At 39.1% G+C, this 72,089-nt stretch overlaps 1 long non-coding RNA gene across 1 annotated transcript; it reads left to right on the plus strand.

Moving 5' to 3' along the window:
- Positions 1-11,427: 11,427 nt before the first annotated feature.
- Positions 11,428-21,669, plus strand: LOC129785101 (uncharacterized). Its single transcript, XR_008748631.1, has 3 exons — positions 11,428-11,446; positions 12,962-14,530; positions 21,543-21,669. It is a non-coding gene; the product is annotated as an uncharacterized LOC129785101 (long non-coding RNA).
- Positions 21,670-72,089: the final 50,420 nt, after the last annotated feature.

The raw sequence follows: 72,089 nt of genomic DNA on the forward strand, positions 1-72,089 counted from the left end.
TAGTGTTGCTCCTTGTCCTCTTTGCATTTCTACCTGCCTTCTCCTTAGTTTTTTCAGGGCATAAACATGTTAGGTATCACAAGAGTAAAACCTCAGTAAATTCTGTCTAATCAGTCAGAGTATGAAGGACATGAAAAAGGGATGTTTTCAGTGAGGTTTTTGAGGAAAAGGAAGCAGAGATTTACTTTGTTAACAAGTGTAGATAGGAAATACATGAATTTCTGGTTTATGTCCTTTTTCCATGGTGACTGGAAATTAGCAAAAAACAACTCAGATCCCTCTTGTCCATAAAACGCTGCTAGCAACAGCGGTATAGCTGTATCTGATGTCAGGCTTATGAAATTTGACACAAATTAGAACTGCAAAAGGTAGACAGAAATATGGGAGCTGGTGGTCGAGAGTTATTTTACTGCCTTATGATAAACCCTTGCTGCATTCAAACATAATTTTGAAACAACTAAGAATTTGGACTCGAATACCTAGTAAAAACAAGATTGCTGTTTTTAATCTTTATTTAATAAGAAAAGGTAGAGAATAAGGAAGATTTGGGGCTTCAATTCTTGATGCTTGGCTCTGGTCCAGAAAGCAAAATATAATTTATTTCGGGATGATCAAGCAGAAGTTCTTGGCAGTCTTGGGTAGTAATGGGAAGGGATTTTATCTGGCAGTTAAAATTACTCTGAACTACAGTTAGACTTCCTCTAGTGTTGCCTAATGAAACTTTCACAAGCCTTGTACGGTGATGTCCACGCATGGTCTCACGCTGTGTGGAGGGATCCACCATGGGATTCACAGGTGAGGAGCCCATGTTACAGGTCATAAAGCATTACCAAGTGTACAGAATTGAAAATGAGCAGGAAATATTATGTGTTAACAAACTGCATGACCTATTTTTACAGCAATCGGAACAGTTGTCAAAAGACTAAGTAGCTGGTTTTCGGAAATGGCTGAAAAACTTAATAAAGCCGAGTGGTTCATCAGCCTGGCTGAGGCAGCTAATGTTGCGGATGCATTATAGAGCTGAAGTTGATCCAAATGAGGCCCTTGGCATGTGCAACTAACGGGGGGAAGAAGTAAGTGGCACTTCCAAGTTTAAGAACTTGAAGTTCTTATGATATTGTATATATTTCATCTGCCTGCTACTAATTTTAGGAATTGTTTAGAATTTTGTTCATTGCCAGTTAAATTAATTAACTAATGAACTCAGCAGTGAATCTACATTGGGCTATATAGTTTTAAATCACTATTATTTTAGAATAGCTGATCTAGTGGATATTTAGATAATGCCTTTGAAGAGCAAGAAGAAAATGGGGAAAAAAAATCGTTATTTTTATTTAGCTTTCAGTCATTTGTATGAGAAAAGAGCTTGAAATCTCCATTCAGATCAAGTATATCAGGTATTACCATGCAGTAGAACGAAGCCTTTTCCTGAGATCCAAGGAGGTAATCTTAGTGAGTTACAGAAGATCACAGCGGGGCCAGTGCAAGACACAGGACCAACCTTGGATTCAGTCAGGGTTACTATAATCAGAGTTTCTCAAGTTGGAAACCAATATGTGGTGTGCTGGGACTGTGCCATTAGAAACTGAATGCACAAATAGCCTTTGCTGAAGTACAGGATACTTTTCTGCAACCATCTGAACAAAATTAGGAAGATTTAATTTTGTTTATGCAGTTTAATCTCCCTCTTTCCCACTTCCCCCTGCGCTGAAGCACAACCGCACCAGGTGTTACACCAAAAATACATCTGTTGAAGTCAATGGCAAAAATTAATGTGAACTAATGTGAGAAAACATAAGCAGACTCCTACAAGCAAACTTACTTGTGTTTGTGGTAAGATTCAGGCAAAGTTTTGCAGTTTCCAGTGTATACTCCACCACCTTTCCAGTGCCATGGTAGGCTTGAAATGACCAGGAGAAAAGGGTTCATTCCCCAGTCTACTTGAATGGGTTCCAGCTTGTGGTATAACCTCTACTATATTTGTGTTACTCTGTACTCAGCCTCTTGACAATACACAGTCAAGAAGTTGGGCTTTTTCTGCTCAAAAAGATACGTCATTCTGATAGGGAGGTGTTTCTGGTGTGAGAAAAGTCAAGGACGAAAGGAAACTCCATTGTGCTTGTGGGTTTTCCATAAGTGCTGCTAATCCAAGGCAGTTTGGTCATCATCAAAATCTTGTTTTTCTTCTAAAGGAAAGTTGCTATAAACTGTTTTGACTCTGTCTTCTAGTATCTAGAGGTTTAGACTGGCTATTAGGAAAAATTTCTTCACCAAAAGGGTGGTCAAGCATTGGAACAGGCTGCCCAGGGAAGTGGCTGAGTCACTATCCCTGGAGGTATTTAGAAGATGTGTAGATGTGGCACTTAGGGACGTGGCTTAGTGGTGGACTTGGCAGTGCTGGGTTAACGGTTGGACTTGATGATCTTAAGGGTCTTTTCCAACCTGAACAATTCAATGATTCTGTGATTCTATCTACATGTGGTTAGAGATAGCTGAAAAACATGTCAAAGTTGTTTCTGTTTTGCAGAGTTCAAACTGACCAATTTTGATTTTTACATTTTTTTAGACAGCAACAAACCAGATTCTCTTGGAAAAGGGAAATGTTGGCAAAAGAAGGTATTCTGTTTCAAAGAAAGTTTGTTATTGCTTTAACTTGATCCTAATTGTCAGTGAAGGAAAACACTGCTTAAAATAATGCTTCAATAATCGCCCTTATTTTTTTCTTTTTTTGGGCTTTGTTCTTCCTTAAATCAGAACCCATTATTCATTTGAAATGTATGAATAGTTTTTGTGAAATGTTAGAGTTAAGCGTTAGGTTATCCTGAGAGCATGATGTCACTGTCATAGATGTAGGGTTCTGTGGAGAATAATGTTTAACCATGTCCTATACAGCGCTCTGCCAAATAGTCCTCAAGACCTCCTTCTTCCTCATCGTTTAGCAATCACTAGTGAGTGTTTATGAACTAATTCAAAATTTACCATTTCCTATTAAAAATGTGGTTTCCTTCCTTATAGTGAATTATGCAAATAAGACCGTTATTCCTTCCCAGGGAGAAAACAAAACAGAAAAATAATGAAACAGATTGAAGAACTTTCTTCTCACAATGTGCATGTGATTGCCAGAGTCAGAAATATAATTGACAGAACAATTATACTTTCATTTCCTTGAACCATTCTTCCATGCCATTTCAAATCTAGCTTTGGCAGGTCAAAGAAAATAACTGTATGAGCCTATGCACTGCAGTCAAGGGGGGCTCTTTTCCACTGCATTTGACAATGATGTGAATGAGAGCTTTGACTCCCTGTTGGCTTACGGTGGTGAGCCACTTATTTTCAGGCAGTCTCCTGTCAACGAAATATCTTTAAAAAACCCAACCCTACAAATAGCATATAATAATGTTTATGTAAGAGGGCTTGCTTCTTCCAGCAGCTAATCATGTGTCAAACATGAGAAATTTTTTTAAGCAATGCCTAAATAATAAATGAATCTTTTTAAGCTTAAAGCTAGGTTATTTTTATTCATTTTAAGTCAATTTCTACTGCTACAAAATGCCTACTTTGTATTGACAGCTGTGAAATAACCAAATGTGAGGTTTGAATCTTGCAAGCTTGTTTTACATAAATTTTCATATGCCCACATGTGCTGACTGAAGGTAGTGGGTCACACACAGATAAATGAATCTAGGTCAGGCTATTAAATTACTGAAATCCAAATTCCACCCTCCACTAGAGCTGAACATGTCTCAAACATTTGAAGGATATAAAATCCAATCAGTACAGGCGAGTGGCGCTACATATTCCCATCTACAACAGAAACTGTGGAGTTCTTCCCTCTTTGGGAATTCTCCTTTCTCCCATAGGGACAGTCACTCTGCAGCCTTTCTCTCCAGGCACAGCAGACCAGTGTTAGTACAGGTAACTTCTAAGCAAGGCAACGGGCTTTTTGCAAAATGTACTGAGATGTGCTGGTACCATTATAAGAAAAATACAGACCTACACTATGCTGAAATGACTTGGAGACACACAAGCAGCTTTCTCTTATCATAACTTGAATGACTTCAGCAGTGTTACAATTACAACAAAAAGATATCGGCATGCAGTAAATGTTTCTATTTAGACTGAACCAAACCCTGCTGATCTATACACAGCATCAGTGAAATGCAGATGTTTGTTTTTCTCATCAAAAATGTTTGTCTTCTAAGTTCAGAAATAAAATTCACTTTCTTTCCTTTTTTTGTCCTTCATGACAGATGATACTTAAGGAAAATATATAATTATTTGATGTAATGAAGCAGCAACTACAAATGACCTTTTTACTCTCTCATTTGCTTGCTTGTTATCTTTACATATGTGATTTTGGTATAACTTTAAAACTGTTTTCTGGATTTACTTAAAATATAAATATCTATGCATATTTATGTTGTAGTTATACTTTCATTTGAAGAGTAATACTGTATTGTATTTTTCCTCACTAAAATTGTCTAAATAATGAGGCCAAGTACTGTAGTCATATCCTGAAGCCACGAAAGTTTTAGTGGTGATTAACCAATCGTAGGCAAAGACAGATCCAAAATACATTCCTGTTATTTATGTCCTACATAAAATATTTGATGTGCTTCACTAACATTTGTGGTGCTTCTTGTCCCTTAGGTGCTTATGCCTGTTTATAGCAGATCCCAAGTTTTGAAGGTACATTCTTCAAATTCCCATGTATTGCCACAAATCACTTGCCATATGGGGTTTCCTCTGTACAGAGAAAGACATGCAGTGGTGGAATAAATAATTTACATTCAGCCAGTAGAAAGTGTCTTAAAACGTGCATTATTTGCATTGTCGGAGGAAGGAACGTCCAAGCTGGCAATAAGCGAACACACTAACAGGCTCAATTGTCCTTCTGTGGCTGTGTCCTCCTTGAGCATTGCCCTGAGGCACCTAACCCCTTTCGTCCTTCTTACCTAGGCAAGCTCTAGCACTTCCGAAATTCAGGACAGTGAAACTGTTAGACACCTCAGGTAAGATTCCTGCCAAGGGGTCCAGAATTTGAGGCCAATGCTCTCCTCTTTCCCAGCCCCCTTCATCGGAGACAAGCGTGCCCACGGTGGGAACACAGATGTCTCCCAGGCAGCTGCTGGCTAAGCTAATGTGTCTGTTTGGTTGTCTGAAGCATTTTTTGGAGCCCGATTGCTGCTTTTCTTCAGCTCAGAGAAGAAGCAGTGTGAAGGAAGGCATTTTGCGTATACCTAAGTCTCTAAAAAGTCAGCAGAACTTTAAATAGTGCCCATTATGAAGCGTGTGGTTTCTAAATAGAGATTTATATATTATACATTAATTGGGGACCTCTGGTATCAAAAGGCCGGCTAGCTTTCTGTAGAGTGTATTTTGAGTCTCAGTGTGCCTGCTGGATACTGCATTCCCCAGAGTCTTTTGTAAGAACAGCAGGAGAATTTTATTATGAAAGTGAGAACTAGGTGGCTCATTACCTTTGGAGTGCATCATTCCCCATAGGATCATCTAATTGTTTGCTGAATGATTCCAGTAGTCTTGCTCCAACAGCCTTGCCTGGGAAGAGGTGCTCTCTCTAGATTTATGATTAATTGCATGAATAGGTTGACTTTTTCCTTTGTATTTTCATCCTTGTTGAAATTTTTTTTAGAAGTACATTACTACAGGCTACACTCAAGTAAGTGATACGTTGTGAATCTAACTCCTATTATGTTTATCCATTTTTATGCCTCTTAGGCTTTCTGTAACTGCTTCCACTTGGAGGCCGATTCTTTTTTAAAATCAGTGTAATTCCATTGACCTTAGTGCTCTCACGCCAGACAGTGAGAAGAAACTTTTCTGGAGTCTGTGCAAGTATGCTGACATGGCATCTGACCAGGTTTATTTGGTAACAGCTCATGAGCACAGCATTAATTGGAAGAGCATGTCAAAGACTTGAGAACAGAAAGAAAAGCAGAAATATTTGCTCCTTTCCAGACGTGCTGAGGAGGTGTCTGTGACTACGTGGCAAGATGATGGCTGGGCAGCAGTGGCACGGTTTCCAGAACAGTACTTATATACAACTTCAAAAGCATGGAAACAACAAAAGTGGAGCTGAGCAGAGATTCTTGCCCTGTTAATTCCGCTGTTAGAGCAACTTAAATGCTGCTCTAGATGGCATAATATCCATGTCAGGGATCCTACAGGGTTGTGAGGACAAAGCCTGGTTACCAGGCTTTCACAGAAATCCCAGGGACATCCCTGTTGTCTCAGCCACGTCCTTATGTCAGCTGTAGAGGTGATGGCTATGGCAAAGGTTAGTGCACTGATTGTGTGCACTGATGATCTTCCCATGCTCGTTCCTTCTATAGGTGGATCTGTCTCTTAGGGTTGTTCTTCTAAGCCTAAGCAATCCCAGTTCAGGGAGAACTTGTGCCAGTATCTCTACATCTAAAACCTTAGACTATAACGTTTTGAAAACAAAGGATTCCGAGATGACATCATGCTGGCAAAATAAGTCTTTTTAATTGAAAGCTTTTCTAGCTGGAATCTTTTCAGATGAGGAATGTAATTTATATTTATACCCTGTCCATGTAAGATTGAATAGGATAGCAGTGGTACAAGGTTATCTCTAGGAGCAGTCCAAGGACTAAGCTGTGCAAAATTACCTGCAATCAGATAGTTTCTGTCAGTGGGTATCCAGAGTAACTCACGGGTTGCCTAGCTCACAGAAACTCGTACAAAAATGCCTGTAGCCCAGCCTAATACAAGCAGGATCTTATATATTAACAGTGTATGTGTGGTGAGAGAGAAAAAGATTGCACAAATAGTATCTATAAAAAAGATTCATTTTATAGATAGTAATCTTACATGGACAGGGTATATATGTTGCACCCTGCTCTGGCTAGATGAACTTGCAATAATGGTAACTTTGCCTCTAAACCGCCATGCCCTTGCAGAATGAAATGTCTGGAGCTGTTTTGAATGCCCCCCTGACTGGAGATCCTCTGTGGGCAGGTGAGATGGCAGAGAGCAGTAAGGTTGGCAGGTTGAAGGGCATGGCCACCCGGTCCTTAAGACACTGAATGTGGTGAGAAAAGCTCGCAGCTCTTGGTTAATTGTGTAGGAGTGGTTTTGAGCTTACTCCTCCCAGTCTTTCAAACAAGCCTGCCTTAAGAAGGATAGCTGGGAAAAGCTGGATCCTCTGCTCCCATTAATATCCCTCTACCCTGTATTGCTTGCAGGGGAAGAATTTTGGCCATGAGCCTGCAAAGCTAGTTGTCCAAATCCAAGAAATCTCTAGCGGCAAACTAAGAAAACGGTAGGAGATATGAGTTTTGGACAGATAGCTCTCTCCTGTCCTTGTCAAATATTTTTAAGGTCAGTTTGATGTACGGCTTATGAGCAATGACTAGGAACAGGCAAGTGTAACTCCCATTATAGGAGTATGTTCTACTATTTCTATGACTGACTGGATATATTTCAGATGGTTTTAATCCACTTTAAAATAACATTGCTGAGTTGTTCCATCCTTTACCTGTCAAGTCATAGATTTCTTTCTTGTTTGGTCTGTAGGTTGTAGAGGCAGAGTCGGAGAAAAGGCCCTAGAAGCCTACCTCTGCGTGCCTGTTACCTGCAAAGAGAAAATCAGCTCCAACCTTGGAAACACTGACGTATTCACGTAATTCCATGCATTTGTTGTTCCACTGACTTCACTGAAAACACTCATGTATTTTAAGTTGAGCACGTGTTAAATTACCTTACCCAATCAGTGTCTATATGCATAAGTATATGTGTAATTGCCTGTGTATTCAGGGCCCTAATGGAAACCATAGCAAAATACACAGTTGCATTTTGCATTCATTAACTGAGCAAAAGTCTCATTGAAGTCGGCAGTCATTTTGCTGAGTAAGGCCAAGAGGCATCTGGCCCATACAGCTCATCCCCATCTGTGACTCTTCATGTACAGGAATTAAAATACAGCACTCATGCACCAGGCTGCAAGTGAGGAAAGAGAGGTCTCATAGGGCTGCCACAAAAATCACACAGCAATTTGCCTGTCTGTAAGAAAAGTTGGGGTACTCCTCCAGGTGAGCAACAGGATCTGAATACTTCAGGTTGTTAAGGGAGGGTGGTGTCTTACAGCTTTCCTTATGATTTCCTGGTATTTAATTTGAAGGAGTTATTACTCAGTTTCTATTCAGTTTACTGATTTTTGAGAACTGATCCTTAGGTTTCAGTTTCTCTCAAAGTTTTATAAAGTGATCCTATGTACCGAACTCAGGAGTAGTTTACATCAGATGGTAGGAAGCCAAGGGAGTTGGATATTGCAGTGCCCAAGCTAAGTTCCCCTTCTGGAGTTTGCTCTGCTTCACAAAGACACATAGATAGATTTTCCTTAAGAAAAGGAGTGTGTGTTTGTGTCTCAGGGTGGGAGGACTCTGGGGTGTCATACAGAGAGGCACCAGGCATCGAGTACAGCCCTATTCTTCCAGACAGAGTTCAGTGGGCTACGGGAACATCTACTATGGCATGGTCCTGGCTGAGCAACTGCCAATCCAGGAAAAAGTATCCTTAATCTAAGGTCTTTATTTTATTGTCTAATTCTTGAGAGTTTTTTTCCTAAATTGTCACATTGTGTATAAAGTTACCTTGTAACCACTAAGCATACCCTGTTCAGAGCAGGGTGACAGCTCCACCTATTCAGGATAAACATGCAAACTCTGAATTCGGGACAGGTTTACCTAAGGATGCTATATGTGACAGTAGCAGCTTGGGACTGTCTCCTTGCTAGAAATGGGGTGTGAAGAAACAGCCTGCCTGCAGTGTTAGATGTGACTGAGCAAAAATCCCTGTTGCCAGTTCACAAGATTTTTCTGGTAAAATAGAAATTAGACTTTTGTAACAGATCAAAACCCAGAAGAACACACTTTTTTTGGTTACAATTCCACCATATCATAGGGCCACAAAAGACCAGTGAGACTATTAAAAGTGTGTTCAGTTGGAAAGAGATAATAGAAAAGGATGGAATAATGCTGCTTGGATCTTTGTTATATTGTGGTACTACCCCATAACTATGCAACGTTGTAAAAGAGAGAAACGAATGTGATGGTTACCTAGTATGTGGAATTAACATAGCAAAATTGTTTGTGATTTAAAGTAAAAGAATGATACTGTGTGAGTCACAGCAAAAAGAACAACTATAGGAGACTGGGGAGACAGATGAGTCAGAGCAACCATTTGTATCAGGAGTCTGAAGAAACTTAGTTAAATGCTGAAAATAAAGTCTCAAATGTTAGCTTAAATCACACAGTAATAGTTTACATAATGTTATAGCGCTCGTAAGGGGTTTTTTATATTACTTATGGTCCTAATAATCATACAAGTATAAAGTTTTTTTAAAAATGCTATTTTCAACAGCACAAAACAAACTGTTGGAGCATCAGCTGTAAGAGGACTAAAAGAAAAAGCTTATTAAATTCAAAGTAGGCTCTCGTAGTTCAAGGACATCAGTTATCTTGTTTATATTTTGTAATTAACTTAGTAAAAGTTAGTAAGTCCCACTTTTTTGAACCAAAGAAGTTTCCATAAATTGTGGGACAGACTGTTTTTTAAAAAAGATGTGAACTTTTTGTAATTCTTGTAGTTTTCTAATCCCAATATTGAAGTCATAGTCTCGTTAAGGTGGAACAGAGCAATGACTAAAGGGCAAATGAATGATTTTCCCTCCTCTGTTGTCTGTCAGAGGTCTAACATGGACCACTGTCATAGTTAACTTCCAACCTTAAAAAAAAAGGTTGCAGTTGGGCATAGAAAAAGTCTAGCAGTTGTGACGCTCAACTAAATTATTTTATGTCCTCTGTCTAAAAAATAGATTTCTCAGTTTGAGTTGAGGTTGAAGCTCATTGTATTTTCTGGGAGTGGAAGCTTTACAGTCTCTCGTGCTTCCTCTCCCGCAGCTCGCAGGAGCGAGAGGCTGTGTTTCAGGCAGGAACGGCTTTGGATGTTTCAGAGGGGACAGGAGCAGCTCCCGGTGCCCACCTTTAGCTCAGACACCAGAAGGGAGAGGTGCAGATCCGCTGGCCGAGGTGAAGCGGATCGGCAGCAGAAGTACTGTCTGCAGTAGCAGGCTTAGGAACGGTCTGGGCACTAGGAAAAGGGAGGGTAGGAGTTATCAGTCAGGTAGCTCTTTGTGATGGGTTTGGCTGAGGCAGAGTTAACTTTCTTCACAGTAGCTGGTATGGGGCTGTGCTCTGGGTTTGTGCTGGGAACGGTGCTGACAATTCAGGGGTGTTTTCGTTACCCCTGAGCAGCGCTCACACAGAGCCCCGGCCTTTTCTGCCCCTGCCCCAGCCCACCGGCGAGCAGGCGGGGGGGCACAGGACGCTGGGAGGGGGCACAGCCGGGACAGCTGACCCCGACTGACCAAAGGGACACCCCATTCCATATGGTGTCATGCTCAGCGTGTAAAGCTGGGGAAGGAGAAGGAAGGGGGGACATTCTGAGCGGTGGCGTTTGTCTTCCCCACAGTCACCGTTCCACGCGATGGAGCCCGGCTGTGCTGGGGATGGCTGAGCCCCTGCCCGCCCAGGGGAAGTGGTGAGTGAGTGAGTGAGTGAGTGAGTGAGTGAGTGAGTGAGTGAGTGAGTGAGTGCTGCCTTTGGCTGTGCCTGTGTGCATGGCTCTTGGTTTGCTTATTGAACTGTCTTTATTTCAGCCTGCAGGACTTCTCACTTCTACTCTTCTGATTCTCTCCCCCATCCCACCGAGGGGGAGTGGGGCTTACTTACTGGCTGGGGCTAAACCATGACACACCTGATGCAGTTGGAGATGGTGGAAAACTACAAGACTCATGGTGAAATGGAGTATAAAGGAAGGAGATTATTGCTGGGAGTTAGTTGACCAGGAGACAGAGACACAGAGGAGAGGCTACAGGAAGCAAGAAGAATCCTCCAGGGCACTAGCAAGAAGGATATAACAAAGAATTGAAGAGTTACCAAGAAGTAATGATAGAGCTTTGTCTTCAGTTTGTTTGTTTGGTTTTTTTCCCGTTGTAATTGTATTTCTCTTTCTGCATGTTTTACATTTTTGTGGCTGGCAGCAGTAACATGGCAAAACATGTAGTCTTGACTTCTTTACTGCTGATATGCTTAGTTAATGTGCAATTTGTTACACAGTTATTACTAAAAATAATTGCAAGATGGAGCAAATACTGATTTTATAGTAACCACAATGAAAACAAACAGGAACTTAGTTTTAGGAAATGAGACAAGGTTTCAAAGCAAGATATTTCTGTTTAGGCAATCTGGCTTGTTTTACATGAGGATCTTCTCTCTGAGAACGTACCCCATGGCACCTCCAATCTTCTGAAAGCAAGACGAATAACAAGTTTTCTCACAAAGAGAGATTCTGCAACGTTCCGTAGATGGGAGTATACTTCTAGATGGCTTTGAATTCCAAAGAGGTAAACTGAAGAAATTTATCGTAAATGCCCCTTTCTGCAGGTTAGAAAATGGATCCCCTGTTTTTGGTGTCACACAGAATAGTGTAAGACCTGACCTTTTAATGACTTTTTTCAATTCAGTTGAATAATTTCTACTCAGGGTTTATTTACTTCTGCAATGTCTTGCTTAATTTGATTTGCGAATCTTTCTATTATTTTTTTGTTTAAAAGTCACGGTTTTTAATTTCAGTTTTTCAAATGCCTCAGCCGTCACTTCTGATATCCTTGACATTTCTGTGTCACCATAATATGAACTGCTGCAGTGGGAAACATAATCCTCTAATCTGGCTAGCTCAGATGCATTGTTCATATAGAGACATTTTGTCGTTCAGTGTATTTATTAACAGCTCTGAGCACTCTGTTCGTCTGGCATCTGCATTTGGAACAGTTTTATTAACGGAAACTGTAGTCAAACAAAAAAAATAAAAATAAGCTTATGCCTATGACTTATTCCACTAACTGGAATAACAGTGCTGGTTCATATGGTTATAGGATTCAGTGCTGTACCTTTTGGTTCAAGAAGCGTAAGACAGACATACACGTATATATATATACACACATCTGTGTGTATATACATGTATGTGTATATATATATGTACAGATCACCAGTAAATCTTTTATTGAAAGGACAGATCTGAATATTAATCCAAACTTTCCTAACTTTTCTGGGTAACCCTACAAATCATTTGTGATATCCGTTCAAGAAAGCAAACTATTTTGGCAGTTTCAGCTTTTCAGATGAGTGTTCAGTTTTCTGTAGAAAGAGATTTTTTTCCATTATATTTTTTCAGAACCTCAGTTTTAGGACATGGAACATTTTTGTCCAGTCTTAGTATTTAATTACTTTATTTCTCATCTATTACTTCCAAAGCTTTCCCGAGTTTGCTGTCCCTGGGTACCCTAACTGTGAGCCTAATGTAACAGTTTTATTCAGGTCTAGCATACAGAGACATTGGGACACTGAGGTTTGTCACTGTTTTGGTGGGCTATGTGTTTCAATAGCATCTTCTTTTCAAAAGCGCAATAATTTTGTGCCTTTTCTGTCATTTCAATGATGTTATACAAAACTGCCTGCAGGAGGTACTTTCAGGAATGGTGCCTGAGTTATTAGTCGATTGATGAATAGTTTGCTAATGGCCACTGCTGAAGTCAGAAAACTGGTCCAGATGAGTTTGCAGGAAAACTGATCTTCCACTTAGGCTTTTTTCTGAAGGCTAAAAAGGACACATAACAAAGAGTTTAATATTTAATATAATATAAACTTAAATAATATTGTAAATAAATTTGTAAAAATAATATAAGCTGACTGTGGAAAAAGGTAAGTTTATAACATGCAATTGTTTTGAAGAAAGAAAAACTATTTTTCTCAAAAGTTATTAGGAAGCCCTTTGATATTGTAACACCATGCTCTTGGTGACACAAATCAGTGCTAGCTGGTTTCACCCTTTATTGACAATGACGTTTTGGATTTGGCAGTGTACGGAGAACTGTTTTCAGCTGAAGTTGTTTGCACAGTCTCTGAATGAAGCTATTGTAAAGAAAAAAATTTCATTGGAAGGCTACTGAGCGTTGCACTGAAATCACAGAAGTATCTGTGTATACTGCAACATAACATGCTACAAAAAACCCCACCACCAACACACACCCAAACAAAAAAAACCCCAAACCAAAACCAAACAAGGAAATGACTGCAAAAAGGTATATTTTGACAACCTCAGAAATAAAGAGAGTCTTCACTGACAGTTTTGCCATTGCACTGTTACCAGGGGCTCTTGCCCCACAAATTCAAGACATCTGTCTTGTATCCTTGAATTGGTATCAGTTTCAAATTATTCTTTGTTGCTATCACGCCTCTTGAACTTCCTTCTCTCTTCAACTCACGATCTGTCCATAATTTTTCGCCGGTTTACCCACCTTTGCCTCTTTTCGTATCTCTATGCTATTCCCTCCGTATGCTAGACTGGCAATGCCAACCTTGCACATAGGTATTTGTTACCCTCTCCGTCATCTTCCCTACTTAAATTTTCTCGAAAAGCTGTACATCAGTGCTTCTAATACAAATCCTGAGATTTTTGAGAGTCCTGTGACATCTGTAAAAACTAAAAATAGGTGGCTGTACATGCATACATCTTCAGTTTACTAATATATTGCTAAAGGCAACTTTGTACAAAATGAAAAACTAACAACTACTTCAGATACACAGAAAGACTTAGGTAAATATGTTAGCTTTCAGATATTTCCTCTCACAGCAAATTAACACTCAATATAGTTACAGTGTGAAATTCACTGGGTCTGAGTACTCAGCGCTTGTCCATTGTAGTTATCATTTCTGTTCCCACTGACCCTTTCTAGGGAGTCATTGAGCCCAGTGTAATAATTTGCTGCAAATAGCCTTTATTCAAATGAGGAATTGCTCACGAGAATTATGAATTCACATAGTGATACCTCTTACAGGATTAGATCTAATAAAATGTCACCTGATACAATTTCTTATGGAAATGAGTTTTCTAGACCATTTCTCTCTTTCTAGTTGCGCTGTTACCTCTGCTGCCGCCATATTCCAAAGAAATTTATTGTTATTTTCATTTCTTTAATTTACACAAAATGTTTACTGAACATAATTGTTATGGCAAAGTCTCTTTTTGCAGGGCAAAGAGAATTGTGCACGAATAATTCAGTCTATTGAGTTATTCACAACCATTGTGTTTGCGCCCTACTGACACTGTATTTTTCTCTGAAAAATATTGGAAATTATTTTCACTGATGGGAAATAATGAGTCAATGAGATAAGAGACACTGGATTCAGTAAGCTCAATGCAAATTATTGTAGAAAGTTTTTAAAGTGTCTGTCCATAAAATATCAGTGGTTGTTTTTTTCTTCCTCAAGGTTACTTTGAAAGCAAATATTTTGAGGCTGCCATAGACTTTTGGTTACTCTGAGAGCCAGTGAAGAAAGAAAATAAAAAATCCAGAGTAAGAGACAAGTAAGCAATGGTAATGACTAGAAAAATCCATGAGAAATGCAGTCAGTTCTGCAGATTTCAGGTAAGCTGGTGCAGAGTTTTCAAGTCTGCTCATGTCAAATGGGAACTTTGGGTCTTAGAGACCCTGATGGGTTTTTTGGATAAAAGGGGAAACAAAAGCATTGCCAGCTTTTGCTCTTTCACTCTGGCAATCTGCAAGAGCAAATGTTTCATGCCAGTCAGCGACAATTCCTGTAATGCAGTTAAAATGCAAAGGCCTAAGTGAGCCCACTGGTCACTGTGACCATCCTCTGGAGCTTTCAGTTTTGGCTAATGCGAATGTGGGCACTGCTAGAATTTGGTCCCATCAGTGTCACACTGAGCTCTACTTGTCACAGTGTCAATGTCCTAAGGCCCATTTTTCCATCCTAAATCCCTTTTCTGTATGAACAAATGCCTCTCAATGATTTTGGCTAAAGTTTGCCTGTGTGGTCTTGCTCCATGAGCAACTCACATTTCTCTGCTCTTGAACAGTTTGGTTCATTCAGGGCACAAAATCTGAATAAATTTCAATTATTTTTTTCTTGGATTAGTAAAGCATAAATTGCTTTAAAATATACTAGCTATTAACTTTGAATTCTAGTTAATTGTACTTTGGTCTTTATTTTACTACCGACTCATAAAGTTAATGGACTACATTCCTATCTTGGTTTGACAGCATATAAAACCTGAGTATTAAATGGAAACTAAGGTTTTAGAGTGAGATTCCTTGATAACAGAATGGTTTTTATTTTGGTGAAGAGAGTATCCCTAGGGAAGCCGATTAGGGAGGAAATTGTTAGACGTGAGAGAAATACTGTTCATTTTCCTGCATTGCCTACCAGAGCAACATTTCTGGTTGTGATCACTGCAATAGATTCATGTGCAAAGATATTTTGTGGTGTGAAATCTTTATTTCCATCTGATTACCATTTCTCTCCTCTTTGTAGCCTTTAAAAAAAATAAATATCAAAACCGATGAGAATCAAACTACAGAACATGGGAGAAGCGGAAAGTATACTGCTTCTACCAATTCCCTGACAAATGAGATGCTGTGCTCTTGAGTCTTTATTTTTCAGACATAGACTGTGAGAACAGCCAGAGAACAGCCTGAATCTATTCTTGTGTCAGTTACTTTAGTGAAAATGGAAAATAGTGGTGCTGCAGCCCGTGAGTATCCTTGAAACAGTCAAGAGCTGCAAACGTACAAGACATTCTGTTCAGCGCAGCTGGTTTAAGTACACACACCATCTCCTGAAAACTGCTCTGCCCAGCTCAGTAATTTTCTTCCCTCTGTGAGGGGATGTTATAGAGGGTTGTTTATTATAAACTTTAATAGAATTGAAAGCCAAAGCATATAGACACCTTGTATTGGAGATGGCCTTACGATGAAAGTGAACAGAATGCCTTGGTTTTGGGATATGTGAATATAGACTTCTGCATTCAGTGAGCAGTGTAACAAGTGAACAACAAGAAATACCACAGTTCTCCAGACAGAAAAAAACATACAAAATACACAAAACCCAGGCAATTTAACTCACCCTTCTGACTTCCAAACTACTGCTGTTCCTTTACAATACCAGGCTGCATATGAATAAAAGAAATTATCCTGCCATTAAGCAATTTATCACAGCTCATGTTTAAAAATGACATCGGTACGAACAGGCAGATGTGAAGTGCAGGTACTGCTGCAAGTCTTATGATTGTGTTGCATGACCATAGCATTTTCTGCGGCTGGAGTTCATTTTTCTTAACAAGGACTGCAAGCACAATGCGAAATGCTTACAAAGCTTGTTGGCAATCTTGTCTTTATGCACACTCTGATCATTCTCTTGGTAGTTTTCTGAAGTCAGGTGTGTTGGGTATGAAACTCTTACGGCCTTTCAGAAGCCCTGTCTCAGTAACAAAGCAGTTGTGATTTTCCTGGTTAGAAGCTGAAGTCGAGTCACATAGTGAGCAATAGCCAGCTGAATTAACACTTGGGCTACTAGTGCCTAGAACTTACAATTTTGTTCAAGGAATAGTCTCCTAAGGATCAGTAAAAAAGCCATTCTTGACAATGTTTCTGACAATAAAAAGTAGGAGGGCAGATAGAGTCTCTTCTCAAAAAAATTTTCAGTGGAGATTCAACCCACACCTTGAAGTTCAAATTAAGTCCATGGGTGTTTCCAATGTCTTAGGTACTTAAATTCTGTAATCGTAGATCCATGAAAGACAATTTTGGGATACCCTCACCGGAATGAAAATCTCATCTTTGAAAGCTCAAACATCTTTGGCCTCAGCTTGATTCTTTTCTCCAAAGCTTTTTCTGTCTGCTGCAGAATATTAAAAGCTGTACAAAGAATATGCATAGAGTGTACAATAGATTAAGCATAGTTATGCAGTGGTTGAGTTTGAGAGATATGCTCAGCCTTTTAATCTGTCTGCTTTCAGCATTGTGAAAGACCATCCTCCACAATAATCTCTCAAAAGTGCTTTATCTGATGCTGACACTCAGTGCTCGCTCATACAAACAGTGCTAATATCTTTGGCTAAACTAATAGTTGGCAAGTTCCATTTTGCATGCAAGTTCTCTACTGTATATAGAGCAGGTGGGGTGGGGGTGTGTGTGCCTGCCTCAAACATGCTTGTTCGCTCAAGAAATATTGAACCAGTCCAAAAAGTTCCTGTTCTCAAATTAAAAAAAAAATAATAGTTTTGAACCCTACCCCAGTGGCATGCAAGAGTTTTGCTGAATATAACTCCTGCATACACACACCTGTCATGTCCCGAAGCAGTGCATAAATGCATTTAAAAATTGTATACAACCTTCTAGCTATGAAGAATGGATTTTAAGCATAAGATTTCTGATTGGAAAGTTCTTACGAGGACTTCATTTATGGCAAAGAGGAATTTTATGTATGAGAACATTTTTTCTTCTCTAGTAGGATATATTTGCTATTTTAAATAAAGGCCATTGTGAAAGGACTACAATCAGCTGGAGTGATTATAAGAAATAAGACCTTTTTTTTTCAAAACAAAACAACCAAACAAAACATATAGGATGTGTTTATAAACTGTCAGCAGCTTTTGAAATACTGAATAGTTCATGGTGGATTCATCTGTGTGTTAACATTAGGCCAAATTCTCTGCTTGTGTCAGGGAATGAAGGATTCCTGAGACTTTTGGCTTATTATGGGTTGTAATACTTATTATGGGTTGTAATACTGCTTACTGAAGTGCCTATATTTATATATATATGCTTTAAACCAGGGATTTTACTAGACCAGTAAGGGTTTTGAAAATAGTAAAAATAAATTATGTTCTTGAGGGTCTAGCCCGTTCCTTCTTCTTGAGGATATTATCTCAGTGGTACTTACTGCTGTTTGAAAATCAAATATGGTTTGTATAAGTCATCAGAAATTCTGTTCTGAATAAGGAAATGGGGGGCAACCCATGGAATAAGAACAAGGGTTTTTGTGTAGTCAGTTTTAAATGTAGCTAGCCTCACTGCATGGTTCTATAGTAGAGGGAAATGGAGGTTAAATTAGACTTTCAGAAATTAGGCCAAGGTCCAGACATTCCACTGTTTAGCTGAACTCAGATTTAAGGTTTATACATCCGGCAGTGACTTGTACTTCAATTGAGACCTACACTGTACCTGTTTGGAGAACTGGGATTTTTGTTCCATCTTTATTTGGTTGTTTCTTACAACTGTGTATCTTGAAAGTACCTACATGGCTTTAAAATTGTCCTAACTCAATTAATTGTAATAACGGTGAAATGAAACTATGTGAAACGGAACAAGGACATCAGATAGCTCAGATAGCACTGTATTTTTGGAGCACTTCATCCTTTTTATAACATTGCATGCTTTCCTTTCTTTCCTTTATAGCTGACAGGTGTCTGTTCTGCTTTAGTCTGTAATACATCTTCTGAGGCACGGTGTTGCAAAGATATCCTGCTTCTCTAGATATTTGAGGTCAAAGACAGTACTTATCAAACATGCTAATGAAAACACCTTCAAACCAGTTTAGTATGTAAGTACATTTCAGCAAGAGGAAAATGTTACTCAGCAACAACAGTTTTCACGTAGAATGCAATGCAAGACAGTTCATGTATCTACAGCACAAATTTATGAAATGGACTGAGTTAAGGCACATAGAAGAATTGCATTTTGCTGTGGCAGTGAGTATCGAACAGCCCTTTCATGTAATTTGCATTTGTAATTCTTAGAATATTAGATGTGGGAAATGTTCCTGTTGTTCGGTTACATTTAACATGGCAAATAGGTTCTGGCAAAGCAGAGCTGCCCCATTCAATACTAAAATTAACTTTTTGCAGAGTATCAAGGTGCTGATAGTAAATTGGGACTGCTCAATCTAACGCATAATTAAGAACTGTAATGCTACGAATTGTAAACAATTGGCTGTATATGAATTGGCTGCTGGAGGGCAGCTCTGCAGAGAAGGACCTGGGCGTGCTGGTGCACAGCAAGGTGCCCGTGAGCCAGCAGTGTGCCCTGTGGCCAAGAAGGCCGATGGCACCCTGAGGGGCATGAGGAGGAGCGTGGCCAGCAGGGGAGGGAGGTGATCTCCCCCTCTGCCCTGCCCTGCCCTGGTGAGGCTCATCTGGAGCGCTGTGCCCGGTGCTGGGCTCCCCGGTTCGGGAGAGACAGGGAACTGCTGCAGAGGGGCCGGCGGAGGCTACAGAGATGGTGGGGGGAGTGGGGCATCTCCCTGGTGAGGAAAGGCTGAGGGAGCCGGGCCTGTTCAGCCTGGAGAAGAGAAGGCTGAGAGGGATCTTATCAATGTACACAAATCCCTTAAGGGCAGCGGCAGGAGGATGGGGACAGGCTCTTTTCAGCGGTGCCCAGCGGCAGGACAAGGGGCAACAGGCACAAACTGCAACACAAGAAGTTCCATCTGAACGTGAGGAAGCACTTCTTTACCCTGAGGGTGACAGAGCGCTGGGACAGGCTGCCCAGAGGGGCTGTGGGGTCTCCTTCTCTGGAGACATTCAAAACCCACCTGGACGTGTCTCTGTGCAACCTGCTCTGGGATAACCTGCTTTAGCAGGGGTTGGACTGAATGGTCTCCAGAGGCCCCTTTCAACCCTGACAATTCTGTGATTCTGTGAATAAATAACTTGCTCAAATGTATACCATAACGAAGGTATAGCTCATTAGTGTTTGCCTACCTTTGTTTATATTGTTAAGATTAACAACAGTCTAAGCAACATTGCCAACACTACAAAATCCTAAATATTTCTGAATGAGGATTGAGAAAATACTACATGTAAAGTACTTCCTGGATAATCTGTGTGGATAAAATATTATCTACAAGTGGAAAATGTAGCTTTTTGCAATTTTTTAATCTCCTCGCTAATGTCTCTGCCTGGTGCATCTCGGTGCACTGAGCTGGGCTGCATGGTTCAGTGCGTGAGGAAAGCAAACAACCATTTCAGGGAGGAGAGAATAGCACGTGGTCTCCCTGTCATGGTGCTGTAATACTTACCATATGTCTGTCAAACACTGAGAAATAAAAGAACTCCTGGATGATCACACAGCACTAGCTGGAATTTAGTCTAAAGAAAGTGCTTCTCATGCTGCATAAGGAAGTGTGATCATCCCATCAAAACATGAGAGAATATTATTAATCTGTATTAAAAAGAATAATGAAATGGAGTATGATATCCTGCCAGCTGTGGTTTAGAATTCTCCCTTCTTTCATTTGAATTCCGAAGCAGGAAAACCCATAATTGGTGCAGGGCGTGGAAGTGATGGAGAAGGAAGTAATTGAAAAGTGTTTTTTCATTTCCCAAATCTGAAGGACCTGAGGGACCCGTTCAGTTCTTGGTTTAAGCAAGAGCAGCCACCTGACATGCTGTAGCTCTCCAGAGAATACAAGTCAAAAAAGTGGGAATAGAAGCACATGATCTTTTAATTTCATTTTGATCTTCAGCATATAATAGTTTACTAATTTAGGGATATTTCTTCCATGCCTTGTATTAGACAAGCTACATGGGCACATGGAAGGTCTGATCCTGCATGTTCAGAAGGAACACTTTGTACACCTTTTGCTTGTAGCACTTTGTGGTTCTTAACTATCTTCTATGGCATTAAAACCGTTGAGAGAGCTTAGTGATTCTGGACCTATGCTGTGCACTTTGCAATCAAATGAAAATGGCTTTCAGGAATGGCAGCCAGTAGGAAATGTTGATACAGAAACTGTTTCCTGCACAAAAAGTCGTAACACCACTCCTCACCATATCTATGTTATGCATTTTAAAGTGCACTGACCAAATATTCCGAAGGGAAAGGGCATATGTTATTGCAGTCCTGGAGCAATACCAGAGTTAGAAGATTGATTTTATTTGGTATTTATTCAGCTGTTCTGGATTAAGTATATCGTTACTTTGCAACACTGCATTATGCAAAGCCCTGAGATCCCATATAGTCTCTATCAAAATATATATCTGTGTATGATTATATGCTTGAAATAAAGTCAAGATGTAATACCACAGGGCGACCTGACCTATGAACGTGTGCACCACAGAAATGCTTCAGGATCTCTGCACACAGTTTGTGAGACAGTTTGTTAGGTTTGGTGTTTTGTTACTCTCAAAGTTTAAGGATGGTGTATTTCTACTGCTGTGCCATAGCTTTTCTTCTAACAGGTTGATACCTGCTGAGATGCATATAAATGCTTGGTTAATGTGAGTCAGTGTCACCAGGTTTGGTCTGGACCACTGATGTGAAAAAGCACTTTACAAACAGGGCCACTGAGCTCAACAGCTGTACAGGGTTCATCTATGTGAAGCAGTCACAGAGCAAGGGACCTACCACTTCAGAAATTAGCAGCCTTTCTCTTGAAGTTAAATATCCACGCCTAATTAAAAGGGCAATATAATTTTGTGGCAAAATCCCAGGGCAGGTAGGACAATGTAGGGGGTGGGGGGGAACCTGGAGGTGAATTTGAAAATCTGCTTAATGGTATTTGCACATATCAAATAGTTGCTAAAGCACATTAAAAGCCATTCATGTTCTAATATCCTTTTATAAGTCATCACAGCAGCTGTATATATATGAAGATGTACACCTGTGAGATTTTCAAACTCGATTAGAACTACCTGGATTAGAAGCTCGCTTAGAAGATCCTGGAATTACTGTCGGTAAGAGAAGCAAGTACCCTTTTGTCTCATTAAAAAATAAATAAATCACAGATGAGTGTTCCCCTTTCCTAATAAACTAAGCATTATGTTAACGCTCAGAACTATCAACATTTATTTCACTTTATTATTGCAAGAGAACACCAAATTAAGTTTTTGGATAAATTCTTTATTTGTATGTAATGGAATGACATGTAATCCATTACATTTATTATAATTCCAATGAGTAAAAGGTATGGGAGAAGACATTTCTTTTGTGAGTGTTTAAAAAGAGAATGTGATTCACTGAAATGTTGAAACAGAATGTAGGAGCTGATTAGACATGCCTGCCACGTTGCCTAAATATAAACTTGAAGAACTCAAGGTATCTGGGGAGATGTAATGCTACTAATATTATTCGTGGCAATGTGGTAACTCAGAAATTAATACCATATCCACCACTAGTTTTCAAGTTTGGTATCACACCTTTATCTAGAGTATAATTCGTAAAAACAGCAGCAGAAGCAGCAACGCTCCGTCCACCAAAATCAACCACACCTACATCTACATAAACTTAAAAACATTTATCTTGAGCAAAATGTTTTCCCTTGATGAATAACTAGTGTAATCAGTTGTCTTTCATTTTAGTATTTTTAAATTCCACTCAAATCTGAGCTTCTGATATAAATTATTTAGATCAAGAAGTAAACCTGTGTTCCTAATGGATTACCTGTGGAACAGAGCATGCAGTAAAATGAATAATAGAGGGGAATTTTTAAAAATTGCAAACTGACCTTTGAAATGTCAGAATTTGGATGTTTCCTGTAATCAACATTCTGTGATAAATGAGAGCAGTAAATGTAAAGATCCTTGGTTCAGAGTGTGTGTAATTGAAATCCAATGAGAGATCGATGGCCTTTTGGTGACCTTTTCTGAAAAGGTCAAATGACAACATTTATGGGAAACTTTTCTTGTGCTTGGAGGATGATTATAAATGGATTTATTGCATTTCAGTGTTCTAGCTGTGGAGGAAAACCTACCTATATGTGTGAGTTCTGTACATTTATATGTGTATTTATGTAATTTTCAGTCATTCACTCTTGTGTGTAAATTTTACCCATAAAAATATGTATACACATACCTTCATGTATATATATTATTTGAAATTTTAAGTTAATGTTTTTATCTCCATTCATACATCAGTGAAATGTTATTTCAATCATATAAAGCGTTAGTTATTTTTAAGTTCTTAAGAAGACAATAGAAGGATCTATCATGAATTCAGTGGGAAATTGTTTTCATTCTGCTGATAGTGACAATGTACTGGAAATGAAATCACCAACAAAAGCTCGTATCACATCATCAGAATCCACACCATGTTTTGTGGGAAGCAAGAGTCTCCCTTTCAGAGGTACATTTTAGGAATAAGTCCACCGCGGCATTTTGGCCTGAGTAATGGTTGGAGAATGTTTTTATGCTGATTTCATGCAAAGTAATACCAAAAAGTCCAAAAGGATTCAGAGTTGTAAGTTAGGCACAGTCAGCACCAGGACATCAGCTTTTTAATGTCTTCCCTGCCGCTTTGTAGTTGAAATGATGAAAATATGTTATGCATTGTTCTGAATTTTTGGGTTGGGGTTTTTTTTTTTGGTGGTGAAATGATTCCTTTCAGTGAGAACTTGCATTACTTGATTTTTTTTATCTCCTTAAATTTTTTTTCTTGAAGAAGAGTTATTTTCCATGTTTCTGTGGAAAAGAATTGATTATGAGCTCTTATACTTCATTAAAAAACCTTCAAATGCTTGTAGCTTAAACATAATTGCTTAAAAAAATCCCATTATTACATGAGTTTTAACATGAATTACTGGCAAGTCATGTAGAAGACATTAGTGGCTGGACTGTGTTTTATATTGTGTGAGATTTAAAAACAGGTACACCAGCTGCAGGAAATTAACTTTTGTTGAAATATATAAAGAAATGGTCAAACTAATTTGAATAATTGACTGTCCAAGGTGTATGTTAGAATTTGTATTTGCATGCAATTACACTTTTCTAAGTTCAACACATCTTCTCCAAATTCCCAACTGCCAGTGAAAGCATTTGACTTGTCTAATATAAGATGTTATTTTAGAAAGAAATGGGAAGAGTGGGGGATGCTGCACAAAAAGATAATTTAAGGCATATTATAGTTCTGTAACTTCTATGTTGCCTCCAAAATGCTGTGTGTTCAATGAAAACAGGCATCTAAATTCACGAGAGGGTTTATTGGCAGTTCAGCTCTTATTAGACACCAGAGCATCCACACTGAACTACTCTTTCATCACTGGAAAAGCTCAATGAGAATTTTTTGGACAACTGATAGTTGAACCACAGGGCATAAATCCACAGGGACAAGCTTTCAGTACTTTTACTGTTCACAGAACTGTTTGCTCCCTTCATGGAAATTCAAAGAGAGATCTGAGAGCCCAGCCCAGTCATTCTCTCCTTTTGCATCATTCATCATTAATGAACTAATGTGGATAATAATATAATTACTCTGATCATAGTAAACAGGTTTGATGACTCTGGTGACAGGTGACCTGCTCACACACTCCTTGCTCTACTGGTTCTGTGCTTGTTGTAAGAGTAAAAATGGGTTGAGGAGGGAAAAAGAAGAGACTTAGTGTAAAATATCAGCTGTAACTGGACATAGAAGTAAATCTGCAGGAAGGTAAGCAGTTTTTACCGTCATCCCTTAAAACTTGAACTGCAGTTTAAATTAAATGAAAAAGACTGCTTCCGTATGAGAAAACAGCAGTGTGCCTTAGAAGACATATTTCATTGATACGTAAGTATATCATGCCAGATCGTAGTGATAAAAAGCACAGGTGCTCTGATCTTTAACTGGCCTGTTTATTAATGTTTCTTTACAGTATGCAGCATTAACTATTTTTGGAACCATCCTAAACTTAAACGTGCCACTTATTACTTCATACCGTTATTCTTCCATCCAAAGCTTAAGCTACAAGTTGTGATGTGTTGTGTGCTTATTTGCATTACCAGATGATTTGGTATTGCAGACAAACGGGAGTCGGAGTCTGATTTTTCCGACATGGCTGACTGATGCATTTTACATTAAATACAGTCCGTAGAAACAGGCCAGGAATATCCTATCCGATGGTTGTTAGAGCTTGTGATTAAAAAAGATGGGTTACATTAAGACAGCTTTGTCACAATCTTCCTTTGAAAGACAAACCGAGTATCTTTTAATTCAGGCAGTATACACAGCATGTCAAGTTGTCTTTCAAAGCGGTGGAAGGAATTGCTTTCTTAATAGTTCTGGTCTATATTTTGGCTATGAAATGAGATTTCAAATAAATGACTCCTTTAGCAAAAGCATGGATGAGAAAAATAAATTAGAAGAGTAAAAGTCAGTGAATAGGTTAAGAATGCAACCATTCACTTATTTTTGTACTTTGGCTAAATTTTCAGCACTGTGTACAATACGCCTTTATTATACTAAGGAGATTTGCATTTTAATTCACTGCACATAACAAACCTTTAGAAACCTTTGTGTTCTGCCAAAAATAACAAATGTCAGAACCTTGCACACTCCGGTCTATTGTTGGATGAACATATAAAAGAGATGAACATATTAAGACCTTAAATCTATCACAATGTTACATACTTTGGAAATTAACACAGGAGTTAATGTTAGCAATTACACAGAAGAGGGCACGTTATTTGGACATTAAATCCTTGGACTGACTTGTCAGGTAAGGAGCAACTATTCAGAAGAATAATGACTTTCTTCATGTGAGCTAATGTTTTGCCCACAGTTTTGCCCTTGTCTTTGCAAATCTTAGTTTGTTTCTAAATATCAAAGAGTGAATCGGGCACTTGGGGATAAGTTACTGAATTTTGCTTTCATAATTTAGTTTGCAAGTGTATATTACATTTCCAGATACCAAGGTCAGGCCTTGATTTAGCTTTAATTATACCTGTCATGGTAAAATATTTGTCCTTCCAAGATGATACAAATTGTTCAGCTGTCAATGGAAAAGATTAGTTCAAAAGACTTTTTTTGGCTGGTACATTTTACTGATAAAATCAGGATGATGTTTATCTGAGCACATGCTCCATCAAGGATATATATTGAAGTGAAGTGGAAACAAAGATTTCTAAGACTACTTATGAAGTGCTAATGCTGTGAAACAGATTTGAAAGTCCTCAGGAAGTTGCCTCCATGGATACGTGAGAAAACCTGATCTAATTTATTTAAGTTTTAGTGTTTATCTCTTGTTCTCTTCTATTATCTTCAACCCCAATGAACTCAACGTTAAACTTTTCATGATGCCCCAGACGAAAACTTCTGTCTGTAGTAGAATAAGCATCAGCGGCTTCATTAGCTGTGTGAGACTGTCCTGGATTTTATGAACAAATCAGTTCTGGTTCAATAAGATTACTATTGGGCTATTGGAAGGTGCCAATAAAGAGTGTAGCAATAACATGCAGAATTCTTTTAAAGTTTATTTTTTTAAGAAACTGTACATGCCTTGAGTTAAGATTTCTCTCACAGATTTATAGGCTCCAAGCTTAGTATTAGAAAGTGTGTGTTTTGTGAAAGTTCATCTAAAGAAACATCCCCCACCCAGCTGGCTGTTACAGCAAGCATATCTGAAATATCAAATGCCATCATTTCGCCCTCCTGGCACATATGTGTCCTTCCACTGTGTTCAGCCAAAGACAACTATTATGGTACTCTAAGAGTTACAGGTTTTTATGAAGATGGTAAAGATCTGTGAACTAGTATAATCATAGCATTTCTGCAACTTTACCTGATAAAAATGTTCCAGTAGAAAAAAATGTTAATTCCTTAAGGAAACTTTCTACTATCATTATATTTCCAATTGCTGAAAAAATGTATGGCATTTAGAAATGCCACTTTCAAAAGAGAAAGGTAGTTTCAATTTTTTTTTCTTTTCAGTGGTTCTTTAGATACTTCCATAAAAAGAGTTTGTCATCATTTTCCTTTCATGAACAGAATTCAAAATGCTGATGGTACCAACTTTCAGCTTTGTAGAAACAAACAATTTATGTTCATACAACAAAGTCCTTGATATAGAAAGTGTAGACATCTATAGATATGAGGTGGCTTTCTATTTGAAAGGGTATTTGAAAAAAATGTATTCAGGAGACGCACTGAATTATCTCAGGACCATTTCATAAGTTTGACTCACAGAAGAATTTCACAAAAGAAGTAAATACTTCCTGGCTGGTTTATGCTTTTAGTTCTATGAGCACCAGACTCAGATCATCTTAGATGGGAAACATCAGCCAGATGTAGTATAGATTTTCCATTAGCACAGAACAATTAAAGAAAGTCTTAAACACCTTCTTACAGGTGGGTTGGTGCACAGAGGAAGCGTGACGAATGAAAGGGAAAATGTCCAAACACACCTGTGTCGCCAAAAGCTTTTGCTACTTCGTAGCCATCTATCTTCAGCTCAGGTTAGTATATTCATACGTCTTTGCATGGGTTTTTGTGTGTCAGTCCTGAAGGGTGAAAGAAAGCTTGGATTTCATTCAGGTGAAAGGCAAAATGAACTTCTCTGAAAACTGTTAGAACCACGAGGTTTGCACTTGGCTAAGAGACGACAGCAACTCAGTCCTAACAGCACTGATAAAAAAGAGCACACCCCTCTGCAATCAGAATTTAGCACAGGCGATATAGTTTTGTGTGCAAGGAACTGCAGTTGTTTTTCTAGGTTTTAGTCTCCATCCCTGAGCTACTGTTGTCCCAAAAGGCAATAGAAGTGACCCTCCCTAGCTTTTGCTTCCCATTATTGAAGGTGAAAAATGACAAAGCAAACAAAGCAAGTGGTCAGAAATCACACTGTCAAGTCTGGTAGAGCTGCTTCATTTGATGCTTTTGCTGGAATCTGATTCAACAAATACAACTACAGGGAACTAGGAAACATGAAAAAAGTTAGGAGAAATATATATATATCTATCTCCTATATATAGTCTAGTTTTAGGAAGGAGAAAGTAGGTTTCTTAAAAAATTTATCTTTTCTTGGATGGGGCACAATCCACGCTTATGTAGTCACATATTGTTGAGAGAGGCGATGATGCGGGTTAGGCTGCTGATGGGCTACCGGTAGAAATCGCAAGGATTAAGGCTTGAAGGACTGTGGACTGCTGCAATATGATCAGTGACTAGTGGATGGTGATAAAATGCTGCAAATTACTCTGTGTGAGATTTATACCGGTTTTCTTCAAGTACTCAAAGTTCAGACCTGGCAGTTGAGTGCATGAAGCAGATGTCTGACTGCTCCTGTGATTTGAGACCAGTATGGTGATAAACAGTCTGACATAAAACGAGCAGCAGTGGATTCAAACAGGGTTCATGGCAGATATATATACAGTAACATATTATATGTGGGATGAGCAATTTACTGAAGATTCAGAGCTCGTGTTCTGACACTGAGATATCAATCACATGAGATTTGTATTGAGAGGTGTTTGCTTTCTGCCTACAGATAAAAATCTCCTGTGAATGACTTGAGAGATTTGCATGTAAACCTGCTTGGCAGCCTAAATTTGAGTCATGGGCTTTTCCTTTCTGCTTTGTCATGGAAAGTGTACTTGAAATATACATATATATACTTTTTATAAAGTATGTTTTTATATACTTATGCTTATGCACATAAAAGTATATTTAAATCTCAGCTCGGTACCTAGGTAACTACAGTGGTCTTTGTTGTACAAAACATAATGAGAAATATTTTTTTTGTTAAATCTGCTGTTTCTTTAAATATTCTATCTCTAAGACGTACCATTTCAAACCTCATTTATTCAGACAGTATAATGCATCATGCTTGGTGGACACTGAATCTGAATGTAAAGGAAAATTCAGATGTTTAGTCTCTCTATATCCATATAAAACTGCGGAATCAATATGCTGAAAATTTGGTAGGATGAAATTTAATTTTTTCTTTTGTTCAGGGTGATTTCTGCTTAGAACTGATAAAGTATTATTTTTCCATTCTATGTTATTGCTATTCTTAACTTTTCTCTTTAAATCATTGATTTTGTATTTTATATTTTTATTTTATCTTTTATCTGTGGACACACTAGAGTATTTGAAACGCAAGGCATTCTCTTAATGTATTCAGCTGTGGAAAACAGAAGCTGTTACATTACTAGATTTGCTGTAAAGAACGCTGACATCAATGTTGGAGCAAAGATAATAAAAATAAGTTATTCTAAATTGTAAAAGATGCAGTAGATTTCATTGACAAACCCTAGTAATTGGCATTGTTATATAATGGCAATTAAAAAGCACTATAAAGAATAAAGTCTGATTCAGACTACCAACAAGGCTAGCTGGATGAGAAAAACAAATGTCCTGTGAAGGAAAGATACAACATAAATGGAAAGAGGAGAATTTTCCATTATTTGATATACAATCCTGGAGAACACAAAGCATAAGTAGAGCTTTCTGAAAGCTACAGCAACTTGAAACTCCACCACAGAGAAATCCAGATGAGTGAGAAAATCTATGTATGCATCTGAGATACGAGATTGAAAACTGTGTTTACCTTCAGCTCTTCCACCTAGTTCAGCATGATGGATTATGAAAGTCAAAAGCATAGAAGACTGTGTGGCTTATTTGATATGCAGATTTCTGTACCTCTTCTTGATCTTTCTCTTAGCACGTATTTTTATCACTGCCCCAATTCCCCTGCGTTCTCTCACACACGATTAATTAATATGTAACTTACTTTGAGCTCTCCAACTTTTCTGCCATCTTCAGAGGTCTTTGAACTGAACCCTTCTAGGCATTCCCTAAGGACTTAGGCACTCCAAAGTCCCTTTCATATCTGCATGTGAAGATATCTCCCTTTTGTTGTTGTTCTAATCTGGCCTATTTCTATTATTCACTCAGAACCTTTATCTGCTCTTGTGCCCAAGAGGTGGTAGATGAATGTAATTTCTCTGCAGCCCCCAATTTCACCCACCCCTATTATCTCTATAAGACCCTAAGGATTTTTTACTTCATTCTCTTTTCATGTACGGTGATCATTATCTTGACTTCATTAATTACTACTATACATCTTTATTGAATGTTATAGTCTGAAAATGAAACGTAAAAAACCATTGTGGGCCTGATCACAAACGCACTTGGTTAAATGTAATCTTTCCATTTGATTTTCAGTGGATTTAGAATTACGGGTGTTTATTTCCCTTTGAAATAACTTTTCAACTGAAAAAAAAGTAGCTAGGCTTCCTGAAAAAGTTGTAATGTTATTTTCTGGATTGGTCCTGAAGTTCTTTGTTCCAGTAAGTCCCTGGAGGCTGGCTAACTATAGGAGCGTTGGATTAGCTGTCTGAAACTAATGGCATTAAATCAATTGCTACAAGAATATATTTAGGCTGAGCATTAATAATATGAGAGGCTGGATGGCATAATGATGGAGCACTGGCCCGGGATTTGGGAGGTCTGGACCGCATTCTTGGCTCAGCCAATAACTTGCTGGGCGACCTCAGGAAAGTCACTTTACTTTTGCCTTATTAAAAAGTTCCATGTGGAAAGTGCTTTCAACTCTTCTGATGTCAAGTGTTATATCACCACCATATATCCTGTAACCACGTAGGTGAAATCTATTAAATGTCAAGCAGAATGAAAGTGTTGAGCGCCTGTGGGTAAAGAACCTTTTATGGAAGCTGCTTGAAGCTCCTGTCAAATCTGTATTTCTGTAACAGTCTCATACAAGAAGCAGAAGGAATATGAAGATGTTCGGAGGTTTTTTGTGTCTTAGAAATAGCCCTTTATTCTGATAAGACTGGTTTAATAATGATATACTCTACAATGTAAGATAAAACTAGAAGGATGTATCAAGTGGGATTGTGCAGGAGTTTATCCCGGTTATTGCAGTAGTCAGCCTTTTCATTAGGGCTCAATATCAGATGCACCAGGAAGGAATATAAAGCGTGTCAATGATGATGGAGAGGGCTGGTCTGCTGTTTTAGGTAGCAATTTTATTGATAGGTCCCACTGAGAAAGCTAACATACTTCATGCCACTTCTTTGTCTTTTATGTGTAAGAGTTCAGCTGTCAGTAGGAGGATCAGCGGCACATTACCATTGGCAAACAGGTAGGTTTTGGGGCGACAGCAGGAGAGAAATCATCAGGGAACTAAGCAAGGTTTGATTTTTGAAATTGGCTGGACTTGGCCCCTCTTCACTGCTAAGCTAAGAATGAGGTGAATCAGATGGAGCCATTAAAGGTTATCTTTGAGAAAGTGTGAAGGATTTATGAAGTCCCAGACCCTGGAAAAGGGCAAATGCAATCTTTATCTTTAGAAAGAGAAAAAAGGAAGATCAGAGGAATTAAAGACCAGTCAGCCTTCTCAGAAAAAAGTATTGAAGAAACAATCAAATCACTTGTAAGGGAAAGAAACCAAACCCAAACCAAAATGACACAAGAAACTGTGAAACAACAAAGATGTGTCAAAAGCAAATTATCTGAGTTTCAAACCAACTTTTTTTTCTATGAAAGAATAGAGTGGCTATAGTAAAACTAGCCTGAGTTGTGTACTTTGACCTTTGTAAGCATAACATGGCAGCTTCAAAAGTAAGCTGGGAAAAGTGTGTCTGTAATTAAACTGCCTTAAGGTTGACAGAAGACTGGAAAGTCACATTCACAGAGAGGTTATTGATGATCCACTGCCAAACTATCAAGCAGGATCCCTTGTACTCTGGTTGCAGCAGTACTCAACGTTTTCATCAATAACTTGGATTATGAGACAAAGGCTATGCTTAGTAAATATGCAGGCAATACCACCCTAGGCAGCTTCAGGCTAGTTGCAAAAATGAGAAAATATTTCAACTAACTTGATAGTTTAGAGAAGTTGTCTGTAAAAGAAACTGGAATTGAATAAGGACAAGTATGAGGTGCTGAACTTGTATGACGATAACCAGCTGTGCCAGTTCAGAATAAGCTGGCTGGAGAATCTGCAAGGGAAGATCTGGGGTCTTACTGAGCCACACTAGTGGAAGCACTAAAACACTGTCAGGCTGTTGTGCAAAATACAAGCACACACTGGATGCACAAGAAGAAACATGCCCCGCGGGGTAAGTGAAGGCACCCTGGTGAAATCCTACAACCATTTTCAACTTCACGCATCATGGAGGATGAAGCTGGAGAACGGCAAGTGTAAGGCAATGAGATAAGTACTTGTGAAGATTTAATGAACTAGTGCTATTTCATCTAAGGAGAAAAGAAGACACAGGTGCTACCTGATAATTGCCTTCAAATTCAGAAGAGACTGCTGCAAAGATAGGGAATAATTTTTCCCCATGTCCAACTGGATGAGACATAAAGTAACGAGCTAAACCTGAAGCAACTGATTTAGATCAGACATTAAGACAAACTTTCTAACAGTACAGGTAGTTCAGTGTGAGAACAGATTCTGTGCTCTCCCTAGACAATCTCCATAATTGGAAATTTTTAAGAACAGATTAGACTGATGTCTGAGTGATCACTGTATAGTTGACTCAGCCTTAAAGCAGCCATACTGTTCACAGTCCCACTTCTCTTTGGGGAGGGCAGACTAGAAGTCAGAACAGCTACCTGGGTCATAGCATTTTGGGCTTTCATTCCAGTTTGTTGGGGGTTTTGTTGGTTTTTTTGTTTTGTTTTCTTTTGGGTTTTTTGGTTTTGTTTTTTTTTCCCTGGTGCATATTCTGTCTTCTACTTCTGTTGCTACATCAGTGTAATTTATATCCAGCTAGTCTATGATAGTTTCATTAGAAGTGGAATGTAAATAAAAGTGGTGAGAAAAATATATTAATGTTGGTAAAGTACTTTATGAGCCTCAGCTGAAAGGCAGTATAAAAGCACAAACATTATTATGGGAAATCAATGAATAAAGTAATAAACCCAATTGAATAAAAAATGAAACAAAACCCCAAAAAGTGCTATACTCTGCATGTTAAAGCCATAAAATGCATATTAACCTTAAATAATAACAGCCCCTTTTCAGGATATTTTTTTTTTAAATTAAGTCTTTTTCATTTACCAAAGTTTAAACAATTAATCAGAGACCTACGTAATCAAAAGTAAAGTTTACTTCTTATTACCTATTCATATTGCAATCCTAGCATTTGAGATGATTACATACTATATATAAACACAGACCTACTATGTAATCATTTAAAGTGCTGCGAACAGTGTATAGGTAGTTCAAAATGAACACAGTATGCATAGCACAAAACGTTAATAGCATTCCGGAGTATGTCACATCATAAGAAAGTCTAATCTGTTCATGAAATGAATTTGACATATTCATTAGCGAGATGAAGAAAACTGATTACAGTGAACTATTTTCTTTTACATCAAATAAAGGATAATCTTACCCTCAAGATTTTGGTTTTTTTCCTTGAATAAAAAAACATGTTTTGAAGAAGATCCTGTTTTGAAAGCAGCTGCAACTGATCAATGACACTTGAATCCTATGGTACTATTTTTGTTGGGTTTACTTAATCAGTTAATTTTAAGATGACCTATTCCACTTCATAGGAAATAAATATGAATTTCCTATTTCTGAAATGGCAGTTGTTTCTCTGGCACATGTCTGGCATCTTTGGATAGTTAAAGAGGCAATAAAGATGAAGAACAGTAAACAAGCGTTTTTTTGGTCGGAAAATTAATGATTACTTCAGGCAGCAGGGTTTGAGAGAAAAAGATCATAGCTTAAAATGAGCAAATTCATTAATCAGAGAGAAGGTAGACTGACAGTCAACATTTGTTTGTTCATTAATGTTTACAGGATATATAAAAATACATAATAACACAAATAAAAATCCTGTGAACAGCCTGTTTTTTTCCTTTTATAGCCAGGCTATTCAAATTTGCACTTTGTCTAATGCTAATCCCAACTGTAACTGGAAACAGTTCCAGTTACAGCAGCAACTTAAGAAGGACATCAGGAGAGGGTCATACAGGTAGTTTATGAAATGAATTAATGAGCATTAATAATGTATGCTACATTTACAAGTCTTTTCATCTAAGGCTCTTAGAGCAATTTATAAACATTGCTGCACTGCTGCAACAGAAGAAAGTTATTGCATAAAATTCTCAGGAGTACGTTAAGTCCTACTGATGCAGTGTAGTAACTAGGCATCTAATGACCAAGTCACCTTAGAAAAGAAGACTTCAGCACCTGAATTTTGATGATTTTATAAGCATTTAGATGCCTTCAATGCCTCCCAATTTTTCTTTATTAAAGAAGATACAAGCACAGAGAGCTCGGTTCCGTTCTCTCACCCAGCTGGGAGCTGTTGGCACCAACAAAACTTAAATCTGTGACATGCTGAATGTTTTCATAAAATAATCAGTAGGAAATGGAGACATCTTGCACCTGCAGCATCTTACAGGATTTATATGGCCAGAATCAGGCCCAGAAATAGAATGTATGGGAAGTCACGCAATTGTGACAGAGAATCAAGACTAGAACCGTGCCTGTACTTTTACCACAGAAACTGCAGTCACAGATTAATAAAATCCAGGTTAGGGCTCAGAGAAAAACAACAAAACTAGCTTTTAAAGATAAGTGAAGAAACCAAATACAAAATTTGGGTTGTCTAGGCTTTTTCATGCAGAGAAACAACATTACTTGGAATACTTGACCGTGTAAAAAGCCACAGTGATTGAGGCAAAAGTAACAAGTTGTCAAGAAATAATATGGCTTGCAACAGTATTGTAAAAGGAAATGAAAAAAAGAGAAAAAGCCAGAATTATGTACTCTGGTTTCTAACCTTAATTCTGATATAAATCAGAGACCATACAAGAAATCGCATTATCTTGCTGGAGAGACAATCAGAAAAACCATTTAATTGTCTTTTGTTTTCTTGTTTCTTAGATACTTCCTGGAGGACTTTGAGAACTGTCAGAACTGTCGTGAGATGGGTCTTTTGCCGTCTTGCATACGAAGAAACAGGTCAGTTGTATGTGTTCATCAAAGAAAGTTTAAAGATTGTCTTTTATACAAAAAATCACCCATAAGCCTGGTCGCTGTGGCCTAAAACAAAGGCAATGCCCTCAGTGAATGTCAGGGGAGGGCAACCTGGAAAAGAAGAGAGGTCTGTTGATATTTGGTGAGGGAAGTGAAAGGATTGATAGGCAGATGTGGAGCAAGGGTGTTTTACATGCATGTGGGAGCACTGCCCAAACAGACTGGTTACAGAGCTGTCAGGACTAGGTTCAAGAGCCGCTGGCAAGCCAAGAGGGGCTGGTGGAGCACAGTGACGCACCGGCAGTGGATGCACTTCACAACACAAGCTCTATAGCAGTTTAAATCATTCTACTGGTGAACTCTCCAAATTAAGTCTGGATCTTGCTGACATTTGGATCTCGGCAGTTAGGACTCCATATACGTTTTAGGACATACATACTTCGCACATAAAATGAAGGTGGGAAGTTTTATGGTCTTAGATCTGAGTGGTCATTTCATCATAATTCCTAAACCAACAGCTATACATTTGTCACCTGAAAGGTGGGTTTCTTCAACAAACGTCGTATCACTTGAGGGGAGAAAAGGAGAAATGTCTCCTGAATGAAGCAGAATGATGATTCAAGGGGCTGTTTCTTGAGACCGTACAGAACCGTGGACTGGGTCACCACTTTTGGGTTAAAATCTCTTCAAAGTATCATAACCTCTCATGAGTGCATGAGTGAATACAATGAGTTGTGGGAGCCCAGTTGGGTTCTCAGCTGATGGGTATAGGCAAAGGGGATCCATACTGTCTGAGGAAGCTTCCCAAATGTCTGGGTTACTTAAAGTGAAATATAGCAAGACTTCTTGGCAGCATATGGTGTTGGGCACTAATGCAGAGTACAGCTTCTCAGAACTGATGGGTTTATGGTTTCAAATAGTTCACTGGGATGCAATCTGGCTGGTTCAACAGATCTTGGCTCAGGACTTTACTGTGTTACATCATGTTTGTACCAGTTTGCTTTTTGGCATTTAGCTGTAGTTTCTGCCCTCTATCCGGTAAAGGATTGCAGGAAATTGTGAAGATTTAAGTGGTAATGAATCAGCAGAATTGTCTGGAAGCTTGAAAATTGCTGACTACTGCCTCAGACAGGATAGACTCTTCAAGAGAGTGACTGGTTGTCAGACATCTTCAAGTTTGGGCAGAAGACCAAATTCAGGCTGTCATTTTGCCCTGTAGGTTAGAGCGGAGATGACCTGTGCACTGTGCAGGTGTCTGGTTGTGGGTCTGAATACTTCATCCTGATTCTGACATAGATGTTGGTGAATTTCTTTATGATCTCCTGTGATAATCTATAAATAAGCATAAAATCATCTTGATCTGGCCCTGTTTTACTGTCAGGTGAAAGTATTGGAATGAAATGCCTTAGCTAAGACCTCTTCTGGACCTGATTTGTGCAGAGAAAACAACAAAATGGATCTGACAGTGTTACCTGTTCTTCTGATGTTAGAACCTAATCCAAGAGCTACAATTACCTTTCAGTCAGTATCAATGAAAAATGGGGGAATACACTGTGGTTTCTTAAACTAACATGTTATATACCTGTATGTTCCTTTTTGGCTCAAATAATGTCCAAGCTCAAAATAACCAGGAGTCTGTGCTTAATATCTCTAAGTCAACTATACCACCATCCCTCTGAGGAAAGACAGTTTTACAGTTATATCCGAAAAGTTTTTATGAAGTATCAAACTTCCCTGTCAATACACTGCCTACTGCTTGCTCTAATTCCCAACAGAGTAAAATAAGGTGTTCCTATGTGATAATATTTGGCTTAGACTTACAATGCATCATAGTACTACAGCCCAGTCTTTTTTTTTTTTTTTTAATTCTTTTATAATTTCCAGTTCCTTCATAATGTTGACACAGCTCCATCTATCCTGAATTCTTCTTGGATACACAAGTCCTCTGTCAGAACTCTGTATTTCTAGAGCTCAGATGTGATGCCCTTGTTACTCTCCTGTGGCACCGTATCCTAACGCAGTTCTGCCAGTAAGAGGAGAAGAGGTGCAGAGAGCAGAACAGCCACCCTTTCTCTTACTGCAAGGCAAAACTGGAAAGTAAAGTATCATCCGTGGGCTGGAGGGAACAAACAAGCTGTACCTTGTACTAGTAGTTTATTCTTCAGGCTCCTTCCCTACCAAAGCAACTGGAGAGCTGTCATCTGTGTGGCACTGACAAGTACACCTGAAAGATGATCATATACTTTTTTTTTTGTTCTTTTGATATTCACTCTCAGGAAGTGAAAAACCCCTGTGTTTTTTCACTTCAGTGCATTTACCGGTAGATGGTGCCAGCAATTGCTCTATTCACGATGGTGCCATATGGTGCCGACATTTGAAAAAAATCCCAGTGTTTTATGACAGCAGCAAGAATTACTTCTCTTTGAGAATCTATATTCTGTCAAAGAATTTATGTTAGGCCTTGCTGAAGCGCTGTCATTTTCATTTAAGCTAAAGGTCCTCTGCAGCAGTCAGCTCCACAAAGGGTCTCACCTCGTCAACAACAATTTCACATAAGTGTGAGATTAGCAGAGAAACTGCTGAAACAAAAGATACTTGTTAAGTACAGCACGGGTCAACTACAGAAGGTTGACACTAGATGCTTCAAAAACAGGGCTTCAAGGTGCATGGAGGAAGCGCAAACTCTTATTAGGAGTGACTGGCTGCCTGTGCTAACTCCTCTGCTTTGCAAACCAGGTGTTTGGCAATGGTGCTCGGTGGCTCCCACACTGTTCTTCAGTAGAGGTGGAGCACAGACGAGGAAGATATACTTAAATCAAAGTCACAGGTCAGGAGCCTGCTGATCGTCAAGCTTCCTATTAATAGATGGTATATCTGGGAGGTGAGTTAAGAAGCCTAAAATCTCTTCCATAAATCAATAAACCCGAAACTGGCTGAGCCAGGACCTTTGTGTGATGTGTTAGGAAGGCGCTCAGCAAGGTCTTAATGCCAAATTCTCCTCAGTTTTAAGGTCCTAAAACAAGTAACCAAAGCCCACAGCCACCCTTTCACCAAAATTACAGAGCCACATTATTTCCCTTCTTTGTGTAGGTGGAAGAAGACAGTATAGCGTACTGCCCAGCGGAAACCTACAGGTCCAGGTCTGAGGGCTGAGCACCCAACACAGCCAGACTGCAGGGACGGGGAGAGGGAGGGCTAAAGAGGTGATGAACTAAGATGGCTTATTCTTCTAATAATCAGCTCTGATTTTTAAGGAGTAGGCATTTAGGACTAGTCTATATTCCTTAACCTGGTGTTAGATTATTGTGGCGTACACTGAAGCAGTGTCTGAGCATATAAATTTCACAAACATAGTAAGGGAACTGGGTCTTTGGAGACCTTCTGAGCTTAGCAAAAATGGTAGGAAAAAATGCTATTACCATTTTACAGGGGAAGTTTCAAAACAGATTCAGAGTTAGGTGGGAAGGGAGTTTTCTAGACCTCAAATTTAGCTTCCAAACCTAAATTATCCATTTTTCTTTTTCTTCTGTAAGATAACTACAGCTCTATTCTCCAAGTAATCAGAGAATTTTCAACAACTATATCTTCATGAAAACCTGAAAATGTAATATGTGCAGCTTGCTGGCTTGATTTTTCAAAGTGCATAGCATTCAGCAGTTCTCTGGTGTTTCTGGGATTACTAGCTGCTCGGCACTACATCAAGCTTCTTATTTAAGTTTCTGAAGTGTGAGGTTAGGATCCTAGTTTTAGACACAAATTTTCACTTTGAAAATCATGGTCAGCAACTGTATAGACTTTTTTAAAAAATCATGCTGGCAAGGGAGTTCTCCTCCTGAGTTTTAACCCTGGCAAGTTTTTCATTTCTCTTTCCTCCCTCCCAGGGAAAGGATTCACTAGAGATACAAAGCACTATGAAACTGTCAGATCAGATTCATTATACGTATAATTAATGGCATAGAACAAAGCGATAAACCCTACCCTGAAAATCCTAAATCTTTTCTTTTTTGAAGTTGGCTCTTGCTTTCACCCTTCCAATTCCTGTAAGGCTATGTAATGTGGTTTAGACGAAATCAGTTACTTCAGGGCAGGAAAACAGTGCCAATGTGTCGGTTTTCATCTGAACAGAAACATTTTGGACCTTGTGAAAGAATCACTGCTAAGTTCATGGCATTCCTGCAATGCAGCATGATGAAGGCAAACAAAAGTGAGCGGCTCACATCTACGGGACATTTGACAGGTGCAACAGCAAATGTGGGTATTATGTATTCTTAAAGGACCGCTGAGAAAGCAAGTTATGTTTTCAATGCCTATATGAAAGCGATTTTATGAGCCTTCCATCTTTAATTATCAGGTATTTGTACAGAGAACCAGGATATAGACTTTGCACAGTGGATGATTATATGAATTTAGGTTTTTTAATCACATCTTAATTATTTTGTAAATCCTTACTCACCAAGTTGCTTTGGTAGGCAAAGGGGAGTTTTTTTGATTCTTCTGGAAACCTAGAAGAAGTTCCCATTTAAGGGTCAGATGGTACATGATCAGCTCTGGTAACTGTAGGTGAAAGTACCGTTGGACCTTTATTCTTGTTTGGCTTCCTGCTGTTCTTAGCAACTTTCAATAAAATATAGTAAATAAAGGGGAAATCACTTATACATAGAGCAGTTGCCACAAAGAAACCTGAATAATAATATCCATCAGAATAATTACTTTAAAATTACCATTCAAGGAGTCAAGGTACCAAGCTCCATATGGGGAAGCTTAAATTTGAAAAGGTCTCTATCTGCTGAATAGTTTCCTTTGTACAACCCAAATGTGCCTTGCAGACAGCCTGGGTACAATCATGAAGGTTCAAATGGAGAAGACAGACACAGGTTAAGGCCTGATAAATGAAGAAAAGTACAACCTATAGGGGAAAAGTCCAGTAGAAAGTATGTCATATGTAGCCTACTAAAACCCATTAAGCATTTAATAATGATACTGCGGGCTTTTATTGAATCGTAGTATGGTTGAGGCTGGAAGGGATCTCTGGAGGTCATCTCGCCCACCCCCCCTGCCCAAGCAGGGCTACCTAGAGCTGGCTGCCAATGACCGTGTCCAGACAGCTTTTGAGTATCTCCAACGATGGAGACTCCACAATGGTTACACTACGGTGAAACTTTTTGAACCAGGTATTAATCATATACTGAAGAAATATTCACTTTTTGCTGACATAGCAGCTGCCAAAACAGTCTAGTTAGTAGTGTGCAAGGGCAGGGCCTGAGCTGAGCTCTCTGGCACAGTAATGCAGCTGTGCCTTTGGGTATTCAGGTTCTGTTTGAAATCACTTTTAAAACTTGTCAGATTGTAATTGTTTAGAGGAATAAGATAAAGAAATCATTACGCTCTCTATATCCTTCAGGCAACAGAACATTTTGGCTTGCATCTCTGAGGGAAAACTGGGAAGTTTAAGAACTTGATTTTCAAATGAATAGTTTGAATTTTTCTTTTGGCATTGATACTAATATATGCACTATGTGTATGCCAAATATTCTGCATATCAGAATATCATCACTAATCTTGGGAAAGAGGACTCCTTTTCAGAGAAGGACTCGAGAGAGTTAGTTGTCATTTGAAAATTTCAGCAGTATTGGGAATGATATGGAAGGCCAACGTGGCAGAGGCAATGCTATGGTATGGGCTCCAAATGTCTGTCTGGACCATAGGACTCAAACTCTTGGAAGAAGCACCACTGTCCATTCTGTGAAGCGTAACTGACAAAAATTCTTGACCTTGGGAAAGATCTGAAGTGAGTTACATAAAGGAGATGCCATTGGTATGACTCAATTGCATGGAAAAAGCTGACCTAGGGTTAGGTAAAACTGGAGAACAGTTGTGGAATGGTGTTTAGTATTTGCTGATTTTGCTGTTTAGTGTTTCTGTCGGGTAGCACATGTACAAAAGTAGGGTATGTGAGGCAAAGGGAACATTTTCTGATGCTTCATGAATCACAGAAATCACAGAAACTCCACTCTACTCTTAAAATCTCAGTTCATGCACTGTTCTTTTGAAATCCAAGCAGGTTTTGCTAACCTGCTGTGTTTAATGTCAATACCTACTCTGTCATTAAAGCACTGATTTGTTTTTTCTTCTGTACTGAAAATTAAACTGTTCCAGGGAAACTGCCATCACTTCTGGACAAGACTGTATCTAGTCTTCTAAACCTTTGTAACTCGATGTTGATAGCATTATGTGACTTTAATGTAAAATAAACAGGAATGCTTGAAAAAGAATCTGCTTTCACAGACTTTTATTAGAGCTGATATACCGAGAGCCTGGATTTGTGTGGCTGAGGAGACATGTTTTACCTACGTTATCTGAGGCAAATGTGCAGCATATTTTTGTTATTGCCAGAATGTGTGTTATTGATTTATGGAAACTAAAGGCAGAGTGAGATCTGGAAAAGCATTTTCTAATGGCTATAATTCAGGCATCTAAAAATAATACACCCAGGTTCTTTCTGTAGCCTTTTGTTTGTGTGTTTTCTTTTTAGATCTTTCTTGAATGAGCTAGTAATTTTTTTCTGTGTTTGGTAAGGCTACTATTTCACTGTAACTCTATACATTAAAAAGTACTTAGAAACACCTGCTTTGAATTTGTTTTGTATTTAATTAACAATTAAATGCTTATTTTTCCCCACAGTGAGCATAGCAACTTGAAATGACCTCATTTATTCTATTCAAAAATGTAAGCACTTTAATTACACCACTGCCTTCCTCCTCAGATTCATTTTAAGATGATGTACTTTCAGTTTGCATAGACTCCCCTCATATTGTGCATATTTTAAATCTAAGGTTCCAGCTTATCAACATCCGTACTACTTCACAGTGCTACAGGACACTATTAGACAACCAGGTTATGGGGACAGAATTCAGCAGACAGATTTCAATTTCCTTACCCTTAGAAAGAGGGCTCCAGGTAGCAGGGAGACTACTCCTCCTCACCCTTTCACGCTTTTAAGTCTTTTATGCTTGGTACTTCATCTTTATTCCAGACACCAGTATAGCAGACAAGCAAGGTAACTGTAAACTCTTTTCATACAGAGTTTACCTTCCCTCCTTGATGTCTGCAATTTATATCATCCATCAATTTGTGGTCATAATCATACAGTTTACAAACCAACAGTTTTTCACTGAAAGAAAATAAAATTATTGGCTTGGTTCAGAGCTCAGCTTGAGCACACCTCTTTGGGTCATAAACTATAGGCACCCCTATGTGACAGGACTGTGTTTTGCCCTTTCTGCATTTGGGAGGATTGTGTGATATACCAGAGAGGGGTTCAGAACAAGGGGCTGGGGCGTCCCCCCCTCACACTGACACTGTGCTACTGGTGCACTGGCAGAGCGCAAAGGGTTACAGCTATCAAGCACAGGAACCGGTTCCCTCACTGGGCAGCTGAGACCAGCCAGCACCTGCTCCACTTGTCCTGGGGAAGGCATTGAACTATTCACAGCAAGTTCAGCAATTACTACAGCAAAGCTTAAGAGCCCTTCTTCTGCCTAGTTCCTTCATCATCCTCATCCCAGAATGCCTTTTCACTAGAATGCCTGGAAATTTAGAGAAGTCGTTTCACATCTCATAGGAGATGAGATTGAAGATTTATAGTGTGAACTACCGAATGATGAAACAGGCGGTAGCGGCTCTTCCTCCTGTTATTTTGTGAAGTCCGATCTTACACTTCAGTGTGAAGTGCGGACAGCAGTCTGTTTTGTTCCAGATCAACCAAAATATTTTGAGTGCAAATGATCTTTCTGCTTAAGCAAGGAAAATGGATTAAATATATTTGTTTCAGATTGCACTGATTTAATTTTTGGTTCAGATTTTGAAGTACCCTTGTGGTACTGAGGACAAAATATTAAGCAGTGCAGTAAAGAATATTACCCTGAAGTTAAAATTCATGCCTGATATACATGGATTGGTATCAAATACTGGTAGGACAAATGAAGTGTTAGTGACTGGACACCTTTCTAGTGACCTTCTGAGCCATTAATTCCACATGCTGTGGGCATGTATGGGTTTCCTAATGTGAGAGGATCTGGCTTGGTTCCTTGTCCCATATCTTGTAGGTGCACAATGAAATCAGCAACCTAACAAAAAAGCATGAAAATGTATTCTTGAATGTCAGAAAATACAGTCCCAGTAGCAAGCCCTTTTGGGACCGTTTATTTATCTATAGTTAAGGTCTGCACCCTGTATATGTTAACGTGATGATTGCTTGCAGGGAAAAAATATGTATTTATACATAATGAAGTAGTGCAGAGTTTGTACAAGCAGATATGCTGGACATTAAACCAGGAAAGAATGTCTTTACGCTATTCTTGGTGGTGTGCTGGGATTATGCAGTTTCCTAAATCATACCTGGGCATCTCCAATAGGTACATTATTAGATGGTTCATATAAAGCTTCACTGGCTGTGCAAAACCCCAGGATGCATCATTGCAAATGCAGCTTCAGTGAACTTTTTAAAAAAAGCAACACAGGTTTATGTTGCTTTATTTTCAATTTATCTTCAGTTTTCAGTATAAATAATAATAAAAAAGCATTGTTTTATCTAATATCACTTTTTTTTGTTAGCTTCCTCTTTCAGACAAACAACCAAGTCAGTATCATGGGAACAGAAGTAAAGAAATAATAATAACAATAAATACTCCTTTCCTGTATGCACGCTGGTTAGCTATGTACAATACCTTCAGCAGGTTTTGGTAGAAGGGAAGTAGAGATACATTTGCCCGCAGATTTTTTTTTTCTCAGACTGAATGTTTTTTTTTTTTCATTTAAGAGAAGTTAGTTTCAAAAAATATTTTATAGACATTTGCCCAGTATTGATTTAAGAAAAGAAAGCCTTGTTGCAAAATAGATGCAAATGGCTGGAAAAAAAAGCATCCAGATATGCTGCTGAAAAACCTAAAATACATTATCTAGTGATAAATGCAGGAGAATTTTTTTTTTATCTCTCCCTCCACCTCCCTCATCACAATTAACTACTTATGAAGCATGTCAGATTGACAGCCCTGGAGACAAAATGTAACACTGCATGGGCCAAAACAGTATTAGATACCTGCCTGTTAAGATGCTTCAACTCAGAACAGAAGTGATCACTTTGGAAGTATGTCACCTCAAATCATTAATCAGACCCACTAAGCCCATGGCTTCCCTTCCGAGTTGTCCAACAAAGACACCTTTCTATCAGTTACTATATCTGCTGCCGTCAAAGAAGGTTTTGTGATGTGAATATATTTTTAGTTACAACTGAGTGGAGGGAAACGCTTTTTTTCCTAAATTTAATTTCTGTTCCTGCATTTATTTTTCCATTTGAACGTTGAATTAGAACATAATAATTAGAAAAAATCCCCATGGCTAGTCTATAGCTCTCTAGCTGCCTCTCAGAACACCACCATAGGACACCAGAAGGATAAAATGAAATGTTTTCAGCTGTGGTATTTCTGTATCCTACCAGAATATAATGAAAAGATTATTTTTGATGAATCCTTTATGGTTTTTCATAATCCTTTATGGTTGAGTGTGCCCATGTGTGTATGATCTCTTTTCCCCAATATGATGGAAAGCAGAACCATTAATTCAGTAAACCTTTTCTTTCATTACATGACAAACTGCAGGTAGGATAATCCAAATTCAGCTCACATTCTGTAAAACTGGTAACAGTAGGAATTCCATTCTTTCTTTGGAGTGCATAGTTGCACTTGTAGCTGTTACTAATTAAGTGGTTTGTTTGTGTACAGAAGCTCTTACAAATATATCTTCTTTGCTGGCAGAACCAGGTAAACTGGTTGTGACTGGGATTTGTAGGAGCCTTCCCCACACACCCGCATGGGTTCAGCCCCCAGCTGCAGTCAAGAGCACTTCTTGGGTAAATTATTCCTCCTGCAAGTGCCAGCAGCTCTGTGGGGCCCAGTCAGCATAGCGCGTGTACAGACCATCACGTTAACGGTATGCGCAATCTGCTGGAAGTTTTCCAATCATCCTTCTCTTCACTTTGTTACTTCCACCAACAGTCCCTCTGCTACCGATGTGGGCTGTTAGGCAATGCAGGTATGCTGTTTCAACAGGTCTGTGATGAGAGTTACAATGTGCAGGCCTGATTTTCAGAAAGGACAGTCATCCTTAATTCCAGCGGAGGTCTGTGGGTGCTACAGACAATCAGACCCTGTGCAAGCTCAGGAGAGAAAGCAAAGCAATGTCTATTTGTACCTTTCACCACTTCCTGAGTATTTGCATGGATTCTATGACTCAGGCCAATGCAAACTTCCCTATTTCCCGACCCCCCCCCCCCCCCCCCCCCCTTAAAAACAACAGACTTTTTCCTTAGAAAATAACTGTCTGTGTTCCACGTATGTTTTTGCACAGCCATCACTGCTGCACTGGAGTACACAGATAATTGTTCGTAAGTTCAGTAGAAAGCTATTCTAAAATCAGTCCTGGTTCCACAGATGCTACAAACATCCATTTTGATCAGTTAAAAACATGGTTGCTTTTACTAAAAGCAGTGTCTGGGATGAATTTGTTTTGATTGTTCAACACTGTTGGTGTTGAAAATAGGTATGTCAGCATTTGAAAGATGGTCCTAAGGCACTTGGATTTTTTTAATAGCAAGCAAAATTCTCATTAACAGGCAATTTCAAAAAGCAGTAACATTATTTTTTGGACTATTAAGCATATAGAGTGTTTACATTTCCAGCAAAGAATGAATTAATGGAAGATAAAATTCTGTCATGCACTAGTGCCACAGCATTGCAACATAATGTATGTGAGGCCGATTACAATTCACCTTTTCAAACAGGATTATACATGATCAAAGCTTCTGGAATGAGAACTATGTAACTTAAATGATTTGAAACAATTTTAATGTTTGTCTTCTCTCTTTTTCTTTCAAATCAAAGCTTGTTTCCTGTTAATGATGTGTTAAACTAAAAAAACCCAAATGTCGGTCTATATACCTTCCTAATTACAGGAGACATGTTCGGTGTCACATCCATTCAACACAGCTAACTCAGGTTTTTTGCCTTAGGTGTGTTGCTGGTAGGATTAACCGTATCAGCCTAAAAATACCTGTCCTTTTGGATGTCTAAGTAAGAGATCAGCATGAAGTCATGGAAAGGCAAAATGCCGTTTTTGCAGGAAAGTCCCAGCAGGTAGGAGGACTTCCCATGCCCAGACAGGTGGCTGTACTTCCACCGAGAAGGTTGGCTGAACTTGTCCGTGGGGACTTGACTTCCCATGTTCACCTCCTGCTAACTGTGACTTCTCTGACAGCGTGATAATTCACTCTAGAAGGCCTGGTACCTGAAGTAGTTATCTATCACTATCAGTACACCTCAAACAATCAAACACCTCCCATAGGACTCTTTTGGATATTAGCTTAATGATTTTAAGTCACTAAGATGTCTTTTGAATTTTTATGTCCGTGGGCACAATGCCAATGTCTAACAAAATTCTGTACTTTTGAAAAAACTATTAATGAGATAATACTGAGCCTCTTATTTATTAATTGTTAATCATTATCCAAAAAACGCCCAGGAAATCAAGAGTGGACTTTTGGTTTGATACAGAACTCCTGAAAACAGTCTCACTCTCTGGCTTTTCCTAGGACCTAGTATGAACTGGACATCACTATAGCAATGTTCAATATAACTTTCTGGAAGGCCTGGTACACGATGTTGGTTAATCTCTGAACAAAACCAACGGGCTTCATGAGGATCAGAATACGTTCCTTTCTGTGACTACTTTCCCAATCGCACTGGTTATTTTTTTCAACAAACTAAACTCACATTTTACTTCCTGTTGCTTTAACTGCTACCAAAGCCCATAAACAGAAATTTCACTCATCTGTGCAGTCCTGGCTTCTTAGTTTATCATTGCAGACCCAGGTGTCCAGAGGTTCTTTCAGACTTTACAGGTGCAGTGCTAAGCTCTTGCTGCCTAGCAGCCTGCCCTTCAAAGGGACCACTGATAGCAGAAGGGTCACTGCTCCACCATACACCATTCTTACAGCTTGGCCACGGGGAATTAATGTGGTGTCCATTTACTGCCTTTCCTTAATGTCACTAATCTTGCATATACGCTTTTGCACGATCTGCAAATGTGGCTGAAGAAAGACACAGAATCAGAGGAAATCTGCTTGCAAGTGGTATTATTAGAAAAAAACATTTAGAGAAACAATTCTTTGAAGAGACAATACTGCTGTCAGGAAAATTTTCAAAAGCAAATTTGTTTTTGTTTTTAGTAGTGTTGTTAATAGTATTGTTAAAGATGTGAAAAAATAGTGTCCCCTTCTTTCCTTTCTTCCCCCTCCTTCTTGCCCTCCACTCCAATTTCATCTACCATTTTGATAAAGGCAAATACAATGTATTTTGGCCACAATATCCAGTAATTGGCTTGTCTGCCCTTTTAGAAATTATTATTATATTATTTTTATTATTTTTTTTAATTTTTAAATAATATATTTTAAATTATTATTATTATTTCTTCCTAAGAAATTTTTTTTTATGGTGGTGGCCCCCAAGTCTTCCTAAAAAGACATCTATGCTATTCATAGTTATCCAAAATTAAAGAAGAAAAGGACTATTCTGTTTTAGAACTGTTATCAAATATCTCAAAAATCTATCGCTGTCAGAGTGCTTTAGCTTATTAACAAGAAATGATGCTTAAACTTACGAGTAGAGAGACAAGCTCTCTAAATTAACACTTCAAAGCTGTTGGCTGATGCCAAAAGACACAATTTGCACAGCACTTAAGCCATGTATTTTCTAGATCTCTAGATCCCTTTCTTTGGATATCATTATGGAAAGTGTTGAACTAGCAACTTTTGACATTGATATGTTGCAAAATACCTTCACAGCACATTCAAAATCTGATAAGTTTCCAGGCTATTGATATGCATGTTAGAAACAGTAGACTTTCTGGTATTCTTGTTTTGCTAGTGAGACTGCCCTGGAGGCAGTTTACAACATCTGTTGTGAACACTTGAAATCCTCCTCTCCCTGAAGTCAGCCTGACACTTGGTTTAATGGAGCCAAGATACCAGACTTGTTCAGTGGAGTCAGGCACAGCTTGGACACTCAAAAGTGCAAAAATCAGCAAGTAAACAAACTTTAGGTATGAGAAAACGAGAGAATCAAACACACCAAGTAATGCCACAGTTAAAAAAAAATATATAATAAAACCCCTGGCCTTCAGTGTTGTAGCAACATAAAATTTATAGCTAATCAAGCCATAAGCCCCAGAGTGACATTAATCAGCCTGCCAGCCCTTGCAACATACACTTATTTTTAATAAAATGCATTTAAAATTGTACTCGTTTCTTTTTCTGAAGACCCTCAAGATCTTGATTATGCTGTTCAGTGAATGCCTATATAAAACAATTCTAGCTTAAACAGGCTACGCTACTGAGCAGCCTGTTTTCAGTTTCTAGTACAGTAACAACGAATCTTTAGATAATAAAGTGCTGGTATCACTTTGTTTCTTTTCTTTTTACTTTCCTTAAACAATTTGTTATGTTAGTGAACTGATAAAACTCTTGTTCGGTTCATTCCTACTTAAAATTATTAACATTTCTAATTTAATGATGGTTTACTAGTTTATAAACTAGTAATGTGGAAGAACATCCCATTTCTCTCTGTGCTTTTATCTTCTGTTCTGGCTCCACGGTTTGAAGCTCTGCCTAAGAAGTCTGACAAGACCCGTGCAGTTGTACTAATGACCTTCCTCTGAAGGACACAACAGGAAAATGCAGTTTAAGACAGGCTTATGATTGAGCCACTATGAAAATTTACTCCCACTACTGCCGACCGCAAGTCACACTCTGGAACTGGTCAATGGCCTTAATTTCATTAGAAGCTACTGCTGGTTTAGCCAAATATGAAAAAAACCCAGACCCTTGGGATCCATAAGCTAACCATATATTTGCTTTTTTTACTATGGTTTTAAAAAGTAATTACTACTAGTTACTGTATGAATAGGATGGAAAGAAACTGAACTTAGGAGGGGAAGGATTTTTCAAAGGGAGATCAGCTCCTCCTAGCTCTGTCATGAATGCAGGATGCCCGTGACCTCGAGAAACATCTCCATTTTAATTAAGCCCGTTTTCTCCTCCAGACAACACACTGTCTCCCCATCACATAACAAAGACTACTGCCAGCCTGCCTACTGTGTTCCAGTCTCTCCTTTTGATTACTTGTTTAGGTGCTTTTGTGCTACAGCACCTTTTACCTTTCCTCTGGTCACACTGGTCCATGTTCTTAGCCATAAAAACAAGGAGAGAGAAAATCACTTGGTACTTTGTTAGGTCTGAGACCTTCACTAGCAAGGGAATTTAAAGAGGATTGAGCAGTGTTTTCCTGTGCTGTAATACCGCCTTTCCTTCTAGTATCTCCTGGAACTGCTCTTCAGTGTTTCCATTCACAAGCCACTCTTCACTCTTCAGCACACCATGATTTTTACACGGCTTCATATTCCCCAGAGTTTTTCAGATGGCTAACAGGATGAATGGTTATAGGTCTTTAGAGCAAGAAAGGCTGTTAGAAAAGTCACACTGCAAGTGCCGTAGCGAGTGGCAAAAATAATGCTGGAAACCTGTTCCCTTACAGATGTTGTAGTTGAGACATTGCAACAATTATTTTAGGAGGGAAAATATCACACACACTAAATGCGTCTAATTATTTGGATAATTTTCTGCTTTGGACAGATTGTGACAATCTCACATAAATACTGGCACCAAGTATTAGGGCAGTCTGATTTTTGACCCAGATCTGATTATTTTGCAGCACAAACAACTGTGCTTCCAGTGGAAGATTCCCCCATGTAAAGTCTGTAAACATGGTAAATAAAGCCATCTGTTGTGGAAGCTGGATTTTTAAATTATATGCCCTGTTAACCACTGTTTTGCACATGGAGCTATTCGTGTCTAAAGGAACAACTGTATGCTTTTCTAAAAGGAGTTCTGCTCTCCCATTTTTACACATTTCTGGGCCAGATATCAGATGTCCAAAATAACCCTCATTCTTCTTACATTTACTTGTATCAGACTGATTTAAATCTTTTCCCTTTTCATTGATCTCTTGTGTTTCTTTCCACATCCTACTTTCTCTTGATCTCTATGATAAGTATAAATACTATAAACGTTTTATTAAAAGTTTAGTTAATGAAACTGGCCAATATTTGAAAATATAACCATGTTATAAATATTGCATAGTAAAGTAATTAAAATATCTCTTTATGAAAGAGATGTCATCAGCCTCTAGTCCAATATAAGCACCTTCTTCTCTGTAGAGATGAGCAAGAGGCATGTAAAGGAGGTAAGGGGGGACTACCACGGTAAGAATACACATGATTTTTTCCAGACCTTTCAGTAAATGTTTAAGAAAAACATTTTTTTCCCCTTGATAACTGAATCTGAAGACCCCATTTGTTCAGCTAAATTGTTGAGTCAGCAGATGATTAAATTGCTATTTCCAGGACTATTCTTCTGTTCCCTGCACTCTCTTCAGTCACAGAGTACTAGTTCTGGTTAGAAAAGAAGGGAGTGAACAGAAATTTATGCTGAAACAATATGTACTGTTTCATCAACTGCTTTATCACTTATAGGGTCCATATGGGTTACTTTTATAGGGTTTAATATGTGTCCTTTTTATTCTTATGAGAACAGATACAACAGACTAGACACTGATGTCTCCTTAAGGAAACTGAGGTACCATCTGGATTCATGCCAGGTAAGATTCTGCTAAGCTGGCTCACATTTTATCTAAGCCCTAGAAAAGTTAAAAAAAATAATATTAGTTTAACTTTCAGTTCTTTTGCATGGTTTATTATTTGTGGAACAACGGTGTAGTATTTCCTATGCTGATGTCTTGCCCTGTTAGCCTACTGCAAGGCTTCATGGTTCTTGGTGATTTGGGGATTATGAGCACTGCCAGTCATGTGATTTGCAAACATGAGGTTAAATCTATGAACAGGAGTGTGGATAAACTTGCACATAAATATACATATATTGAAATAATGTCTGTATTTTGTTAATGTAGAAGGCAGTGCTGGATCTTCCATTACAAACTAACTTTCAGCAGTTCAGTATGACTGAAGCATTTCCTTTGGTTACTTCAGATATCAAGTATCTGTAGAGATGGATGAGACATATAGATCATCTTGTCTATCTTTTAGTAAAGCACAGGCTTCGTATGTTTACCCTGATACCTCTGTGTTAGAAGTATCAAACACCTTAATCGAGGTTGGACGGCCTAATTTATGGGGGTTTTTAATAGTTACTGTTGTCATAACACACATCTTCCGGCATCACTTTGAAGATAAAGATAGGAATACTCTGCAGTTTATTTGAGCTTATTTGAATGGTCAGTTACCTCTGTTGTTAAAAATCTATGCTTGCTATCTACAGTTACTTTATTTAAACCTTCACTTTATGTCACATCTATTAATGAAAATATAATTTTATGTAGAAAACAAGAAAATGGAAAAGGTATAAGAAATAATGAAGAAGTGGACTGGAAGAGACCTGAGGCAAGGCTTTGATATTTCTGAATCCCAGAAATAGCAAAAACCAAACCAGCACTTTCCATTTGAACCTAATTCTAAAGTTTTTGACCAGATGAATTAAAAAGGCTTTGGTCTTATTGGTATCTTTAATTGGTAAATTAATTGGTACCTTTAAAGTGGATTGTTTTATATTGTAGCTACCCTCACTGATTTCTATTTTAACTTGAAGATGAATTCAGGATGAAATACACATTTTTTGTTAGTCTGAACAATTTGTTTCAAATCAATCATTTCAGAGAGGGCAGATAAAGAAAAATCAATGTCTTGATAGAAAATACAACCAAATATCGTGATTTAAGTAAATATAAAGAAGTGGTTGAAATGAAAACATAGAAAAATGGCTACATTATTTGCCAGCTTCATTTTTTGTTCTTTCTCTTATTTTTCCTCTCTGTAATTTTTGCTAAAGGCTTAATCCTGCTACTTTTGGAATAGTACATTACCCCCAAGATCAAATGAGAACCTAAGGCAAGTAGTTAAAAAGAAGAAAAATGGGTATATTTATACTTCTTGCCATTTGGCAACTAACTCAAATATCCAAATAGAATAATAGTTTTCCTCGGTTTACCATATGACTAACAGAGAGAGGACATTCCAGCAGGCAATCCAAAAGGCTAAACTAACTTCTTGTTATGAGTAGTCTTTTGGAGGACCTCCATTTTGTCCCCTGGATTGCCTAAATAATATACAGAGGTTAAGATAGTTATTCAAATTTAGGTGATAATAACAGCCCTGAAAAGTATTGGTAGGCTCCTTACAAATAGCTATCAGCTGATGTCAAACAGTACACCATCACAACGTATGGACAGCTAATTTAGAACTGTGAAGAATTTATTATGCTGGGTCTTGACAAATAAACTATTCCTAAGTGGATATGATTCACCCTAACCATTTCTAGGAATTTAATACTATAAAAGAAAAAAAAAATACACTGAAAATCTATATGGTGAACATTTGCCAATTGATTACCATGGTCTTCATTATTTCTTTTTCACATTATTTTTGCTGGCTCTCTGTTGAATCAGTTTTCTAAATACTAGGAGTACAGTTATAATGCAAAATAGAATAGTTGAAGTTTAGTAGGTTTAATGGTTTTGTTTTCCGTACACGACAGTAATCAAGTTTTTGTTGTTTCATTATATACTCTTGGCTGCAATGGTCAAAGATCTAAATCTCTGAGGTAAAACTGCATGCACATAGTACTTTTCAGGTGAATGTTAAATAGGTTGCAGCACTGATTACTGCTGCGTATACTCTAGTTCTTGGAAATTAGGTAAATCAGCATGTAAGCCTAAACAGAGATTTTCTAGAGAGAGGATAGCTGTAAGAGGTTTTTAACCTCTCCCTTAATTTTCTATTTTCTTGTCATGGTGATGAAAACTTCCACCATCTTTTGAAAGCTCTGCCACTTCTCTCTTACTTCCAGCCAGTTAACACATGCTAACAGAGCAGGAATACAATGGTGCAGCACACAACAGGTAGGTGAACAGGTGCATCTCCTTGCTAGGATCTACCCATATCATCCTGGACACACACACGCACACACTCCAATTACATCCTTCAGTATCATGTAACATTTACATCCTCTTCCTGCAAGGCTGTGCCCATTTTGAAGGAATAATTTGATCTAATACATTTTTCATCATTGAAAGAACTTTTCTATGGCAGCAGCAAATCCTTTTTGAGAACATCTTTTGCAATAGAATGTAATAGAGAGAGAAACCAAATCAGTTGCTGAATTGCTATTTCCGCTTTGGATAGATATGTGAAAATCTTGGAAAATTTGGTATTCATGAAACCCATTCGCATTAAATGTTCAACCAGACGTGGCTGACTCTAATTTGCCAAGCTGCTGGACATTCACACCAGCAAATGAATCATACCAGTAAACATTTACTTCAGATTTGTGAAGCTGTGTTATCTTCAGTTTAACTAGGCTTTTCTCTTTGGAATTTCCTAACATTTTTAAAACTGCACAAGAATGAGGTCTGTTTCTCACTTCAGTAACTGTATCAACTACTTTAAGGCTTCTTGTCTCTCACCCTTCAGGCAAGACCTAGTCTTGCATAATTTACACATTTTTACAATTCAGAAACTTTCTGGATGATATTCCATAATGATGTTCAGCTCTTTTGTTGTAAAGATAGCTTGTTAGTATTTGACACAAACATGAAAAAGATCTCATCACAATGAACGATCACCACTAATTTGCCTTGGAAAAAGTGCCTCACAAAGAGTCATCACTGTGAAACATAAAAAAATACTATGGGCATTAAGAGTGAGAATACAGGCAGGGCAAGGATGAAGAATTAGGAATAAAGAAGTTCCACTATGTCCTATGTCTTATTAGAAATTTTTCAGTCCATGTTTGCTATATTTAAAGGACTCCAAGCTCAAACACAGAAAAATACTAAAGCTAACATTAGCTGTAAAGCTAATATAGCAGACTGTGTTGATTTAAGAATAGCTAACAATAGACTTCTGATTTTCCTTTATCACATCTTTATGTGATATCACTCTACTTAAGTTTAAATGTAACACTTACCAAAAATGCAAGATATATCATACATGAAACATACACATATGTCCATGTTCTATGTGAAAATTTCAACTTTGCTTTGTTGTCACATATAATACAGCAATCTGCATATTGTTCCTGTCCTCCCACTAGATGGATCTGTTCTGTTCTTTCTCCCATATGTATTCATGTCTGCCACAGTGGGAGGTAACAGGTTTAGAGATGGAGAACAGAACCTTGGACTAAATTCTGATCTCATTTACATCACTCAATAACAGAGTTACCAGCCTTCCACAACAAAAATCCATTATAATTAACCCCTCCCCAATAAGGATTTATTTTAGTTGGATAATTCACATTATATTTTCTATATATATGCACAGAGACAGACAAATCTGCTGTAGCATTATGAGATTCATGGAAATATTGGAATTTTTTTTTTAAAATATTGCCTTGTCTGTGTCCCGTTGAATGTAAAAAACCACATCTTTTGTTTCATTTCAAATGATAGTCTTTTCTGCCTTAATCACTTTTTGTCGCATAACTTTTGCAACACTGATCAATATCGAGAACACTGTTACTGCTGTACCTAACTGCGTTATAAATACTATCAGTGTTAGTCTCATTCCTTATACATCTGAGTATCTCTTTCCCCTTTTTGCTTTCATTGAGCAGAGACCTTCAATAAACTTATCCATGACAATTTTGTCCAATTTCAGAGTTGCTACAGTTAACTGAAAATCCTTTTAAATCTTAAAGACCCTGAAAATTGTAGGAAATAGAGTGCGCTGACTCGATAGATGGGGTGTAAGTATTGGCTTCTTTGGTCCCCATTGGATAGTTTTAACAGCATGGCTCTTTAGTTCAGCCTTAATTGTAACTGGAATATTTGCAAAAAAATTAGTAAAATTGGAGAAGAGTGGTCATATAAAAGGAGAAATTACTTCACCAGAAAATGCACAAAAGCAGGAACAAATCATTATGTCTGTAGATCCTTTTTTATTAAAAATGAGAGAAGGAAGGGACACTCAATGTGTCAGTCACCTTGTACAGAACCTGGATATTGACAGCAGTGGAACAGTGGAAGCCAGAAATAGGGAGCATAGCAAAAAAGATTAATTCTCAGTGGGAAGGTGATTTTCTCCTAAGAACAACCTTTATGCTTGCTGTGAAGTTAAAGAACAGCACACAGCAGAAAACGATACCTGACAGCAACCACAACTTGGCTGCTCATAAAACCGTTCACTAAGCACACACAGTATTTGCAGCTCAGAAATGTGCAACTTTCCATAAAAATTTCAATCTCTGGGAAACTATGTATATTGAAATTCATAGAAATGCTTACTCACTGCAAAAATGTTCTGTGTCCAAATTAGATGCCTTTCATGAGGCAGTAGAATATTACAAATTCAGTATTTTTACATGCCCACTTTCAAGTCAACTTTACATGACATTTGCAGTAATACCAACGTTGGCAGACCTCTATAATTTAAAAAACAACAACTAGTACGTGAATACTGAAGTCCGTTTTTAACTTCAAGTAGTCAGTCACAACTGAGTACTGAAGGACATCTTTTTGTTGACCATTCTTCCCTCGCAGAGCTGTTATCTTTAGGTAGATGTCAGTAACACAAATGACAGAGGAGTGCAGTTTTTTCCACAGCTCATGTACAGAACTGGGGAAGATCTCGGTCTGGGGGCAATCCCAGAGGCTTTGTAAGGTTCCTCAGGAAGCATATTGTTTCTGTGAAGGACAAAGCATGCGCAGGGGAAAGGGTGACTTTGTGTCATGTCACTCCTCTCTAGAACAATTTTTGAATCCCTAACACCTGATGTGCTTTGCAAGGCTGCTGGACCATTAGGTGAGTCCCAACTACACAGCCAATGCCCTGGGAACACCCAGACTTGACGTTGAGACACCCCCCCAACTCCTTCCAGCCCTTCCAGCAAGGTTCTCCCACCACATCTCCTCTATCACTTGCACTTGTGGTCCCACCAGCACCCCTGAGGGCCTGCGGCACCCACCAGCTGGTCCCAATTAACAATGCTAATTGTCCTGATGCTGCTGTAGCAAATTGGAGCAGGCTCCCAGCCTACAAAACCTGGGATGTGGAAATGCCTCTTTTCTCAGTCAGCGTGGGCCTACAGGAGTAAGTATTGAGAAGACAAAAGCACATTTCCAGTCTTAAGTAAGACCAGCAACTCAACCTGGAGGAAGGTTCGGTCTTTGTTGTGGCTGTGCCCTGTTTTGTTGGATGGGAGTGGAAAGGTTAATCGGGCAGCTCTGCAGAAGCAGGGTTTGAGCGTTCCTTGCCTCGCCTGGAAGGGTCTATGCCTCCTCTCATGCCCGTGTGTGAAAGGCTGTGCTGCCTGTAGCAGCTGGGTGAGGCGGGAGCCTGTCCTCCTGGTACAGAACTGGCCACAGTGGCAACACATAAGTATGTAAGGTTGTGCTGCTTCAGCAGACATCTGGCCAAAACCTACAAGGGTGGTGTCTGTCGAGGGCTCCGGCGTATGGCGTGCCCACCTTCGGCCCAGCAGCCGAGCCGCCCTAGTCCCGGCGAACACCGCCGCTGCCCCGCCGCTCCCGCCCGTGCCGCTGAGGGGAGGCGCGGGGCGGGCGGCAGCCGCGGCTCCGGGGAGCGGTGCCGTGCTCCGCCATTGGCTGCTGCGGGGCGGGCTGGAGGCGCCAGACGGCCGGCTGGCGGGGTCAGGGCGAGGGGCCGGGAGCTGGGGCAGTGGCAAAGATACTCAGAAAAAGAAAACTAAAAAAAATATAAAATAACCCACAAACAAAGCTATTTGTGCGTGCCTCAAAGAGCCAATGAGCTGCGGTACCGGGCTTGGTAGCGTTTGCCTCGCCCTGAGGGACGCTGTTGAGCATGTAAGGCAGCCTGTGGTATCCTCTGGGGCTGCGCAGCCGGCTTGTGAGGCGTGACTTGGGGTTTTTTTCTTATTAATATTTCAGCATATTTGGCTTTTTCAAAATCGTGCGCTTTGGATGCTGAATAGAAAGTTTTGGGCTTGAGATTTTGATTGAATAATCACATAGAAACAAGTGGAGATTTAATTATGCCTCAGTATAGTGGAGTTCAGGAGGATGCTCAATTATTTTTCTCCTAAGACTGCTCACTTGAGGAGAAAGCTTTTACCATTAATACGCTCACTGACTACTCCAGCTCTAGATGCCCAAACGCTGTTTCTCTAACTATGCCTTAGCTGAGTTAGAGCTGATGCTTTCCTTTTCCTTAAAACAACACAGCTGTATTGCAAAGCAATACTATTGTATATCTTGCAAAGTTAGGAGTAATGATAAACGAGGGTCTCCCTGCACTGCTCAGGGTGGCTGCTTCTCAGGAGATGACAAGTGAAAGGAGACGAGGTGGCAGGGCCTGGTGCGTGCCGGTGGCAGGGCCAGAGCAGTAGCACTAGCCAGGCTGATTACCTGTATTTTTCTGATGCTCACACCCAAAGCCATCTACTGTGCTGTGACTGTTAGAGGGCTGGCTCAAGTCTTCTATGTGTGGCCCTTGCTGTTACAAAAATGAGAACTATTTTCTACGGGGGAGGTTTGGAACGAAGAGGGTTGTGTGTTGCTCTGCAGCATAATTTAGGTTGGAAGAGCTCACCTGGTCCAGACCTGTGCTCAAAGCTAGACCAGCTTCAGAGCCGGGTGATGCTGCTGAGGTGGCGTTGGTTGGGCCTGGTGGGCAGCTAGCACCACACGGCTGCTGGCTCACCTCCACTTGCCCCCTCCCCCGGTGGGGTAGGGGAAGAAGAAAGGAATAAAAGCAAGAAAATATGTGTGTGTGTGTGTGTGTGTGGTGGTGTCAAAATCGGAAAGAATAAAATTGTTTAAGTGGAAGGACAAAAGAAAAAACAAGTGGTGCAGCAGCATTCACTCACCACCTCCAGTGGGCAGGCTGATGCCCAGCTAGTTTCTGACTAAAAAGATGGCTAACCCTCCTAAAAAACCTTCTTTTTCTCTCACAACTGAGCCTATTGTTACATGATATGGACTATCTATGCAGTTAGTTTGGGTCACCTGCCTGGCTGCGTCTCCTTCCAGCCACCTGCACACCCTACAGTCTACTCCCTGGTGAGGCAGAGTGGGGAACCGAAGGCCTCAGTGCAAATGGTGTTCAGCAAAAGCTACAGTAGTAATTGTTATCAATACTTTTGTGGCCAAAAATCTAAACCCCAGCACCACGTGAGCTGCTATGAAGTAAAGTAGCTCTATCCTTGCCGGGCCCAGTCCTTTTCAGTTTTGAAAGTCTCTGGCAGCGGTGGCGGTTCTCTGGGCAGGTGGTGCCAGAGCCTATCTACTCCCACTGTGAAATTCCCCTTCTTCATGTAGTTGGCAGTTTCCTTTGCTGCAACCTGTGATTGTTGCTTCTTGTCCTTTCACTGACTTGAGGAAGAGTGGGAATCCTGTCATCTCTAATCATGCTTTAGGCTATTAAGGATGGCAGTAAGATTCGCCTCTCGCAAGTCCCCTGTTCTGCAGGGTGAATCAAACCTGATTTTTCAGTCTCTTTTGGGACTTCATGAGCTCCAGCCCTCCTTAGTGGTGGGTTAGAGGTCCACTCTGTTTTTGCCTCCATTGAGGACCAGTTGTCAGTACTTTTTATGTGTGTAGGCTCAAAACTAGGCAGAATATTCCAGACATGGCTTCACAGCTGCCAAGTAGGGGGTAGAGTCACTCAGCTTGCTTTGACTTTGCTATGATCTTGCTGATTCACACACTATTGACTCACGTTTAAGTCCCTGGCCAGATGGGACCCCTCAGATCCTTTTTAGCAAAGCTGATATATAGTCTGTCTCTAGCCTGTATGGTTTTGTGGGGGTATTCTGTCCACTGTGCAGGACTCTGCAGTTGTCTGCTTATTTATCAAGCTCTATCTTTCTGCTACTTTAAAGCAATAAAGTAGAGCAGCAGTGCAGAACGAGAGCCTCCAATCTTGATATTGGATATTGTAACTTCCTTACGCTCCTGTAGCAGATGCGTCCAGAATATCAGAGTGAGCTTTAAAGTTTTGTGCCTCTTAAAAATGAGGGAGAGATGTCCCTGTCTCAAGTGTCTTTCAGATTACTTTGCAGACTGCAATAAACTACAATGCAAAATCTGAAATATCTTGTTGTATGAATTTAGGGTAATGTGCTAGTAGCTGTTATCTGCTGTGGTGAGTGGAATGGAAGGTACATCAGCCTGGCACAGATAATGATTCCCTCGTATCAGTTTTGCTGAGGTACTTGGAATATCCACCCTAGTTTCAAAAGACTGTAAAATCTTACAATTTGCAGGTTTACATTCTCAATTTTTATCTGTTCCCAGGGTCTGCTAGCTATATTGAAGTGATATTGTGTTATGTATGGGGAAATAGAAAGCTATCATCTCAAAATAGACCATAATATTGCACCTTATTAAAAAATACAAGTGGATTTTCTGCCAGTAACCATGACTTATGATAATGACTGTTATCAATATGCAATTACTTCTGTTACCCTAGAACATATTGACATTCATTTATTTAAAGATAATGTAACACATTTGTATTCATTGAGGTAATCTATGGATATGATTAAATGTGAATGCCCATCTTATACAAATACTAAAATAAAAAAAAAATTGTCATGAGACCTTCTGCACTGCTAAAAATAGGCTGTATTAAATTCTGAAAATTGCATTTGAGCTTATTTGAAACAGTGGCAAACAACCATAAAGAAACAAACACGTAACTTGGGTGATTACAAATTCAAACATTCATTCTTTCTAATGATATAGAAGAAACCTGGCAATAAGAAAAAAAACTTCAAATAGAACTGTACTCCTACGTCTGTGGAATGGACTACGGAGTTTGTGATCAGTGTGGAACAGAAGTCCATTTAAATGGTGAACCTTAGTGGAGATAGAGGTCTGCTTGAATACATCTTGTAGACCTGTTTTGAAGATGCAGAGGTTAGATGTAACAATAGACAGAAATTTAAATATGCTGTTGGGGTTTTGAATCATTTTATCTCAGAAATTCTCAGTCTTGCAGAGAACCCAGGGTTTTCAGGCTTCTAACTAATATATAAGTATTTATATAAAGCATGTGCTGTATAAGAGTAGTTGTCCGCTGACAGGTTATGACACAGACTTTGAGGGCCACTTCAGTATTCTGAGCTTGCAAGTACTTAATTTGGTGGCTTTTGAAAGAATGAAGCTCGGTGTGTTTGGTTGTCTAGTTACATGGTATAAATACATGATATAAAATGCTACATGTGTTTCCACAGCTATTTGGTCTGCGATTTGTGTAAAATATCTTGGATTTAATGAACTTTGAAGGAAAAAAACCCCACCACCCAACCCCAAATTGTCTATGGTTATTGGTTTCTTGCTTAAAAATTAGGGATATCTCAGTGAAGTGTTGGATGCTTCATAGAATCATAGTATGGTTTGGGTTGGAAAAGTCCTTTAAAGGTCATCTGGTCTAATCCCCCTGACACAGGCAGGAATGCTTTTCACTAGACTGGGTTGCCCAAAGCCCCATCCAGCTAACCTTGAACACTTCCAGTGATGAAGTACCTACAGCTTTTTTTTTGTGTGTGTGTGTGTGTGCGTGTGTGCGTTCGTGTGTGTGTGTAGGGGTGGGGTGGGAGGGGCCAGGAGGGGGCAGGAGGGTAAGAGGGGGGGAGGAGAGGAAGGAAGGGAGGGAAATCCAATCTAAAACTATTGCCCCTTGTCCTGTCATTACAGACCTTGTTGTTAAAAGGCCCTCTCTATATTTCTTAAAAGTTCCCCCTTATTTACTGAAAGGTTGCTATGAGTTTTTCCTGGAGCCATCTCTTCTCCAGGCTGAACATTCCCAACTCTGGCTTTACTCATCACAGTGGTGTCCATCCCTCTTAATTTTCTCCCTTCTCCGGACCTACTCTGACAGACCTGTGTCTGTCTTGTCCTGGGGACCCCAGAGCTGGATGCAGTACTGCCAGTGGGGTCCCATGGGAGTGGAGCAGAGTAGGAGAACCACATCCCTTAACTTGCCAGCCACACTTCTTTTGATGCAGCCCAGGATAAGATTGGCTTTCTGGGCTGCAAATACACATTGCTGCTTCCTGTCCAATTTTTTTGTCCACAAGGGTCCCCAGGTCGTTCTCAGCAGGGCTGCTCTCAATCCATTCATACCCCAGATACTGGCCAAGACTGAGCCAGATTACTGATCAAGTGCAGTTTTCTTTCCAAGTAACAAAGCTGTATTTTTGTCAGGTACTGCTAAATATGTAGATGCATTGCTAGAATTTATTTATTGAATGTATGGATATAATATAGGTGTAACTTGTGAATTGTGCTGTGCAGAAGGATATGCTGCCTTAATCATATTGAACTATAAATTGCTATTAAAGGAGACTGTCTTTGTTCCCTGGCTGATTCTGGCAGTAGCTGCAAAACAGACCAGTGATTTCAAAAGTCTGTCTCCAGACTGTTATTTTCCAAAGCAACTAAAATGAAGTTATGTTTCTCAGAAACACATCTTTTATAACCTGAGTGTACTGGAAAGCAGTAAAGAATTCTCATGGGCACAGTAATTCAGAAAATTTATCAAACTAAGCTTTTAAGTGAAGCTAACTACCTATGGTTTTGAATAGGGCCTCACTGCAGTATTACTAATACTGTAAGTTGTTGCTCTTTCAGTTTTATCTAAATACCGGTTTACCTCTAGTCTCCTATTGCAGTTCATGTAGTCACTGTAAACCCTTCTCTGTTAGAGGGGAGTTGGCAACCAGTGTATCAAACTTGGAAGAAAGAAGTCTTCTATTTGATTTGGAGCTAATGGCATGTTCATCTATTGCTGCGAGAATGTCTGTTCCTCTTATGAATAATTCCTTTTGAACTTGCAGTGCTTTATCTGTGCTGAGAGCTCCTGCTGGAGCCTGCAAATGCTTACGAAAATGTTTGATCCATCATATTTTGTATGTACTTCTGCATAACTCAATGTGCTTTGCTCTGTGACCTGACCCTAATCTGAAGTGAACTTGCTTTTTTTCGGGGAAAGCTGATGCAGAGGTTTTAGTCCTCTGGAGTAGCATTCAGTTTCTTAATATCAGGCTTGTGGTGCCCCACCACACCACTCTTTGTAGTTCAACCTTTCTAACCTACATCCCTGTGTGATATGAAACTATGGTATTTCCAACAGATGGTAGTTACGAGTTACTGAATACTATTGATTTAATTTGATGCTTGGACCCTCACTCTATTAAAAAAACAACAACAACAACAAAAACAAACCAACAAAAACAAACCAAACTTTTCTGTTATTTAAGAGAAATTCCCTGGTCGTATGGGTATAGGTAGTAAACTGATATGACTCTGCAGACTATAGCAGATAAACCCTTAGTCAAATTAATTTCTACAAGATTTTTATGTGGCGCTTTGCCCACCACTGTCTCCCAAGTGCTTGCTTTCTCCCTTTAGGGGATTTTCAACATGCAGACATCTGGGAGAGCAGATTTACTAGATTTCTAGGTTTACCATAGTCAAACATCAAAGCCAAGGACAGCAGTTGGCCTTGAGACTTAACTATAGCTCTGATTTTAGTATTAGCTCTGGGCTGACTTTTTGCAGCTTCTTCTGAACCTTCTAGTTTTCTCCTCTGCAAAGCCTTTTAAGTCTAACCCTAGTCTAATTCTTCCGTGTACCAGGTAGTGCTGCTAAAATGGCCTAATGTATAAAGCTAATTAACCTCTGATGCGGGGCAAGTCCAGTAGCAGGTTTGATTTCCCCAGGAGTAAACAGCATGTGCCCAAGTACACTTCCAAGGGAGCAGTCTGTTTCTGGACGATTAGGTTGTTCACTCTTCAGAAACACTTGCTGTAGTGCAACTCAGGTAGAAAATGGTACAGCTTAAATTAATACTTGTCTTGTGTAATTTCACAATCATGTAATTAAATATTCCTGTAGATCATCCCAATCATACTTTTTTTTTTTTGGGGGGGGGGGGGGGGGCGGGGAGAGGATGGTGGGAATATTATAGTAAACTTCTACGTTGTAGAAGTGGAGGCTTTTAACATAAACATAGTAACAATATCTCCTGCCAGAAACTTAGAAAGGGCTCGAATGCTGTAATTTATTTTAAAGTGGCCAGATCTCTACATATAATTTTTCATCAATTACTGTATAAAACACTTTGGATTTTGAAAAATTGTAGTAGGTTTGACAAGCACTTGACTGACATCATGTTGATTAAATATCATTTCCTCTGACAACCCCAGTGAGACCTCCTACTCACAGTAAATGCATGAGCTAATTGAATCCTTTTTTTAAAATGGCTTTTGCATTTCAAACTGTAACAGTGACACCAGACCCCCTTCTCCCACGCAGCTCAAATATATGCCTTTCTGATGGCTCCTTTTGGCATGCCACTTGGGTAACATCAGCACTTTTGGTAAATGCATCAGGGTGTTTCTACTGTGTTCGGAATGAGAAATGTGGAAATAGAAGTATGGGATTTTTTTGGTGGGAAAACTCTTAAATTTAAGCACAGAGCCATCAATTTATAATTTTGTGGGTGATCAAAAATGTAGGATAGCTTAGTTTTTACAGAGCCAGAATACCACAAGCTTGAATTGATTTAGCAGTGATATTTTGTTCCAATTTCAATGAAATAAAATTATATTAATTACTGAGTTGCTTGGGAGGAGAGAAGGCTCTACATACTTCTTATTGATCCTATACTTAATACTAAGATGTTTCTATAGAACAAGAAAAAAATTATATCAAGGCATGATAGGAACAACTCTTTAATTTGTATTAAAATATTATTATTTTCATCCCTAAATACACTGTAAAAGAAGCCATTGTATTGTTTGTTTGAGCATGTATTACTGCTGCATCCCAGATTTTTTGGCAGAAACTATCTGGTCACATCTTCTGGATATTGATGAAAGCAGCAAGTAATGTAAGGTTGAGGGAGGCATTTTTGCCAGCAATGTGCATGCATGATTTCTGCTTTCCCCTTGTATTTTCTACTTCTGAGAATATAAAATGTTAAGCATTTTATACTTTGAAGGCATCTGTCTTAGCCAAAAGCTCATTCAGTGTCACTGCAGGAACCTTCTGGAAGTCTCTAAATATCTGTTATTGGATATAACTAAATGTTATTTCCGATGCCTAAGTATCTTTTACCCCATATGGGTATAGTTTGAGTAGAACGAAATGTTTTATCATAAGCTATTTTGACACAGTCTAGTTCCATAAATATAATAGATGCTATAAGTAATTATGTGATAACTTGGTTGAAAACATTTAAATAATTAAATATCAGCCATTCCGTTACTTCCCTGGCTCCCATGCCATCCCGTTTTGCTGGTTTAAGATGCAGGTACCTGGTATGATGTGAGTGCCTGGTAGACAGTGTTGTAAAGCACTGCAGGTCAGGTCTGATGATCTGGTCAGCTCTTGACCAGCTCTCCAAAAATGGCTGAAGTCATCAAGTTACTGATGTTCTGAAAGTATTCAGGGGCTTCTAAATACCCTTCTTGATTAGTTTTGGAATAAAACATTTAGTCTTGTCACATAAATACAGCTCTGCATTTTGGGAAAAAGGGTGACAAAAGGGTTTTTGACTGTTTCTTCCACTTCTATTATGAAGTTCAAGCATTACTATAATACTGTCAATATTTTGGAAATCACTTTATTTGTGGTAGAACTTTGCCTTTTACTTTCTCTGGGTCTGCTGATTGTACAGTTCTCTTGGTATACTCTGAAAAATTTAAGTTTTGTTCCCAGGTTTTGCCTTTTCAACATTCCTTATTACTGTGTAGAACTTGAGACTTCCAGTTCATATTAATTGCTGTGATATTTTCTTCCATTTGTTCTATGTACATATGGTTTCCTTTGGAAAGTGGGATTAATGTCTCTAATTTGCATTACCCCTTTCCCAACGTGTCTGTACCTACCAAATCAGCGAAATGAAGTTTCCATATTATACTTGTGTTTTTCCTCACCGTCTGAACTTCTTCAGCTTTTAAATAGCATTGTGAAAGAGATTTTTCTGGTTATAACACGTTTTGTTGTTGTCTGTTTTAATTTAATTGAATTTAATTTTAATTTAATTAATTTAAATGTTTCAGTATGTGTGGTCTGTGGTTTAGATGTTGTTACATATCTTATACATATGATTTTAAATATATTAAGCATATTTAATACAAGAAATTTGAAAGAGCAAATATAACGAAGATGCATGTCTTGTTTTATGATAGTGACTGAGCTTTCACTTATTATGTTGGAGGGAAAGGTTTGTTTCAAAAACCGGGCTGCATTTGTCATTTGGGCATGTTAGATAAGAGTAAGTTTTTAGAATAAGAAACCCAAGCAAACCTCAAGCTCCACCCCGCACCCCCCAAACTAATGGGTTTTGGAGTAGAATATTTTTCATTAACAGCTTGATTTACTACTACTTGCAAAGATATTCCTAGCTGTAGAAATATGGAAAATAAGCCAAAATATCAGGCAAGCACTAATAAATAAAATAAAACAAATAACATTAAACTGCTGAATCCAGCCAGCTAAGGTTGACATCCTGTATTAATCCCATTTTTCTTGATATTGTAATTTTTTTGTGGATGTTAGTTAACTGTCAAATATGTTATCTGGTGGACAAGAGTTAGCATTATTTAATACAAAGCAATTTATATGTAGTGCTCTTGTTTGGCATGATGAATCTGGCTATGTGCCTTCCCCATCCCTGGCTTCCTGGGGACATAACAGATGAATATATTGTATATTCTGAAAGCAAGCACATGTCTTAATGGAATGGGAGGGCACAAAGTCCAGGGTTTGGGTTTTTTGGGTTTTTTTGGTTGGTTTTTTTTTTTTCCAGCTTGTGGTTTTGTTAATAAAGAGATTGTATTAATTGTTAATACAAATATTGAAACACTTGATGCTGATGATTCAACTCAGCTTTGCTTCTACTATATGAAGCTTTCCATGTTTTAGGATGACTTACATGAGTTGATGCATAAGGATGGGTAATAAGAGCTAGCAGTGCTCTTCAAAATGCAGCAGGAGGGATGTTGCTATACCTGGATGTTATCCTGGGTTCAGGGTGGGTGAGCTGTCCTGGTGGTGTCTGTATGGCCTCCAGAGCATTTCTTAAGGGCACCCATCTGTATTAAAAAAAGATAATATGATTTAAGGGGAGAGTTTTGGTTTTAGGTAGTTATACTGCTATGTAGCTTTACTGAAGCAAAAATTTAGAGAGTCATTAAATCACCGTAATGCCTTCCAGTATACAAGATACACCCAAGAAAGAAAAATGGGGCCTGTGTGGCATGTATGCTTTATGAGACCACAGTGTATGCCAGTACATGTTTTGTATTTGTGCTTTGTACAGAAATAGGGTCTGTCATCACTTAAATATTATGTTACAGCATACTACACAGAACATTTAATGAAGTTACATCTTTCTGATTTGTACTGGGTTTGTGTGTCAAGGTTTTGGTAGCGGGGGGTCTACAGAGGTGGCTTGTATGAGAAGCTGCTAGAAGCTTTGTCTATGTCTGATAGAGCCAATGCCAGCCAACTCCAAGGCTGAGCCCATGTGATGGTGGTAGTGCCTCTGGGATAACATACTTAAAAGAGGGGGGAAAAAACCCCTGAGCAATGGCAACTGCAGCTGGAGAGAGGAGTGAGAGCAATAACTCTGCAGCCCCCAGGTCACTGCAGAAGGAGGGGTAGGAGGTGCCCCAGGTGCCAGAGCAGAGATTCCCCAGCAGCCCCTGGTGAAGCCCACGGTGAGGCTGGCTGTGTCCCTGCAGCCCAGGGAGGTCCTCGCTGGAGCAGATCCCCACCTGCAGCCTGGGGAGGACGCCACAGTGGAGCAGGTAGATGCCCAAAGGAGGCTGTGACCTCATGGAAGCCTGCAGTGAAGCAGGCTCCAGCTCCAGGGGAAGAGTGTGAGGAATCCCCTCCCTGAGGAGGGAGTGGTAGAAATGTGTGATAAACTGTCCACAACCCCTGTTCCCCTGTGCTGCTCATGGTGGTAGGAGGTCGAGGAAATCATGAAATGAAGTTAAGCCTGGGAAGGGAGGGGTGTGGTGGTGGTAAGGTGTTTTTAAGTTTTGATTTTTTGTTCTCACTATCCTACTCTGATTTGATTGGTAATAAATTAAACTAATTTCCCCAAGTCAAGTCTGTTTTGCCCAAGACAGTAATTGCTTGGTGATCTCCCTGTCTTTATCTCTACCCACGAGCCTTTCATTATATTTTCTCTCCCCTGTGCAGCTGAGGTGGGGAGTGATAGGGCAGCTTTGGTGGGCACCTGGTGTCCAGCCAGGGTCAGCCTGCCACAATGTTCCAGCTGTGATGTCAATAAATTAATTTTCTCTCCATCCGCACTTAGGAGTTTATTGCCTGAACATAATTGTTATCTGGGGAATAACTAACTGTTGGAAGAGAGCAGGGTGGTTTTCCTCTGTTGGCATGGGCATGACACTGAGAGAATTATACTTTTTATATGTCTGACACGAAACTGCTTGGCAAGTAACAGTAACTTAAAAGAGATGTTAACTGGGAGTGTGTACCAATTTCCTGTTTCCTCCTCCAGGAGGAACTGGCATAAACTGCTTTACCAGCCTTCAAAGAGAAATGTAAATATAACTGCCCTTCACTGTTAGCAAGGAAGTGAGCAGATTCTCACATTTAAATATGGTGTTTAGAGCCTGAATGAGTAATTCATAATAGCAGATAACTGCAATGTGTAGGGAGTTGAGTCATTGTCATCCCTTTCTGTTCACAGATAATCTGTAAACTGGCTTCTGGGAGTTCAGAGTGAGTGATGAGTAGATTTCAGTTCATGTTGGGAATACATATGTGTGCACTGGTCTACATGGTCTGAAAGTCTCCCTAAGCCTTGATCTGTCATGTCCAGAGAAATTAGCCTTTTGTAACACAGCGAGAGATGACCAAGCTGTGTGGCAACCAAAACAAGATCCACCAAGGCTCACTTGCTTCTGAACATGACTCATGTCCACTGCTGTCAAGTCTGTGTCTGTTCCTTTTTCAAGGAGGACCTCAAGAATCCGGTTCAAAAGATCCAGCTGTGTCAGTGCTGCACTACATTCACTACATAAAGTAGTTCTAACCTAGAGCTAAACTCCACAAAAGGCGTGTCAAAGTGTTGGAGTACCTCAGTGGTCTGTAATTAAAAAATGGATTTTTCTAATGTTTATAAATTCAGATACTACTCTTCCGAAATAGTATTCAGCTCTGAAGAGTTGTTGATACGTCTGCATTACTCTGCTAGTATTTGGAAGACATGGCCACAAGTTTGTCTAAGATACACCTAGCTCCTGCATTCAATATTTTTAGAGCAGACTACTTCTGGAAATAGTTTTCTGCTGAGAGAAAATGGATGGAAACTGTTTGAGAGAGGTTAAATATCTGTGGTTTATTTTGATGTGTCAGTCTTTTCCTGTTTTTATTCACACTTTCCTAGCATTTGGCTACAAAAGTTGGCTCACCTCTGAATTTTCCCTCCTCTAAGTGCATGTAAAACCTGGGATGTTCATTAAATAACGTGAACTGAAAATTGTATTATATACCCTAGTGTAAATTTTGCAGTTCTTTCAAACTCAAAACTTACAGTAACTGTATGCACACAAAAGTACAGAGGTAGTAATCACAACAAGAGATTAATGGTCAGATAAAAAATATCATCCTTCTGTAATGATGTTGCTTATGGCTTCTCTCAGCTAAGAACCCCATGCCTTTCAGTAAATGACATGAATCTCAGCAGATCCTTGATGCAGCTGGTCAAGCTGTTTAGCTGTCCTGATACTTCAAGTATGAAGAACAGGGTTGGCAACGGTGGTATGTGGAAGCATCAAGGTAGAGCTGAGAACAGCTCTGCAGATCAACAAGATTGCTCCGGGACAGTTGATGTCGCCTTGTTAAGTCCCACGGAGATAGACCACACTGCTTTTGTTTAGACAGAAGCAGTGGAGAGCATGTCACATCTTTTCCCCCTGGTTTCTCTCCAAGGAGTTGGACAAATGTATTGTGTTGGTCTTCCCCCCTGGAAGCAAGAGCAAAAGTTGAAAACCAAACTTGGCTTGAATGTACGAAGGACTTTGTGTATGGTGTGTGATGATTTAAAAACAAAACAAAAAAAAAATAAAAAAACAGGCCTGTAGAAACTTTAATTACTTGAAGTGTGTGTTTGGGGGGGTGACAGATGCAAGGCCTTGGGAGCAAGCTGGATCAAAGATGCTAGACTGAACAGATACATGAGCTCTTCATTACTCTGTTACAATATGTTGCTTAGTGTCCTGTAGGACATAGTGATTTCTGACGGGTGGCTAATCGGTATTTCCAACAGCTAACAAATTAGCAGAAGCCTCACTAGCTCAGTTCTTCATCAAGTGAAGAAAGGCTTGCAGTGTGCAGTGAGAATAGCTTAAGATGATTGCCCATAAAGAACATTTGTTATGGGGATTACTGAAACGTGAAAAGCTAGCCTTTAAATATCCAGTTATTCTTGCTCAGTACAGGAACTGATGTGCAGGCAGCTGCCTTGGACTCACCAGGAGCCCCCAGGCTTTGCTGCCTGTGGCCTGACAGAGCACATATGGGTTAAGTAGCGGCCACGGTACGTGTCTTGAGACTGTTCATCATGCTGAAAGTGTCTTGCTGATGCTTTTGCCCAAAACAAAAGGTTCAATTTGAAAACTTTTGAACACTTGTTCAGTCTTTCTCAGATAACAGAAATGGAATTCTGAGCTGATGTCAGGCTTACAAAGGTAATCAGCCTAAATGATGAGTGAACCAATGGTTTGAATCCTGGAAGAAGGAGCATGTGTCTGTCTGAGGGAGGGTGTTGAGATGCAGCTTAAGCAGTTATAATATCCTAATCATGCAAATATTTGTAGACATGAGTAGTTGGCTATACTAGTACCTCTAGGGGAACAAATAATACTCATTTCCTGAATAAAAACCCTGCAGAACTGAATCTGCAGTGGTTTGTTGTTTATTTTTTTTTTACTGGCTCAGCTCTGGAAATAATGTTTAGCCTCGAGCGTTTGAACCAAAGGTATCTCTTCCATATCTAAAGTCCAAACACACCTGTACTTAGACTAGAACCAAGTTTCTGAGATCACTTTGCTAGTGAAGTCTGATACTTGCCCAAGAAGAAAATAGAGGTAAAGGCTCCACTGTTACACTCAAGAGTAGAATGTTTTGCTATGCTGAGCTGGCTCAAAATGTGCTGTTTCAAACCACTTCCATGAAAAATAATCTCCTTAATTCCCTGGCAGATCAGACTGCATCTCTTGTGTTTTCCTGTAGGAGAGCACCAGAGGAGCATGCTTTCCATCACCAAGGGCTGGAGTTTTTAATTTGCCTAAAATCTGTCTGATAATTTGCTGGTCATCTAACTGTACAAGGAACACAGTTTGAGTGGCTCTGACAGTTAGGACAGGATAGAGGTATCAAACTGAAAAGCTTCACTGTAGACAGCGTGCCATTTTCTGTTGACTTGAAAGAAAGGTTTCAGATCAGTGTGCTGAAATGCTTAAACTTCTGGAATTTCAAATGGTTTATTTTTGAGATATTTTGACATTTTCAGATTGACATTTCTAATGGTACTGTGTGAGAGCTTTCTTCAGAAGGGATATGCAGCATTTTGTTCAGCATTTGTTGCAAAAGAATTTTGGGATATTTTTAGAGGAGAAAATTATCAGAAAGTCCTAGGAGATATACAAGGCTTGAAAATAAAGAATGCGTGTAGCAGATGTAGTTTTAAATAAGAAATCAAGTTGTCTCAGGTTTCAAAATCTTTGTATCTCATTTTTATTACACTTTTTGAATGTGATTATTATCTATGGATCAGATCTTTTATATTACATTTAGGATTTCAGATTGTATTTAAACTTAAAAAGATACACAAAGATGAATTTTAAATTTTAATTTGGTAGTCATAGGGCTTTTGTCCTCATACTTTATGTAGAAAGAAGAGACTTGTTAAGTAAATGGATTTTAATTAAGATTGTCATTGCTAGTATAATTACTGTGTATATTTCTACTGTATTTATTTTGATGAAAGACTACAGTTGAAATATTAATTGCAGAAGATAAGAATTATCTAGAAGTTCATGCAGTGAGCAATAAGAGTGAATAAAATCAGTGTTCCAGTCAGTTTCAACTTCCTGCAGAATAGGTCTTTCCTTCCGTTTCTTTTTCACCTTTAAATTTGTTTATTCTCTCTCTCTGTCCTTTCCTCCAAACCAAAACCCGATTCATTGACTTAAAATTATTTAAGGTTTCCTATTGATTTTGAACAGATCAGAGCTATTGTTTTGTATTTCTGCATGGTTTATTTCCAGTCTGAACATTGTTTCACCCTGGTGGACCTTTCCACTTCAAACTTTTTTATTACATTTTGTTTTTTCCTTTGCTTTTTCTATTCCTTTTGACTCATCAGATTAAATAGGATTTTGGCTTAAAATCACTTACCTGTGAAGATTCCATGAAAGGGGAGATTTCCTACAAACATAGAACCATCATGTATTTTGACTTTCTCTGTGCAGCCACTTACTTTCTTTTCTCGCTGACTCTTTATATTGTAAGAAATATTTGCTCTTTTGGTCTGCCTGCTTTCATTCTTACCTTGATGTCCTTGCCCCTTACTGACATTTTTCTGCTTCACAATAGCCGTTTGTTCCCTCGCCACTCCCATCCTTTTTGTGTGCCTGGTCTAGTGTGTGATATGAAGTTTGCCCATCAGTCTTAATTTCTGGTATTTCCTCACCTTTGAATGAGGTACCTTGCTTTACTGTGTGTCAGTGTGGCAATGGCTCAGCAACAGCTGGGACCAGTGAAGATTGCCATGCCTCAACTACAGCTTCTGTGTTGGCACTATATATGCTTGGATTTAAAAATAATTTCTGAAAAAGAGATTACATTTAAGTTAAGATAGTGGTGAATAAGGGAAAGCATAGGAGAGCTGTCAGCTAGGTTTAAGGACTGCTCAATGAAGTAGCTTGCAGATGTGCCTAGGGCACTCTCCCCTAGTATGAGTAGCAAAACATGGCAGGAATGAAGGACTGACTGGAAATACTAACAAGCGAGCCGGTGAAGATTTGTGCTGTAGGTTTATAAGCAGCATTCTAGGATTTTCTTTGAATAACCAGTAACAAGTGTTGCACATTGTAGCTTGTGTGTAGCGCCAATTTTTCAACAAGACAGGTAGCAAAGGATTGTTAAAGAAAACACTTTGATCTTGATCATAACAAATCAGGAAGGTGGTTTTTACAGATGGATTTTAAATGTAAAAGTGAAGCAAGGCAGTGTTTCTCTAGACCATGTTGAACATAGTACA

Source organism: Falco peregrinus, chromosome 8 (genome assembly GCF_023634155.1).
Source record: "Falco peregrinus isolate bFalPer1 chromosome 8, bFalPer1.pri, whole genome shotgun sequence".
Taxonomy (NCBI): Eukaryota; Metazoa; Chordata; class Aves; order Falconiformes; family Falconidae; genus Falco; species Falco peregrinus.